General features: G+C 36.6%; 1 protein-coding gene and 3 long non-coding RNA genes across 6 annotated transcripts; all 4 read right to left on the bottom strand.

Moving 5' to 3' along the window:
* Positions 1-10964: 10964 nt before the first annotated feature.
* LOC131593433 (uncharacterized) lies at positions 10965-20795 on the bottom strand. Its single transcript, XM_058865930.1, has 2 exons — positions 19562-20795; positions 10965-14248 (listed from the first exon to the last, which is right to left on the bottom strand). The coding sequence occupies exon 2, from the start codon at positions 14197-14199 to the stop codon at positions 10975-10977; it is 3225 nt and encodes a 1074-aa protein (XP_058721913.1). The 5' UTR covers positions 14200-14248; positions 19562-20795; the 3' UTR covers positions 10965-10974.
* A 10263-nt stretch (positions 20796-31058) lies between these two features.
* LOC131657272 (uncharacterized) lies at positions 31059-31505 on the bottom strand. The gene is made up of 2 exons (XR_009300578.1): positions 31345-31505; positions 31059-31241 (listed from the first exon to the last, which is right to left on the bottom strand). It is a non-coding gene; the product is annotated as an uncharacterized LOC131657272 (long non-coding RNA).
* Positions 31506-59371: 27866 nt separating this feature from the next.
* LOC131657273 (uncharacterized) lies at positions 59372-61444 on the bottom strand. Of its 2 annotated transcripts, none has more exons than XR_009300580.1 (3): positions 61035-61444; positions 60537-60898; positions 59372-59765 (listed from the first exon to the last, which is right to left on the bottom strand). It is a non-coding gene; the product is annotated as an uncharacterized LOC131657273 (long non-coding RNA). The 2 variants fall into 2 exon arrangements; XR_009300579.1 differs by having other exon boundaries at positions 60537-60905.
* A 6317-nt stretch (positions 61445-67761) lies between these two features.
* LOC131657274 (uncharacterized) lies at positions 67762-69815 on the bottom strand. 2 transcript variants are annotated; one of them, XR_009300582.1, is made up of 3 exons: positions 69406-69815; positions 68908-69269; positions 67762-68136 (listed from the first exon to the last, which is right to left on the bottom strand). It is a non-coding gene; the product is annotated as an uncharacterized LOC131657274 (long non-coding RNA). The 2 variants fall into 2 exon arrangements; XR_009300581.1 differs by having other exon boundaries at positions 68908-69276.
* Positions 69816-72089: the final 2274 nt, after the last annotated feature.

Below are 72089 nucleotides of genomic sequence, written 5' to 3' on the forward strand. Positions count from 1 at the left end.
TTATGGTGACGTGAATTACCTCGTATAGATGGTAATTGATTGTGATATAGGCTTATGCCTCGTGACGATATGTGGTTGTGATGAGTATGTTGTATTGTCTTGTTTGTCGAGTCACATCTCATATGCATACTCTGTGACAGCGTGGGCTGGCAAACTAGTGACGAAGGCTTATGCCTTGTGCCTCTGAATTGGGCAATTGGTGACGGGGGCTGAAGCTCTGATTGGTACCACATGCATATGCACAGTTGAGTCGCATTTGAGTCGTTGTCCGTTGTTGTTGGTTGAAGTTGTTGATTATGCATTGCGATGCTTATATGACGATATAGATGCTTGTATGTTGACTTGTTGAAAATGCCTAAATATCGATAATGACGCTTATATGTTGACTTGTTAACGATGCTTATATGTTGACTGGTTGAGTATGTTTATATGTTGATATCATGACTATTCATTGATGATGTTCTTTTTGTTGTTTATGTTGATGTTGTGTGAGGCGGTGATTCATTTATATCCTTAACCTAATATATGATTTATCATGATCCTATTTATATAGTTTGATATCTCACCCTTGCTGCTGATGTTTCCCCTACCATGGGAAATGGGCAGGTACTCAAGTACAACTGTGGAAGTTTGTTGCTTCATGGAGTCCAGTTGGTGTGTCGCTCTGATACGTAGCACTCGGGGGGGTTGCTTATATTGTTATTTCTAGGTTGTTGATGTTTTAGTTGTTGTTATTATAATCGTTGATTCAAAGTTGAATAATATGAAGTACTTATTATACTTCAAAGTAGTTTGAGTTGAGATAAGCTGATAGTTGACTGTTAATTCGAATGCTATGTATCATTGTTGAATGAAATACAAGTTGAAGTTTTAAGTTGATATGTGATACTCCAATGTGTTGCTTGAAATTTTTAAATACTCTGATATTTTCCGTATTATAATTTTCGGGTAGAATTTGGGGTGTTACAATATATCTCAAAGTACCACCATACAAATTTTCAAACTTCAATTCGCTCTGACGCACGGTCAGCAGCTCAAACAGTCAACAGACGACCCGTTTGACCAAAAAAGTCAACACACAGTCAAAAATGAAATTTTTTGTCAACATCCATATTTTGTCAAAAGATTCATCACTTGATCATTGGATGATCATAATTCATCAAGGAAAGATCAAAAATCAACAAAACCCTTGTAGCAGGGAAAAATCTGAGATCTAAGCCATAAATTGACTCGACTCAATATTTCAGTGAAAGTCGCCACCGCGCTTTATTGTTTCCAAAGGAAATGGGAAAAGAACGAAAAAACCCAAAGTTTGTTTTTAAAACAAAAAAGAGATCTTAGGAACGGGTGTTGATTATACAAGGGGAAGGTTTTAAGCACCCCTCATATCTGTGGTACTCCACAGGAACCTTTTTGAAAATCTGTGTTTATAAAAAGATGTTGTGTGCGAAAAGAAAAGGGTTTGTTTGATTTTTAAAATAAGCTCGGCAAGACTATGTCTTGTGCCTACATACCTCCTCGGTGCAATGGAGAAGTCAGAGCTAATGTAGTTCCGCTTTTAAAAAACGTTTGAAAAAGGTATAAACACATTTACCATCGTCGGGGCGAATACTCAGCCATTGATCTTAAACATGAGAACGAACGAGTTCTTTGCGTCACTAATGAGAGAAGGGCGCCAACTTGGATAAAATCGACAAGTATGCCACTAGCTCTCTCACGTGGAAAAGATTTCATCGTGTCAATCAATATTAAAATCGTGGGGCATCGCAACTAATGACAATGATTAATCGTGCTTACTTTTTTGAAAGAAAATGCCAACAAGGGCTAAATATAGTTTTAAAGAAGATTTTAAAAGGGATTTCAAACATAAGAAGTTTTTTTAGAAAAAAGAGAGGAGACTTTGAAAATTTAAGAAGTGGGAGGAGATGAAGAGGCTATCCTAGTGCGAGAAAATAAAAGTTTAGGGAAAAACGATCTGACCAAAATAAGAAGTCGACACTTGACACATGGAGTCAAGGAAGAATTCCCATCCTTTGGACTACCCACACAAAACCAAAATTACCACTTAGGGACCAAAATGAACTTGCAAATCTTCGAAGAATCACATAAGTTTCTGACAGAAATCGGACAGAGTGACGGTTGCAAATGGGCGAAATCCTTATCTTAGTGCTTTGGAATTAACCTTCAAAGACTTTTCGAGGAGATACCTACACACATCACAACAGCAATCCAACCAGACAAAATAACAAGCAAGATAACAGTCAAATAATGATACACAGTCCATTGGTCCTTAAGTGTTTTTTAGGTTTCATGTTGATTATTAGTGTTTTAGCATAAAAGTAAAGTATGGTCCAAGTGGACAAAAGAAAAATAGCGGAAGCATAAACATACGTCCAAATGGACAAAATAAAAATAGCAGAAAGTAAATATGATGATATGATAAATATAAGAGCGGTAAATATAAAGGACAATATAATTAAATGCGGAAATTAAAATTAGTCGTTAGTTGTTATGTTATCAAAGTTAGTAAATAAAGATTAATAATGGAGGAAGGATGAATTCGGATTTAAATCAACCACATACAACTTCCTTTTCATTTTTAATCTTTTATCGATTCGGGACAAAGAAAAAAAAGAAGGATAGATGAAGAAGAAAGAACAAAAATAAAATAAGAAACTAATATATAAAAAGAAAACACAAGGTAAAAAAAACAAACAAAAAAAAAATAATAAGACATATAATGATAATGGAGGAAGGATGAATTCGGACTCAAGTCAACCACATACGACTTCCTTTTCATTTTTGCTCTTTGATCGATTCGGGACAAAGAAAGAAAATGAAAGATAGATGAAGAAAAAGAGCAAAAATAATATAATAAGCTAATAATAAAAACAAGGTATAAAATAGTGAGACATATTTTTTGTGAATTTTTCATAATTTTTAGACTAAAAACAGAATTAATATAAAATTTCTAAAGTTAGAAACTAATTAAAATGAAAATAGCAATATAAAATAAAGCAGAATAAATTCCAGCCATCTGATCTAGTCAACTTCAACACAGCATTGACATCGGAAGGTCCAGATCAAAGTACATAATTAGTACAGTAGGCAAAAAAAATAGAGAATCACAATTCTGATCATCTTCTCAGATGAGGACAAGTGGCTCCGATGGCCACTTGTCACCCACTGGCTGTACCGCGCGGATCACTAGGTAGGGAGAAAGAGAAGTCAGCATTTTAACATGAAATTATATCTTTCATAGTACCAAAAACGGTACTATCTCATTTTGAAAAGGAAAAAAAAAAGAATTAAAAAACTTATTAACTTTACATTTGAAAAGTAACCATTAATGCTTCTCTCTTATCATTTTCAATACTGACAGATTCCAAGAATAGAAAAAAAGCAGAGAAATGATGATCATTGAAAGGATATTATCTAAAGTAATGACTCCTTCCTCACTTTATTATTTTACTTGTACCAATACTTTCTTTCTTCTCTTCATAAAATGCACTTAAATAAAAACAAAAGATCAAAGCATATAAAACAAGAGCAGGCGGTGGAGACAGAAAGAAAAATGGGCGGAGAAGATAAAGCCAGACGGTGGTGCGTATGGAGGTTCGCGGTGGCGCACGGCGGCCTGAGGTGGTCCGGCACGGCGGCCACCGCAAAACTTTTCCAGAATTAAAAACTTTTTACATGATTCTACTCGGTTTCCTCTCCTCTTTCCAAATGTCAAATTAGTTTTATCAGAAAATAAATTCACAAGCACAGATCTAAAGAGAAAGTGCTTATGATTTTTGTTCTAAACACAAGTAAATATCACAGGGAATAGCAATCAATGGATGGAATCGTTATCAGAGGGTAACTCTCAACCTTTTGAGGCAAAGAAGTCAAAGAACGGTGGCGATTTGGAACTCCGGTGCGGTGGTTGCGATTTCCGGCGGTGGTCCGGTGAGAATAGGGGGCGGATTCCGGCGAGGGAGTTCAGGTGAGTTTAATTTCTGATTTTTGTTCTGAGTAAGTCTGAATTTTTCAGTCTGAAAAGTCCCTTTGTGTCAGTTGATTCAATGCTTATATAGAGCTCAGAGTCAGGGTTTTTTATGAACAAATTGGGCTCAGAAGTGATTTTGATGAAATGTTGAATCTGTTGTGAAGCCCATTCCGAAAATCCCTCTCTATTTCCAATTTTCAGCTTTGTTTTATATTCTTGAGATATTATTTGAACATGTTCTTGGGCCGAGAAAATGAGTCTTTATGAGATGTTGAAATTTGGCTCTGAAGTGCATACGAAATTCTTCAGCTTAATCTAATAACCACTTGTTTTTTGCAATATTTTTGTGTGTTATATTTCACTTGGGCTTGAATTGTTTTATGTAATTGGACTGATCTTGTAGAATTTAAAACAGATTTGTTCTTGTTGCTTTTGGAATAAATATTGCTAACTTTCTTTTTCTTCCCTTTTTCATGTATTGATGGAGAGTGAGATAATTGTGAGATAAAGTCTTGTAGCTTGAAAGAACTTGCAACATGATGTGAACTCAAGAATTTGGAGCTTACTTTCTTAGAAAGAAATTCCACGGATTGCACTTGAATGATGGATCTTGAAGTTTAGATATAAGACTTGAATTAATCATGATGAACATCTCACAATTTTCCTTGTAACAATGTCTTGAATAATATTATTGAAATTTGAACTTTGAAAAAGTCTTGCCATCCTCGAATGATTATTGAACCTTGAATTAAATTCTTGAACAAAATAAATGCTCAAAAATTCAATATCGTTTAATTGAACATGAACACTCTTGAACCAAATCTTAACCACTTGACAAACATCACCACTATAAGAAAATCTTGATTCAAAATCTCTGAAACCTGATTGGAAACATCACCTGAACTTTCTTGATCCTCAGACCCTATCTGATAAATAAACCAAAAATAAAAAGACATATATTTTTTTGAATTTTGATTAATGGTTAGTGAAAATATAAAGACTAAATAAATAAAAATACGAGAAAAGAGGTGTCTGATGATTCCCCTGAAGGTGAGATAGAAAAGAAATAGGCACCAGAGAACCTCATAAATGATTTTGATGTGATTTAAGCAGAGCCTGAGATGCGGGATCTTAGGGTCAAAAATTGGGGTATGACAGATGCCCCTATTTAAGTTTCTTCTATCCGGAGATATGAAGATTGAAATCTTCGTCTCGACGTGATTGAAGAGACTTAAATACAGAATACACAATTTTGACCCTAAGATGCCATGCAATGCTTATGATTATGAATGTAATGCACATGACTTCCATGAGAGGGAAACAAGACACCACTAGGGAAAGAAAACAGATTCCACTGGGGGAACGAGACTTTGCTGGGAAAAGAAATTTCACTGGGGAAAATATTTCACACCAGGAGGTTAAAGCATCATCTTCCACTAGAGATGAAAGAATACACCAACTTTTACTGAAGGTGAACTACCGACTTTTACTGAAGGTAGGAAAAGAATTTCAACATCGGCTTTTACTGAAGATGTGGATACAAAAGAAATGCACCAATTTTACTGAAGGTGGACTACCAGCTTTTACTGAAGGTAGGAAAAGAAGACACCAACTTTTACTGAAGGTGGACTACCGGCTTTTACTGAAGGTAGGAAAAGAATCTCAGCATCGACTTTTACTGAAGATGTAGATACAAAAGGCTTCTCTAAACACCAGCTTTTACTGAAGGTGCAGGAATAGCATCATCTGAATACCGACTTTTACTGAAGGTACAGGAAATTTCATCTGAACATCAACTTTTTACTGGAAGATGCAGGGACAAAAGACACCAACTTTTACTGAAGGTGAGCTACCGACCTTTACTGAAGGTAGAAAAAGGATACACCGACTTTTACTGAAGGTGAACTACCAGCTTTTACTGAAGGTAGAAAAGAATCTCAACATCGACTTTTACTGAAGATGTGAATACAAAAGAACGCACCGACTTTTACTGAAGGTGGACTACCAGCTTTTACTGAAGGTAGAAAGGAAAAAAAAACAAAGGTATATCAATAAAACTTTGCTTTTTTCAAAGATCAAGGGTGCAAACACAAGTGCACGATCTCAATAAAAGATAACCAGCGACCAAAATTCAATCCATGACCAAATGGAAAGAAAATTGTCAAACAAGACTGGATCAAGTGAGGGTATAACCCACTGGATTTTTCTGTCCATAAGCTTGTTGAACAGAATAACAGAAACAGATATCATCCACATAGAAACAAATTCAGTGGGGAATTAAAAGGAAGTACACGCTTTTCTGCCTAGAGATACCCTAAATGAAAGAGGACTCTGACGAAAGTAAACTTTTCATGATGGCAAAATGAATGTATGACTGTTTTTGATGCATGCTAATGATGTATATGCTGCCAAAACCAACACAAGAGTCGACTCAGCATTTAAAAAATTCAACAGTAGTATAGTCAAGCATGTCTCAAGCGGAACACCCGGGATATCATCCATGAATATGAGCAAAGAGTAACTACAAAATCTCTTGAGGGCTTGGAAAGAGTTCTACCCAACACTTGGGTCAAAGCCAGATGGTAGTTGGGTCCTATAACACATTCAAACCATGCCAGAGACACACCAATCAGGAATGCATTCTCTTAATCATGAAGGCATCACCATTTCCATCCTTTTTGCTATACTCATGAATCAAAATAAAACCTTTTTTATGCTTTTCAAAAGAATTTGTTGAAAATTTAAATTTCTCTTTGTTTCAAAAATTACTATCAACAATAAATGCCATTTAAAGCGTAGAAAGAAATAAGATTGCAAAATAATTGGACAAAGGCTCAAACTTTATTAATAGAATGGTAGTCTGCAAATGGCAAGACTCCATGGATGATTACAAATTTGGAAAGTGATAATTTTTGTGGAAAGATACATTGAAATGTAAGGACCCTATCCTCTCTCTCAACTTAGAATATCTGAGCTAAGGCTTCCGTCAAAATGTGTTGAACTTCTCATGACAAATAGATGATTGCTGATGATCAAGTCTTGTCTGATGTAGTTACTTGCCATAAATCCCTAACTTTTGCCTGGACCGCCCTTTCGGGTTTTCAGTCCACCGGGTAATTTATTCTGTTTATGTCTCTAATTTTTGCCTGGACCGCCCTTTCGGGTTTTCAATCCACCGAGACGCTCTTTTTTGCCTAAGCCGCCCTTTCGGGTTTTCAACTTAGCGAGCTGTTCTTTTATTATTTTTAGGCGAAGTATTTCTTGACTACATCAGCATTCACGGGACGTGGGAGCTCCTCTCCATCCATAGTTGCAAGAATTAATGCACCGCCAGAGAAGGCTTTCTTAACAACATATGGTCCTTCAAAATTTGGAGTCCACTTGCCCCTTGAATCAGAGGTGAAAGACAAGATCCTTTTGAGCACGAGGTCGCCTTCTCTGAATACACGAGGTCGAACCTTCTTATCAAACGCTTTCTTCATCCTTTTCTGGTATAATTGACCATGGCATAAAGCCGTCATTCTCTTTTCTTCTATCAAATTCAATTGATCAAATCTGCTCTGACACCATTCAGCCTCAGATAACTGGGTTTCCATTAAAACCCTCAATGATGGAATCTCAACCTCAACGGGGAGCACTGCTTCCATACCATAAACCAAAGAAAAGGGAGTTGCCCCTGTTGAAGTACGAACGGATGTACGATACCCATGCAAAGCAAAGGGGAGCATCTCATGCCAGTCCTTGTAAGTAACAACCATCTTCTGAACAATCTTCTTAATATTTTTATTCGCTGCTTCAACAGCTCCATTCATCTTTGGCCTATAAGGTGAAGAGTTGTGATGTTCAATCTTGAAACTTTCACACAGTTCTCTCATCATATTGTTATTCAGATTTGAACCATTATCGGTAATGATCTTGCTAGGCACACCATATCTGCAGATGATGTTGTTCTTGATGAATCTGACCACAACTTGCCTAGTCACATTAGCATAGGAAGCAGCTTCTACCCACTTGGTGAAGTAATCAATAGCTACCAGAATGAATCGATGTCCATTCGACGCCTTGGGTTCAATCATTCCAATCATATCAATGCCCCACATAGAGAAAGGCCATGGAGAGGAAATAACATTGAGAAGTGTTGGAGGCACATGAATCTTGTCAGCATACACTTGACACTTGTGACACTTCTTTACAAACTTATAGCAATCAGATTCCATTGTCAGCCAATAGTAACCTGCTCTAAGCATCTTCTTAGCCATTGAATGTCCATTGGCATGAGTACCGAAAGAACCTTCATGAATTTCATGCATCAACATGTCTGCTTCGTGTCTATCCACGCATCTGAGCAAGACCATGTCATAATTCCTTTTATACAAAACATCTGCATTAATGAAGAAACCACCAGCTAATCTCCTCAAAGTCTTCTTATCCTTGTTTGATGCCCCAAGTGGGTACTCTTGGGTCTGAAGAAAATTCTTAATATCATAATACCAAGGCTTTTCATCCGCTACCTCTCCAACTACAAATACATGAGCAGGTCTATCAAGACGCCTGATGGTGATTCGTGGTACCTCATTATGGGAATTCACTTTATACATGGAGGACAACGTGGCCAAAGCATCAGCCATCTGGTTCTCATCTCGAGGGATGTGGTGGAATTCGACTTTGTTAAAAAATGTCAATAGCCTTCTGGCATAATCTTTGTAAGGGATCAAGCCAGGATGACGCGTTTCCCATTCTCCTTTAATCTGATTAATCACAAGTGCAGAATCTCCATAAACATCAAGAATCTTGATTCTAAGATTGATGGCTTCTTCAAGTCCCATGATGCAAGCTTCATATTCAGCAATATTATTTGTACAATCAAAACATATCCTTGCAGTGAAAGGAACATGTGAACCTTGCGGAGTGATAATAACAGCACCAACACCATGACCATGAACATTTGAAGCTCCATCAAAGACTAAACCCCATCGTGATCCAGGCTCTGGTCCTTCTTCTGGCAACGGCTCATCCCAATCTTGGGCTCTCAAATACATTATATCTTCATCCGGGAAGTCCATCTTGATAGATTGATGATCATTAATTGGTTGGTGAGCGAGGTACTCTGCCAACACACTTCCTTTGATAGCCTTTTGAGCTCGGTATTCAATATCATATTCAGATAACAACATTTGCCATCGAGCAATCCTTCCAGTTAATGCAGGCTTTTCAAATATGTATTTGATTGGATCCATTTTGGAAATCAACAAGGTGGTGTGAACCAACATATACTGTCTCAGTCGGCGAGCAGCCCACACCAAAGCACAGCAAGTTTTCTCAAGCAGCGAGTATCTTGTTTCGCACTCGGTAAACTTTTTGCTAAGGTAGTATATTGCATACTCTTTTCGACCAGACTCGTCATACTGGCCCAACACACATCCCATTGAATTCTCAAGCACTGTGAGATACATTATTAAAGGTCTTCCTTCGACGGGAGGAAGCAAAATAGGAGGTTTAAGCAGATATTCTTTGATACTGTCAAAAGCTTTCTGACAATCTTCGTTCCACACACATCCCTGATTTTTCTTTAACAACCTGAAAATTGGCTCACAGGTGGCGGTCATATTAGAGATGAACCTAGAGATATAATTCAAACGCCCAAGGAAACCTCTCACTTGTTTCTCAGTTCTTGGTGCTGGCATTTCTTGAATAGCTTTGACTTTATCAGGATCTACTTCGATTCCTTTCTGACTGACAATGAAACCCAACAACTTTCCGGAACGGACACCAAAAATGCACTTGTTTGGATTCAAGCGGAGACGATACTTCCTCAAACGCTGAAACAACTTCAATAGATCCTCCATGTGCCCCTCCTCTGATTGAGACTTAGCAATCATGTCATCCACATATACCTCGATTTCTTTGTGCATCATATCATGGAAAAGGGTTGTCATGGCCCTTTGGTAAGTTGCGCCAGCATTCTTCAACCCAAAAGGCATTACTCGGTAACAGAATGTTCCCCATGGTGTAATGAATGTTGTTTTTTCCATGTCTTCGGGTGCCATCTTAATCTGATTATATCCCGAAAAACCATCCATGAAGGAGAAAACCTCAAATCTTGCCGTGCTATCTACCAACATATCAATGTGGGGCAGCGGAAAATCATCTTTCGGACTAGCTTTATTCAAATCTCTATAATCAACACACATGCGAACTTTCCCATCTTTCTTCGGAACTGGCACGATATTGGCAATCCACTGAGGGTATATTGATGTAACAAGGAAACCTGCATTCATCTGCTTCAATACTTCCTCTTTAATTTTCTCGGCCATATCGGGATGACTTCTTCTCAACTTTTGTTTGACAGGAGGGCACTCAGGCTTCAACGGCAAACGATGCTCCACAATATCTGTGTCCAACCCAGGCATATCTTGGTAGGACCAAGCAAAAATATCGACATACTCTTTCAGAAGCTTTACCATCCTCTTCTTAACATCATCACCAAGCAGTGCCCCAATCTTGATTTCTTTCTTATCCTCTTGAGAACCCAAATTGATCACTTCCAATGACTCTTTATACGGCTGAATGGTACCTTCCTCGTGCTCAAGCAATCGGGAAATCTCGTCAGGAATACATTCTTCACTTTCTTCTTCCGCCTCATACACAGGATATTCAAAGTTGGGAGAGGGTGCAGGGTCATTACTTTCAACGGTTTTATTGATTAATCTGCACATGGGATTATTTTTATTTTAGGAAAAGAAAAAGAAAGCTATATGCACACAAACAGATATGCAGATTATAACAAATATATATTTTTAAGGTTTTTTGTGTTACCACTTTCCAGAAAAAAGCAAAAAGATAAAAAGCACATATATGCGGAAACAAAATGACTTTTTATTGATGATTTTAATGTTTGAAACAAACAGGAAAGGCCCCAACAACATCACTTTCACCTTGGGCAGAGTGAAAGGATTCTTTTTTTTGAAAAACATAAAAACAAATTACTTTGAAACATGAGTACATTCAGGGACATCCACAGTAATCCAATTCTTGATCATCTTTCCATGGGTCACAAAGTTTGGCATCTCTGGCTCTGGCTCATCTCCAATAATGGCATCTACCTCTGGAGGAGTTGGATGCAGGAACCCAGCGCTACGGAATATCTCTTGATAAGGGCGAAAAGCAGATTCTGACTTCACAATCGACTTGCCTGAGAGAGAAAGTCCCAAGCCAGCTCGGTTCTTATTCTCTGGAAGACTCACCATTTGTCCCCATACACCTGAGGGTCCTTTCTGCACAACTTGCTGAGCATCTTTGAAAGACGCGATAGAAGCCTTATTCTTCTTGGATTCATTATCAACAGACAGAGCTTGGAACGCAGTCCCAATGGTAGCTTCATCGGCTTCTATAGCACGAAACGAAGAGAGGTGACTAATCAACAAAGCTCGCTCTCCATTCACGACAACCAACTTTCCGTTCCTCACAAATTTTAACTTCTGGTGGAGAGTAGAAGTAACTGCCCCAGCTTCGTGGATCCACGGGCGTCCCAACAAACAACTATATGCTGGAAAGATGTCCATTACCTGAAAAGTGATCTGAAAAACAAAGGGACCAACCCAAATAGGCAAATCAACCTCCCCAATTACTGACTTCTTTGACCCATCGAAAGCTTTCACCAACACATTACTATATCTCATTGGTGTGCCTCCATAAGATAGCTTAGCAAGAGTTGACTTTGGCATAACATTCAGCGACGAACCAGTATCAATCAATACACTCGACATCGAATCCTCTTTACAACTAACAGAGATGTGTAAAGCCAAATTATGGTTTCTCCCTTCCTCAGGCAAATCTTCATCACTAAAGCTCAAGTTGTTACACGCAGTAATATTACCCACAACCCCATTAAACTGATCCAAGGTCACATCATGGTCCACAAAAGCTTGATCGAGTATCTTCATCAGAGAATCTCTATGGGCAGGAGAACTTGTCAACAATTCCATTATGGAAATCTTGTATGGAGTACGGTGCAACTGATCCACAACCTTGTAATCACTCATCTTAATAAGCTTCAAAATCTCATCCATCTCTTTTCCTGATGAAGACCCCTCATTCACTCTTTTTTCATCACCAATAGTCACGGGTACTTGAACGGGCTTCTTTCGGGCATCCACAACTGTTTGGGGTTGAGTGAAAACTCGTCCACTTCTAGTCATTCCACTGACATCTGCTATATTCTCAACAGAAGATAGGGGCTTAATCACTACTTCTTTTCCACCCTCAAGCATAGTAGCATTGTATCGGTATGGCACGGCTCTGTCAGAACTATAAGGTACAGCTCCAGGCAAACATATCACAAGTGGCTCTACAGCAGCCTTTCCATAATAACCAACCTCTACACATTCTGGAATTTCAAAGTACGGCTCAATCACATTGACATCACCTTCATCTCTGTCTCTAAGAATCTCAATGAGCCCTTGATCCATCATCTCTTGTAAGTCTCTTCTCACAATGTAACATCCTCGAGAGTTGACAGAACAAATTCTACACGCAGCATGATTATGCTCATAATGACTATATTCACACAAAGTGGCGTGCATCTCTACCAATGATCCTCTTATGTGTTCCACACGATAAATCTTATATTTTCCAGGACATCCATACACCATATTCACAGCAGGTGCTTCATGAGAAGGTAGGGGATTATTTTTCACATTAGGACCAACATCACGAAATGACAGCATACCAGAACGAACCAATCTTTGCACTTCAGCTTTTAGAGGCCAACAATCCTCTAAACTATGCCCAGGAGCATTCTGATGAAAAGCACAAGTAGCATCGGCTTTGTACCACCAAGGGAGCTTTTCTGGAACAGGAGGTGGTGACCTTGTCTGAACCAAATTCTTATGAATCAGAGCAGGGTACAATTCTGTGTAAGTCATAGGGATAGGATCATAACTAACTCGAGGATATGAATTTCGTCTTGCTGGCTGTTGATTAACAGGAGCCACAGGAGTTGAATTCACAAAGGGAGTTACTGACGCCACTTGTTGGGGTTGATAACGAGCACCTCTTCCAGATCGACTATTCCTTCCATGAGAAACAGCATTAGCATCAGATTCCTTCTTCTTTTGAAAAGATGAACCATACCTTCTTGCATTGCCAGATGAACTTTCACCCTGAACCAAACGCCCTTCTCTCACAGCTTCTTCAAGTCTGACACCCATACCCACCATTTCAGTGAAATCTACAGGAGCACTCGCAATCATCCTTTCATAGTAAAACGGGCCAAGAGTCTTCAAGAAAATCTTAGTCATCTCCTTCTCTTCCATTGGAGGGATCACTTGGGCGGCCACTTCACGCCATCTCTGAGCATATTCCTTAAACGATTCTTTTTCTTTCTGCATCATAGCTCTCAGTTGATCTCGATCAGGAGCCATGTCCACATTATACTTGTATTGCTTAACAAACGCTTCAGCTAGGTCATTGAAAGTGCGGATATGGGTGCTATCAAGGCCCATATACCACTTGGAAGCAGCTCCAGTCAAACTATCTTGGAAATAATGGATCAACAGACGTTGATCATCAGTGTGAGTGGACATCTTTCTTACGTACATCACCAAATGTGCCTGAGGACAGGAGTTTCCCTTATACTTCTCAAATTCAGGTAATTTGAACTTAGCAGGTACTTTCACATTAGGAACAAGACAAAGATCATGCACATTCTTTCCAAACAACTCTTTCCCACGAAGGGCTTTCATCTCTTTCTGCAATTCTTCAAACTGATCTTGGAATCCATCCATTCTATCATAGATGCCAACACTCTCACTTGGTGCATCGTTATGATAAATGGGTTCGGGAACAAAAGGACCAGTGTGCACAACGGGACGTGTATGGACCATGATAGGAGTCATGGGACGAGTCATTTCAGGAGCAGACAAATAGCCTTCAGGCATGCCCCAAGGATACCCTTTGGGCATGAGTTGTTGAGTAGCAGCAGCAGTCGGATTCACAGGAATTGTCGTAGAAACCATCTCAGAAATCATCGTAGCCTGACCTTGCGGTTGACCTTGAGCTTGAGCATTGAAAGGAGGAGGAACCTGATTCTGATTCTGGTTTTGAGCAGCCATCAAAGTCTCAACGAGAGCGGTGAGACGCTCCACTCCTGACCTCAAAGTAACAACTTCTTCACGTAGCTCTCTGTTCTCTTGCTCAAGTCCTTCCATCTTCTTTTTGCAGTTAGCTCGGGTGTTATACCGGTGAGACAGCTTGATTCTGTAGGAAGAACACTGAATAAGACCTCTTGGAATACTCTCGAAAGCAAGAGCAAAAATGCATCATGATGCATGAAATGCAATTCAAATGGTTTATATTTTTATTAATTTCCAAGGAACTTTAAGATATTAATTGTAAACATCACAAAGATACAATATTCAAAATATAACTGAAAATACTCTCTTTTTATTAATCACGAAAAGGATTACAAAAGTTCGAAGTACAAAGCTTCAAAGAATCCTAAACACTAAAAGAGAGATAACAGAGAAAGCTAAAAACTATGGGTCCAAAGGCGCCACTCCTGATGAAGAACCAACTCCCCTCTGCAACTTCCTACGAAGCTTCTCTAACTCATCTTCATAAAAAGCCTTCATGTGAGTCTTCTCGACCATTATCTTGTCAACAACTGCCTTCCATGAAACCGAACCTTCTTGACCAACAGGAACTATCGGAACACTAGTAGCAAGTAAATCCCTTTGTTGTCTCTTTCTCTTCTCACCATGTTGTTGAAGTAGCACTTTCTGACGACGAATCTGATCATCCTTTTCCATCAACCAACCATCTTGAAGATAAAGCATATCATCCTTCTCTTTCAACTGTTTCTTCAACTCTTCCTTCTCAATCTCTGAAGCATGAAACTTTTTCTCCCAAGTATCCCTTTCCAACTTCATCCTAGCCATGAGCTCTCGGTACTCCTCCCTATTCTCGATGGGAATAGTGGAAGAAGATGGTGGAGCAACAGGTAAAGAGGGCTCCTCGAGTAAATAAGGCATCTGAAGAGCATGAGCTCTAGCTTGAACCCAATCAGTGTATTCCTTGAGAGTAATGCTTTGTTTCTTTCCCAAATCTCTCTTCCTATCAATATGGTGCCAAGCACGCACAAACCGATTCCTCATATCCGTATCTCCATTATGATAAAAAATTCCTGACACACGAATACCAGCAGGTCGCTCCTTCATGGGGTAGCCAAATTGACGCCTTGCAAGAATAGGGTTGTAGGTGATTCCTCCTTGTATGCCAAGAAGAGGTACATTGGAGAACTCCCCACAACTATCAATAATCTCACCAGTGTCATAAGCAGGATTGTACCAATTAATGTTACCATTAGTGAGAGGCATAATCTTTTGAGACCATCGAAGACCATCAGGATTGTTCAAGAAACTCCTAGTTTGAGGTAAGTGCGAAATAAACCACTTATAGAGCAAAGGAGTGCAACAGTTGATAAGTCCACCTTTCTTATCAACCCTATGGTGAATGGAATGATAAGTATCCCCAAGCAAAGTAGGCACAGGATTTCCAATCATGAATATCCGAATAACATTAACATCGACAAAGTTGTCAATATTAGGAAAGAGTATCAAACCATAGATAAGCAAAGCCAATAAAATCTCAAAAGCGATCATACTTCCCTTACTAGCCAACATAGAAGCCTTCCCAATCAAAAAATTAGAAGTCAACCCCCAAATTCCTCCCTTCTGGGTTATGTTTGCTTTTACATCTGATATTTTCAAGCGAAGAACTTCCGCTATCTCATCCACCTCAAGATCCTTCTCTAGACCACTAAATGGTATATCATTCGTAACCGGCAAACCAATCCAATACGAATACTCCTCCAAAGTGGGCATAAGCTGATAATCAGGAAATGTGAAACAATGATACATCGGGTCATAAAACTGCACAAGAGTCTCAAGAATCCCTTTCTCCACTTTGGTATTCAACATAGATATCAATTTTCCGTATCGGTTTCTGAAATTGTCAAGATTAGGAACCAAAGACACTAACTCTTTCAACTCTTTCAACTCTTTCTCACCAAGATTCCTGAAAGTGTACTTCTTAATACTCCTCTTTTGATCCATGGTACCTGTGATGTTTACAAAGAAAGAGTCTTAAGTTCCTTGAAAACCATTTGTAAAGAATGTCTTTCATGAATGCATGAATGTATGGTTTATGCATCAATCACAAACAAGAGCACACAAGATCACACAATTAAGGTTCAAAGGTCCGACGTCACAAGCATGGAGTCATAGGTTAAGAACCACCCACAAAGGTATGTACTAGGGAATTTTGTACCTGCCGATCGGGTTCTACAAAGGTTCCCAGAGTTTTCAATCTTCTATCGGATACTACCGGCACGCACAATTGCTCATGGGCGCCAATAATATGCCTAAAAAGACCTCGTCTGAGCGTAGCATCGCATGACAACAAGCTCAAATTGGTACTTGACCTTGTTTCTACGCTACATCCTAAAAAGGCTTAGATGGGTTAAAAAGGTTCTAGGCCATTCAGCTTCTACGGACACTCACTATTGAAAGTAATAGCGTTCCTACGATAGCTCGTAACAACATCTACTACCTTCCATGAGGCCTCCACTGATTGGGGTTCCACCATATGATGCTCATGTTAAGGATCGCTCCTGACATGCAACTATTGGTCATACCACCTCCTATCTCAAGTAACTCACAAAAGTCCGGGTTAGGACTTTGTCTCATCACAGAGGAACCACAGAGCACCAAAAAGAAAAAAAACAAACAAAGTACACAACAATAATATATACAAACAAAAACACACAGATAAACAAAAATAGGCTTAACACACTTAAAATTGGTCCCCAGTGAAGTCGCCATTTTCCTGTAGCAGGGAAAAATCTGAGATCTAAGCCATAAATTGACTCGACTCAATATTTCAGTGAAAGTCGCCACCGCGCTTTATTGTTTCCAAAGGAAATGGGAAAAGAACGAAAAAACCCAAAGTTTGTTTTTAAAACAAAAAAGAGATCTTAGGAACGGGTGTTGATTATACAAGGGGAAGGTTTTAAGCACCCCTCATATCTGTGGTACTCCACAGGAACCTTTTTGAAAATCTGTGTTTATAAAAAGATGTTGTGTGCGAAAAGAAAAGGGTTTGTTTGATTTTTAAAATAAGCTCGGCAAGACTATGTCTTGTGCCTACATACCTCCTCGGTGCAATGGAGAAGTCAGAGCTAATGTAGTTCCGCTTTTAAAAAACGTTTGAAAAAGGTATAAACACATTTACCATCGTCGGGGCGAATACTCAGCCATTGATCTTAAACATGAGAACGAACGAGTTCTTTGCGTCACTAATGAGAGAAGGGCGCCAACTTGGATAAAATCGACAAGTATGCCACTAGCTCTCTCACGTGGAAAAGATTTCATCGTGTCAATCAATATTAAAATCGTGGGGCATCGCAACTAATGACAATGATTAATCGTGCTTACTTTTTTGAAAGAAAATGCCAACAAGGGCTAAATATAGTTTTAAAGAAGATTTTAAAAGGGATTTCAAACATAAGAAGTTTTTTTAGAAAAAAGAGAGGAGACTTTGAAAATTTAAGAAGTGGGAGGAGATGAAGAGGCTATCCTAGTGCGAGAAAATAAAAGTTTAGGGAAAAACGATCTGACCAAAATAAGAAGTCGACACTTGACACATGGAGTCAAGGAAGAATTCCCATCCTTTGGACTACCCACACAAAACCAAAATTACCACTTAGGGACCAAAATGAACTTGCAAATCTTCGAAGAATCACATAAGTTTCTGACAGAAATCGGACAGAGTGACGGTTGCAAATGGGCGAAATCCTTATCTTAGTGCTTTGGAATTAACCTTCAAAGACTTTTCGAGGAGATACCTACACACATCACAACAGCAATCCAACCAGACAAAATAACAAGCAAGATAACAGTCAAATAATGATACACAGTCCATTGGTCCTTAAGTGTTTTTTAGGTTTCATGTTGATTATTAGTGTTTTAGCATAAAAGTAAAGTATGGTCCAAGTGGACAAAAGAAAAATAGCGGAAGCATAAACATACGTCCAAATGGACAAAATAAAAATAGCAGAAAGTAAATATGATGATATGATAAATATAAGAGCGGTAAATATAAAGGACAATATAATTAAATGCGGAAATTAAAATTAGTCGTTAGTTGTTATGTTATCAAAGTTAGTAAATAAAGATTAATAATGGAGGAAGGATGAATTCGGATTTAAATCAACCACATACAACTTCCTTTTCATTTTTAATCTTTTATCGATTCGGGACAAAGAAAAAAAAGAAGGATAGATGAAGAAGAAAGAACAAAAATAAAATAAGAAACTAATATATAAAAAGAAAACACAAGGTAAAAAAAACAAACAAAAAAAAAATAATAAGACATATAATGATAATGGAGGAAGGATGAATTCGGACTCAAGTCAACCACATACGACTTCCTTTTCATTTTTGCTCTTTGATCGATTCGGGACAAAGAAAGAAAATGAAAGATAGATGAAGAAAAAGAGCAAAAATAATATAATAAGCTAATAATAAAAACAAGGTATAAAATAGTGAGACATATTTTTTGTGAATTTTTCATAATTTTTAGACTAAAAACAGAATTAATATAAAATTTCTAAAGTTAGAAACTAATTAAAATGAAAATAGCAATATAAAATAAAGCAGAATAAATTCCAGCCATCTGATCTAGTCAACTTCAACACAGCATTGACATCGGAAGGTCCAGATCAAAGTACATAATTAGTACAGTAGGCAAAAAAAAATAGAGAATCACAATTCTGATCATCTTCTCAGATGAGGACAAGTGGCTCCGATGGCCACTTGTCACCCACTGGCTGTACCGCGCGGATCACTAGGTAGGGAGAAAGAGAAGTCAGCATTTTAACATGAAATTATATCTTTCATAGTACCAAAAACGGTACTATCTCATTTTGAAAAGGAAAAAAAAAAGAATTAAAAAACTTATTAACTTTACATTTGAAAAGTAACCATTAATGCTTCTCTCTTATCATTTTCAATACTGACAGATTCCAAGAATAGAAAAAAAGCAGAGAAATGATGATCATTGAAAGGATATTATCTAAAGTAATGACTCCTTCCTCACTTTATTATTTTACTTGTACCAATACTTTCTTTCTTCTCTTCATAAAATGCACTTAAATAAAAACAAAAGATCAAAGCATATAAAACAAGAGCAGGCGGTGGAGACAGAAAGAAAAATGGGCGGAGAAGATAAAGCCAGACGGTGGTGCGTATGGAGGTTCGCGGTGGCGCACGGCGGCCTGAGGTGGTCCGGCACGGCGGCCACCGCAAAACTTTTCCAGAATTAAAAACTTTTTACATGATTCTACTCGGTTTCCTCTCCTCTTTCCAAATGTCAAATTAGTTTTATCAGAAAATAAATTCACAAGCACAGATCTAAAGAGAAAGTGCTTATGATTTTTGTTCTAAACACAAGTAAATATCACAGGGAATAGCAATCAATGGATGGAATCGTTATCAGAGGGTAACTCTCAACCTTTTGAGGCAAAGAAGTCAAAGAACGGTGGCGATTTGGAACTCCGGTGCGGTGGTTGCGATTTCCGGCGGTGGTCCGGTGAGAATAGGGGGCGGATTCCGGCGAGGGAGTTCAGGTGAGTTTAATTTCTGATTTTTGTTCTGAGTAAGTCTGAATTTTTCAGTCTGAAAAGTCCCTTTGTGTCAGTTGATTCAATGCTTATATAGAGCTCAGAGTCAGGGTTTTTTATGAACAAATTGGGCTCAGAAGTGATTTTGATGAAATGTTGAATCTGTTGTGAAGCCCATTCCGAAAATCCCTCTCTATTTCCAATTTTCAGCTTTGTTTTATATTCTTGAGATATTATTTGAACATGTTCTTGGGCCGAGAAAATGAGTCTTTATGAGATGTTGAAATTTGGCTCTGAAGTGCATACGAAATTCTTCAGCTTAATCTAATAACCACTTGTTTTTTGCAATATTTTTGTGTGTTATATTTCACTTGGGCTTGAATTGTTTTATGTAATTGGACTGATCTTGTAGAATTTAAAACAGATTTGTTCTTGTTGCTTTTGGAATAAATATTGCTAACTTTCTTTTTCTTCCCTTTTTCATGTATTGATGGAGAGTGAGATAATTGTGAGATAAAGTCTTGTAGCTTGAAAGAACTTGCAACATGATGTGAACTCAAGAATTTGGAGCTTACTTTCTTAGAAAGAAATTCCACGGATTGCACTTGAATGATGGATCTTGAAGTTTAGATATAAGACTTGAATTAATCATGATGAACATCTCACAATTTTCCTTGTAACAATGTCTTGAATAATATTATTGAAATTTGAACTTTGAAAAAGTCTTGCCATCCTCGAATGATTATTGAACCTTGAATTAAATTCTTGAACAAAATAAATGCTCAAAAATTCAATATCGTTTAATTGAACATGAACACTCTTGAACCAAATCTTAACCACTTGACAAACATCACCACTATAAGAAAATCTTGATTCAAAATCTCTGAAACCTGATTGGAAACATCACCTGAACTTTCTTGATCCTCAGACCCTATCTGATAAATAAACCAAAAATAAAAAGACATATATTTTTTTGAATTTTGATTAATGGTTAGTGAAAATATAAAGACTAAATAAATAAAAATACGAGAAAAGAGGTGTCTGATGATTCCCCTGAAGGTGAGATAGAAAAGAAATAGGCACCAGAGAACCTCATAAATGATTTTGATGTGATTTAAGCAGAGCCTGAGATGCGGGATCTTAGGGTCAAAAATTGGGGTATGACAACCCTAAGTTTCAAAATTAGGGTTTTCTCCTAAAAAGTCAACTGAACTTTGACTGGTCATAACTCTCTCATCCTTCATCCAAAAAATTCAAACCAAAGCTCATTTTGAAGGAAATTCAATTATCTTTCAAATGCAATTGGTCCCATGGTCATTAGACTCATCATTTGAAAAATATGAACCAAGACATTACAGGTCATTTTCAAAGTCAAACAAAGTGGTTTTTTGTCAATGGCCATAACATGAAGATAACTTCACCAAATGAAAAAAAGGTTCAAAAGTGGCTTGTAGAGGACATCTTGAGGTTTCTAAATAGTACAAGATCTCCTTCATATGATAAAAATTGAGGGATTTATGCCTTGTTGAAGTTGGCTATTTTTTGGGAAAATGCATGAAATCAACATTGATCAAAAATGTTTTTTTTCAAAAGGGGCCAAGTTTTCATGATCCAAACATGTTCCCCATAATGTGAAGGGCCTCCCACGACCAAGCCAAGGCCCATAGCATTTTATTTCTTTTTTTTGGTTTAATTTTATTACATTTAGGATTAAATTGAAAAGAGAAATGGAAGGATAATATGTAGCTTGAATCTTAAGCATGAGTCATCAAGAAGCATTCAAAACTCTGCCACAAGAAGCTGGTACAGCAGAAGAGAGTGGAAAAATCAAGCTATGGTTGCTTGAATTCAAAGCTACATATATTATAATACTCAAGAATTCAACAAAGACATCAATGCTTCCTAGCTTAGTTCTTAAGCACTTTCTCTGCCTATAAATGAAGTATAACACTTCATCAATAAAAAGAAACAAATTTAGAACCAGACACTTGCTTGTAACACTCTTGAATCCAATTGAAATTTTCAAAGAAACTTGAAATTCGAATCTTTAGTTTAAGTTGTTTTTAATCCAAACTAAACACTCAAACATCACCTCTGAGCATCATCGAACCTTTTCCAATCAATTTCAAGCTTTGAAACTCCAAGAATCGAGCACTATAGCTCACAGTTTGCTCGAACTAATACTTGCAAAAATCTCATCATACATGCATGTTCAACAAGATGTAGACATATATTTTAATTTAGTTTGATGCTCTGATCATTTCTGGAAGTTTAATTGAGGTTTGGGGGCTTGTACACGAAACTACCATTCTAGGGTTCTTCATCTCAAAATTAGGGCTTTCCAAATTAGGCAAAATTACAGGTTCAAACATGTCCCATTGAATTCGTATGGACCAGACGAATTAAACCATGGCATCGCGCCAAATTTATATCATGTTTTGCTCGTATTCACTATTTTTTGCAGGTGTAATAGGTTGGAGTTTTTACACCACCTGCAAATGAAAGGTGTAAAAGGGTGGTTCTGATGAAGGAGATGATGCGTAGCTCCTTCCCATTGGCTGGAGGGCGCGCGCGTGTTTTTTTAAAATAACCTTTGATTCAGTGCTTTGCAGGTTGTGTACATGCCATGTTCCTCAAATTCTGAACCATCAGATCATGCCAGCTACACATCTAACGCATCAAAACGCGCCACTATATCATAAACCTCATTTAATTACCACACAGGATTACTATTAATCTATTTTTTTCTATTTTTATTTAATTTTCTTTCAATAATTAATTAAAAATAGTTTAAAAAATCTAAAAAATATAACAAAAATATTTTTAGGTTTATAATTTAATCTATTATTTTTTGACATAAAAATATTTTATTTTTCTTAATAATTAAAATATTTTGATTAATTAATTAGTATATATTTATATATTTGCTTTTTAATTATTTCAACCAATCAAAAAATCACAAAAAATTTGTTCTTTTTATTAAATTTAGTTTATATATTATAGACTAATTTTGTACATATTTAGAATATTTTTCTCCTTAAGTTTTAATTATTTATGTAATTATTTGCATAATTATATATTAATTAACTTAATAATTTCAAAAACAACTTCAAAAATTCCAAAAAAAATTAGTTTTGTTTTAAAATTAATTAACAAGCATTTTGAACATATTTTAAACTTAATTTTTAGGTTTAAATTTTATTTCTACCTTTTTCCTCATTTTAATTAAATTAATCATGCATTAATTCTAATTAAAATCAATCATCAAAAAAATCCAAAAATATTTCTTTTATTTTCTTGCAGTTTAAATTCTTAGATCAAGTGTATAGATTGTCAAATTCATGTAAATAGCGTAGTTTACATTTTCTCGCACAATCGATGTAATAGCGTAGATTTACTTTCCGTATTTTACATTTCCGCATTTTAATTTCTGTACATATAAAACTGCGTGTATGTCAAAGATAAAAAATTAAAGCGTTAGGTCACTAACTTCAAAAGATAACATATCTGAAATTAAAACACAATCACACTTGCACCTCTTAGGGTAATCCCTCTTTTACTCTTTTCAAAAACAAAATCAAATTCTACTGTTTCAAATACAAAATCGAACTTTCGTTTACATCCGGTGAAAGGAGAATTTTCTAAAGGAAATAGGAAAAGACCTTATAACTTAGGGTAGACCTCTTAATTGCTTGCTCAAATCAAACAAACAAATGTCTCATATACTATTGTTTTTCAAAATAAAACTTTCAAAAAAAGACAATACTTGGTATATATCCAAATAAGGATCATTACGAAGTTAACGTTCTTTCTTTCAAAACATCTTTCGAAAGATAAAACATTTTGTATACATCCGCACAAGGATCATTACAAAGTCAATTTACAAAAGTATTTGAAACCACATACAAGCATTTCAAGGCAAGAGAAAAATGATTCAAAATAAGTGAGCTAAGCAAACTAAGAGCCCATGGATAACCATGGATACAAAGGGTGCTAATACCTTCCCTTTGTATAACCTACCCCCTTACCCAGAATTTCTTAAAGGTCTTTTTTCTGTTTCTTTTATAAACCTTTCCTTAATTGGATAAAATAAAAGTCGGTGGCAACTCTCTAATTTTCCAAAACACAAAAGCAAAAAGAGAAGAGTCAGTTCGTATATCTCTCACACGAGAGGTATGGTAAAAAACCAAGGGCGACAATGTGATATGTGTGCAATGTGTTGAGAGACTGATTCTCTCGCATATCTAGATATTTGGGTTATACTAAATGTAACAGGTTCAACATTCCGGCTTTAGATTGCAATATAGAAATCCGGGTATGATGAAGGCTAATATCCTGTCCCACCCAAATATCACAGGTATGAAGTCTAGGCATGGGCAGGTGGTCCCTAATGGTCACCAGGGTTAACGATTCCCATGGGGTACAATGTATTTGAGGCACAAACGTGCCAGACACAATGTTCCATGAAAGAACCTCGCCTGGTCGTGGTACCCCATGTCAAACTCGATCGTATCAAATGCTACGGGAGTTGACATGGGCATCCACACTAATCCTAAGTATCACTGGCCTGAGTAGTGGGCCTTTTACCTCACACAAACCCCCCACCTACAAAACAACTCAAGAAAAATATGTGCAAATAGGAAATAGATATGATATGCAAACATAAAATAAATGAATGCAACACATAAGCAATATATAGCGCACCCAATAAACAAATAAACAAACAAAGGCTAGGATCGACTCGCGAGGAATGGACCAGCACAAGTCCATCACAGTCCCCAGCAGAGTCGCCAATTGTCACTACCGCGAAAAATGGAATCAGAGTCGCCACTAATATATTCATCCCATCGCGGGAAAGGAATATCAGAAACCTAACTCGAAACAAGAACAAGGTCTTTCGACCAGAGAACAGGGCACGGGAGTCAGTTACGCAAGGGGAAGGTGCTAGCACCCCTCACGCCCATCGTACTCGATGGTATCCAACTATGTTCGTTTCTATCTAAAGGGTGTATCTATCACTAATGCAATGCATGATTAAACCTAAAGTTTTTTAATAATTATTGTGCTCGCTAGAGTTGTCTCCATGCCTACGTATCCTCTTAAGAAGAATCAGAGCGCCGTTGTTCTGCTCAAGATTTTCTATGTTTTTTAGGATTTGTTGGTGTTTTTTAGTGAACAATTACAACACACTCCGCCGCTCAACCTTGAGAGACTCACGCTGGGATTGGTGTGGAAGTAACATGCTCTTAAAAGCACAAGAGAAAAGTATGTCCAGCGTTTCGAGTGAACCTTAATCAAGGAAGACTCAATCAACTCTGGGTTTGTGTTTTTTAAGTTTAGGAATCTCCACTCAAGTGATCCCCTTAAACAAGAGGGACGAGAGCTTCCATTCTTTTTTATTAACTTTCAACCTTTATTAATGTTTTATTGTGTTTTATGGATTTTTGTTTGTTATGCAAAAGGGGAACATACATTTCTAACCTAATGCTAACATATAAGAATGGCCCTAAGGTCAAGGATAAGGGATCTCTACCTATGTTATCATGCATAGATTACAACCTGAGTTGTTCTATGTGACTCATCTTAATGAAGATTGAAGTCACCGCCCTAAGGGAACATGGTAAGCATATAATAAGAGATAAGCGAAATCAACAAGCAAGGTAGGTGACTTAATGAAGTCCCTAACCAAGTCTACTCCTAAGAGAGACTACACATAATGAATCCCAAAAGAAAACAATCCACAAAAGGTGGAGGAAGAACAAACAATCGTCGCCTCTTAAACTAACAACAATCAAAGTGTGAAAAAAGAGGCAAAGCATGAAAAAGAGGGAGGGAATCCCTAGGGCAGTATCAAAATAAAGAAATTAGTGTCCTAAATCAAACACAAAAGCATCATGGCATCACACAAAAATATTCACAAAAAGTTACCAAAACATCGCATGAATCGTTACTTAACAATTAGCGAACAAACATCAATTAATCAAAACAAAAAGCAAATGAACACATGAAATAAGTTGAGGTCAGTAGAATATTAATTCATTTATAGGTCTAATACCTTATACCAATCTATGTTAGTCGATTAACTTGAAGCAACACAAAGCTCTAACAAAAACTAGACAAAACTAGGTCAAAACTAGTTAGTAGAATTCAAATGGTGAATGAAGTTAGAAACATGTAATCAAATGATGGAAGTAAGTAGATAATAACCTCTAATAGGTGTCTAAACAATCATGAAATCATGTCAAGGGGTTTCATACAAAATTATAGGTCATTTGTACAAGTTATGATGCAATCGTTAGCTAAAAGCAAGTTATTTACATGTGAGAAAGAAAAATCAAGTAAAATAAGAAGACACGATTTAAAAATTTCAACTCCAAGTCTTAGGACCTCTACACATCCCTAGTTAAAAATTTCAACTCCAAGTCAATTGCAAAAGTTCATGGCACGTTATGAGCAAAAATCAACACAAACGTCAATTAGAAACACATGTTAATCGGGTCTAAAACCCTAAGCAAAAACTTAACCAAAACAAGGAATTGAAACTTCATTTTTATACACATTTTGATATGTGAGTCTACTGATTCCACAAAAAAGATGGCAATTGAATTCTATTCCTAAAGCATCTAATCAAATCAATTTGCAAAATCTAGCAAAACATGAAGGCATATGTACACTTTGAGGAAAAAGATTTATTAAAAATAGTAAACTAAATTCTAAAAATCTACAAAAAAATACTAAAAATATCCTAAGAGATTAAAGTATCAGAAACGTATTTTTCTTCATTTTTTATTCCACTTAAAACTGAATTTTGAATTAAAAGTTAGATGAGAAACAAATTGAGATGTAAGAAAGTTCATAGCAAGCAGGGGTGTATTAGCAGGATTGGGATAAACTGGCCTCTACTACAACTTACGTTTGGGCCCAAGTACAGGGGTGTGAAGAGTATTTCGCTGGGCCCAATCCATTATTACCAATTCCATTTTTATTTCATTATCATTACTATCACATTATGTCACTATGGTTCTTTTTATTTGCCAAAAACGTGACATGAAAATATGAAGGTCTTGCATCAATTGGTCACTAAGATATTAAGTATAATAGGACAAAAGAGAGCTTCATCCACTCACGCCCTGCCACCTCATGAATCAATCATATGGATGAAACAAAATAACCAAAAGAATTGGGAATAGGGCCCAGACGCCGGAACATTGTTCCGGTCGTCTTCCCCAACCGTTCCGCTGCCGGAGCTCGAGCGAAACGCCCAGAATTTTAAAAAGGCACCACCTTCCGACTCGGTTTTTCGCGCTGATCATGGATTTGCGATTATTTTCTTGTTTTGAAACCTCTAACCTCCTAACCGAACGCGACAACAAAATCCTAACTTTTACAACCTTCTTTAAAAATAATTCTAAGCTTATCAATGTACTCACAATCGATCATAGGATTAAAAATCGTGATTCAAGCATTCGAATGATCATTATCATGGGGAAAACGAAATTGAGTACAATGGATTCATGAATCTCATACAAATGCAGCAAACACTTGCAAACATGGTGGTTCTAATTGTCCTAACCCAAGTCCCTGATGATGGGAGCTCCAGACTTATACATGCGTCTAATGTAAGGGAAAGGGATCACTTACTTGTTTGATCTTGAATCAAAGAAAGATAGAAAAATCTACGTGCTTCTTCCTTGAATGTTGGATGCGAAGACGAACGCCTACTGAACAGCTTAGGCTCCTTGAGAAATAAACTCAGAGAGTACCTTCTTCTTGAAGCTTGAAACTTGAGGGAGTGAGAGGGATGTAAGCTACGGCGATGGTGATGATGTGAGGAACGAGAGTGAAGAAGATGATGATTAGTATTGAAGGTTGAAGTTTGGATGGTGGTTAAAAGTTTATTGAAAGTTTGTTATGGAGGTTATGATGGAGAGAAAGAGAGAAGAGAAACCGAGAGAGGAGAAAAATGATGCGAATGAGAGAGTGAGGTGGAAACTATGAAAAGAAAAAATGGAGCGTCTTTGTGTGTTGTGATGAAGTTTTAACTCACAGCGGATCCTTCCACTTTCTTTCTCACAACTTAAGGTGCAAGTTGTTCCTTTTGTAGTAAGACTTTTTGCCACTTTATGCATGCAGAGTTTGTTTGCGTGATATTTGGGATATGGTGATGATAGGCCTCATGTATGTACTATGCTGCAACGAATTTAAGCTGGCGCCTTTAGTATCAAGTCCAATTCATAACTCTAGTCTTACCCACCCACAACTTCTTCCTTACTTCATCGTTTACCTCGAATGCAATATTGAGATAAAGAGGAGGTAGAGGAGAATAAGACTGGTGTTGAAAGCGTTTTGAAATGATGATGGTATGTATAAGAGAAATGGAATTGAAGTTGAGTGATTGCACCTGAACATGGGCAGCAACAGAACTGGCTCGGCTTCCAATTTATGATTTCAAACGATGAGCTTTGTGATCGTATAACTTGTCACTAAGTTTCTCAAATGACCACCTCTTGTATTCATGTTAACAAGCATTCATCATAGAGCATACTTCGTGAGGAGCATCCCTCAAGAAATCGCCTGTAATGCATTTAAAATCTCCTTGAAACATAATGCCTCGTGGCTGCCATGTATGCACACAAATCTTAACCCAGTGCCGGTCTCGTGTCAGCTCCCAGATTCTACACTTTACAGCGTTGTAACTTAATATCCAAATACCCGTATAACACAACCTTAACATCAATTAAAAGAGGAGATGGGATAGAACAATTTTTCGTGTTAACCTCGTGCTGGAATGACAAACGGAACATCTTTGAAAATAGCTAGCAAGAGGTGAGGTCACAACTGACCATGACAATGGAAATTTCTGCCAGCTACTTGGAATTCCTCAACCTTGACTTTGCACCTATGAAACTCTTTCCACTAATCATCACATGGCTTGAAATTGACATTGTTGTAAAGAGATGATATGATGGACTAACATTGTTGTTGGGAGGCGTCTAGAATGCTGATGATACATGCATAAAAATCGGCCTCGAAGAGATTGGCTCATCACTGCAAGTTGTCAGCGTGTGCATGGTTCAAGCTTTGACCCGACGCTTTGCCAAACACGAACTCTCAGGACATGACTTTAGGCTCTTGTAATTTGTTTATCATATAACCTAATGTCATGATTCTTTGACCCTTAGAAAGAGGACATAGAGGAGAAGAGCTTGAGGTTGGTATGGAGTCCATAATATTCTTATACTTCCCCAAAATCAACCTTGAATTCTGCCTACCACGTGTTTGATAAATTGCACATGCATGCCCTGGAATTCTGCCTGGCCAGATGCCTAATTTTGATCAGTGTGAGAGTATCGCTTTGGAGACTCATAAGTGATCCAATATTTACCTAAATGACTTGATTTTTGGTTCATTGTGCAGAGGTCATGGAGGAGGAAAGAATGATACCAAGATTGCACTTTACGGACACTTGTGACGATCTTAGATTAACGTCCAATATGGCGCACCAAGTGTTCGAGCTAATGCTTGCGCGTGCCCAGAAAATATTCCCAGCAACATGACTTGGATAACTTGGAATCTTCAAACTTTTCACTTTTGTAGCTCACTAACCATGCTTCAAATGAAAGAATTTTCAACTACAAAGTTGTTCATCTCCATGAGATAAACAACTTTGATGTTGAACTTGTTTTGAAACAAAGCCTATTTACACGTGTTCAGTAGCCATGAAGTTGACTGGTCAACCAACTCCAAAAACTCCAAATATCTCTCTAAGTGTATAACTTTCCATTTATGGCCATTTCCCATTTCAACTAACTTTCCAAATTTTGTAACTTTGACATTTTCTTGATTTTATTCTTCTCCATTGACTTTTCTTGATTAATTTCCCACCAAAAATCAACATCTGACAGTTGACCTTGACTTTGCCCAAAAAGTCAACTTTTCCTGATTTTCCCGATTCCAGATGAATTTCCCGATTAAACCGTTTCTGATTCAACTCTCAATCAGTTTTCAACCAAAGAAACCGCAATGAATGATATTTTTTCAAGGAAACCATACTTCACATCTAGAAGTTATCTTCTGATTAAATTTTGACCACAAAGTCAGCAGGGTCGACTTTGATCAAAACCCTAATTTGTCATCCTGATGAACCTGAGATCTGTATCTTTTAACCGGAGCTTTGACTTGGAGGGAATGAAACCCTGATCTTAGGAGAACTTCAATGGAAATGAGGCCAGGTAATTATACTCCAAACCTTCTCTTTTGATCCAAGATATCTCCCATGCAGAAGTTCGTTTTCATCAATTTTCTTGAACAGTAACAATGGTATGCATGAATGTATTGAGTGAATGAGCTACGTGAAGTATGCATATGAACATGCCATGAAAGACAATTGGGTATAAATAAATTGGCAAATTTTGGGGTGCAACAATGACCAAATGCAACCCACGAATCAAAGACTTCCAATAGATATCATATAAAAACAAGCAAGTTTGGACAATGAGATGAACCAAAGATATCACACAAACCCTAATTCATTATGCATAAGATATATGCTGATAAAGGACCCAATTTTGATTCTAAACTAATGAATAGGTATCAATGCAATCACTCAATCAACTAGTAGGGTGATGGACCATTGGAATCCTAAACCCTAATGCATGAACTTGTCACTATGCAATGCCATGTATGATAGACTGATGTGGGTGATCAAGATCAAGTAGAAAATTGTCAAGTTAAAATTTTGGGTGTGACAACATCATGTATTAATCGATTGGTATATGCAAGGAAATTCAATTGATATATATATATATATATATATATATATATATATATATATATATATATATATATATATATATATATATATATATATATATATATATGCAATCTTGGAGTTTTAATAAACTCTCAAAATGTCAACCCGCGTCGTCTTTGGATAGTCGGTCGATTGTACCCTAGAAAAGTGTTATTAAATTGTGTATGATGAAACAACAAATTTATAACATCCATCAACTTTATAAATTTCACAAATATATTTTCTCTTGTTTTTTTAAAAATACTCTTATTTTGAATAAAATTTTTAATTTAAAAATTTCATATTCTGATATTTTATAACATATTTAATCACTAAATTTATTATTTTTAAAATAATTGAATTATATGTTTTTGTCAAACCGTGCAACACAAAAATAATTTATCTAAATATAACTTACATTTATTAGGTTTATATGGAGAACTTGGAGGCAACATTATATATCCAAAATTAATAAGATATGAAAAATTATATTATACTAATTTTTATTATCTTTTTCATTTTATTGTTGATATTTTAGAGAATAAAGTCATAATTTCGAAGTATATAAAAATAAAATTCTTGGTTGGAGGCATAAATATTAAATGGAAACTTACGAAATATTCAACCATAAGATAATATTATTCATACTTTTTTTAGATATATGTTTCTTCCTTATAACGCAATAATGAAATAACAGTTTTTCATAAAGCACATGACTCGAGCATCAAACGTCTCCCCGATATACACCTTTTCACAATCTTCCTCTGTTTCACATGGAACTGTAATGAAAAATAGAATAACAATGTTAATAAAATATGATAAAAGATTATGTATGAACTATAAAATAAAAAATAAAATTTTTAAGGAAAAACAATGATTTACAGCTGGCCACTGAAAGAAAGAATATGGACAAAAACAAAACTATAGCATAAAGAAATTTGTGAATTTTAGCCATATGTTTTTATCTTTTAATTTTACAAATGAATAGAGATATATTCGGTGTATATTAATGCAATGCTAAAAACATTTACATATTTATAGTACTAAAATACATAATGGAATATAATTTATTGCCCCTTTTGCACACTTAATAAATGTCTCTTAAGCATATCTAGAAAAGAGGTAACAAAAATACTTTATAATCATTAAATTTAATTTTTAAGAACCTTTTCATCTGTTGGTGATTAGAAAAGTAGACATGTGTTTTTAGAAAATTTGTTGTGAAAAATGTTACCAAGAACAAAGTATAATGGGGAGTAAGGGAAGAATAACAAGGATTGGTTATAACTGATATTCTTTACTTTCTCTTTGAAACAAGATTACAAGTGTTATAAGAATAAAAAATAACCCTCTCACCCTAAATTAGTATTTGCAGTATGCAATGATGAGAGACTAGTATGCTATTTATAGTAAACCTAACATAATAAACTAATGGACTTTTTTCACAAATACCCATTACAAGCTAACTTAGGGTACAAGCTAACTTAAACAATTGGACATAATACCCAAGCCCAATTAGAAACACTAACAACCCTAGTATTTCAACACCTCCATACTCGAACACACTTCGACTATAGTATGTAGGTCTTCGACACCAGCATGTGAACATACTTTGACACATGTATAAATCCTGTCGAACCCGAAGCTACTCTTTGACCCACTAGACTTCGATCCAATTCTCATAAATTTCCACCTTGGAATAAACTCTATAACATCAAAGAACAAACTAAATTTCTTCATGCAACTGTATACATTGAAAAAACTTGCAGCTTGGCAATGTTTTGGTGATCATATCAGCGAAATATGATCTTTCGAAACCATTAGCACTTGGACTTCTCCACGCTCGAGTACTCCTCTGACGAAATCCAACCTCACATCGATGTGTTTGGTTCGCTCATGATATGATGAGTTATTCGACAGGTGTAAAGCTCTTTGACTATCCCATTTAACATTGATACCTTGACCTTGATGTTTCAGCTTGCACACATATTCTTCCTCCCGTTTTTCAACATACCCTTCACGTTTCCTCATCAAGAGTATTTCATCTGCATCACTGTAGCAAGCTGCCCTAAAAAGTTAGACTTTTAGAGTCGCCACCTATACTACCATGGCGAATAGGAAACCCTACGAAGTTTTAGAGAATTCTGGGTAAGTTATTATATTCAGGTCAATGGAAGGTGTTAGGCACCCTTAACCCTTTCCTAAGATTTTAAGTTTAAGGCAAAGGTTTGTGGCTAAAAATTTTAATGTTTAAGGTTTAAAGTTAACGAAATGAATAGGGTGAAAAGTGAGATTTTGGGGAAGGGGACTCGCCTTGGTTATCCAAGTGCCTACGTACCTCCTTATGGAGGATCAGAGTCTACGTAGCCTGGGGCAGGGTTGTACGCCATAAATTTAGTATGAGGATGTTTGAAGGTATATTGAATTACCTTGTCGTAGTTTTGAATTTCGCAGTTTGCAAGGTATTTTGAATTACCTTATCGCAGTTTTGAAAATCAGTAGTTTTGTGAAAGAAATTGTGTTTTGAATGGCGTACAACCCTGATTATAATATGTTCTATTAATCGCGATGATCAATAGTTTTAATCACAATAATTAACAGATTTAATAAAGCATTATTAATTATTCTAATTGATTGATTCGATTATCACCGTTAGCAATTTGATGTGTTTTAATTATTTTAATTATCGTTACTCCTTGCGATCAATAGATTTGATCAAAATAAATAACGAATTGATAAAAATATGCTAATCATCGTCACCAATAGAATCTGTTAAAACCCTTTAGCAAAATAAGCCTTATTTGAATTTATTATTTAATTAATTAAATAATCGACCATTACCCTTCGCGACTAATTAATTTAGTCCAAACGAATAATAAATAAAATCTCAATATTAATTATATTATTAATTAAATTTTAAAATTAAATTTATATACATAATAAAAAATAATTAAGATTAATTACCTAATTGTATATATAATATAAAACAAATAAATAGAAGAATAATAAAGGAACCTGGGCGTGATCCTGTATGGTGAAGCTCTGGACAACCATGGTGGTCCTGCAAGTTCTAGGGCGTTAGATCTGGTCTTGTGTTGAATCCAATGGCTAAGAAGTGAGGTGTATCATAGGAAACGTATAGGAGAAAGCGTGGGATCTGGTGGTGATTTAAACTAAAGAATTGATAAAAAAATACATTTCGCCTTCAGCTGGATTCGAACCCAGGTTTTGGGATAACCTGAAAAAACCCTGTACCACCTGCACTGCACTATAATGTTGTCAGTAAATTAAAACAAACCATTGTAATTAATAAGTAAAACTTAATGGCAATTTCCAAACAAAACCAAAAGTGGGCCCCTCTGATTGCACGCCAGGCCAATCACAGGAGAGAGAGAATCGGAATGGTTGAACCACTAATGGCAACGCACGAAAGTGCCACGAACGCGTTGACTTGCCCCTGTAATCGTCAAACCACCACTTGCGGTGGCTGCCACCATCGTCTCCGATCACCCCTTTTTTCTAAAACCTGTGAATCGAACCAAACAAAATGCAAAAACTGCTCAGGCCCACAAAATGCCATACTACGAATCCGATGGTGATGGTTTCAAGACCTGAAACGGCCTGTAGCGCTGAAACCGAACCTCCACGAGCTTGATTCCCTAGAAATGGCATCTCATGTTTTATGCGTTACAAATCTCATGCGATGGTTCTAAGTTGTTCTATAGCATCTCAGGAAAGCATTAGAGTCATTAGATTCAATCAAAACATCACAGAAAATAAAATATGATTTCCAAAAAAAACAAGCAATCAGATTTTCGTGATGTTCACAATTAAGGGTGTTATGCCCATGGATACAAACCTATACCTCACCTTGAAGGTCTCAGGAACAAGAACGTACGCGTGAGATTACCTGAAAGTGGCTGCAAGCCTTCTCACGAAGTGTCCTAATCCACTTGAGTTTTTGCAACTTCAAACCCTAGCCCTTGCAGCCATTTTTTCTTCCCCCTTTTTTCTCAGTGTTGTTGTGCATATATATATGAGAGTTTATTTAGGGTTCTTATGGGCTTGGACGCTTTGTGCTTTGAGAGAACGAAATTTGATTAAAATCACATGATTTCCTTTCTATTTTTGTCCAATATTCTATCATCAAACAAACGAATTTCAATGATATTGTGATCATGATTTGATTAAAAAATAATCCTTGTGCATCCCTTGGAATATCTCCATTATTTACTTAAGTTAGGTTGAATTTAATTGAATAAAATTCAATATAAAAGAAATAAAAATAATAAGAAATAAAAATAATAAGAAATAAAATAATGGACTTAGAGACCTTGATAGAGCCTATAATCATGTTTAGAAACTTCAAACTTAGGCCCATTGGTCAAAAGAATGCAATTTCCATCACTTAGGGTTTCAAGCTTTCCTCAAAGATTATCCAACTTCCACCAATCATATCTCTCTCAATTTTTGTCCTATGAGGGTGTTTTTGAACATTTTAGAAAGCTTAGAGTGTACTCTAAATGTCCCCTTTGGTTTCATTTCAATTGAAGTTTCCATGCTCATGTTATGGGCTTTTGAAGAAGATGACCTTTTATTGACCTTTTTGGAGGACCAGTAACGTATTGGACCATATCTCTTGAATAAAGCATTTCTAGCCTTGGCATGTAAGAGACAAAGTTGTAGATAATCCAATTTCCTTTAGAATAGGCTTTGGTTGGGAAATTTTTTATAATCCATGTGAAAGTTATGGCCAATCAAAGTTTAGTTGACTTTCCTCCTAGAAACCCTAATTTAGCAACCTTGAGATTTGTTGTTTTTGAAGCTTCCCTTGATAGATCATGATCAACCCTTGATCAAATGATGAATAATATTTCAAGAGGTTGATGTTGACAAAAAATCAGGAGTTTTGACTGTAATTTGACCATAGTTGACTTTTAGGTCAAACTAGTCGACTGTGGACCATCTGAGCATTTGAATGAGCAATCCTTGGAATTGAAGCTTGAATTTTGACATGGAGATACCTTGAACCCTAATAAACCATATGAAATCCCTTGGAACCATTGATACATCTTTTCTTAGAAAATCCAAAACCCTAATTTGAAAACCCTTTGATGAGGAGAGAGTGACTTGAGTTTAACCATTGAACCTTGAACCCTTGAAGATGAAATGAGATGGGCAAATTTTGGGGTATGACAATCACCATACAAGAACGCAGTCTTCACATCCATCTGTTCCAGTTCAAGATTGAATTGTACCACAATGACAAACAACATTCAAATGGACTTATGCTTCACAACACGAGAAAACACAACATTGAAGTCAACACCTTCTTTCTGAGTGAAACCCCTTGAGACAAACCTTGCTTTGTATATTTTCGATGCCATTCCTTTGATTCCTCCTTAAATTTGAAAATCTACTTATAGTTGACTGACCTGGCCCATTTAGGTTTCTCGATCATCTTATCATTCATGGCCTTAAGCCATTCTGTCTTATTTCAACTCCTCATAACTTCCTTATAATCTCTAGGTTCTTCATCTAGAACCTCACTTGTAGATATTATAGCATAAGCTATGAGATATGCATACCCAAGTCTCTAAGATGGCTTGATGACTCTTATTAACCTATGTATTGCCAATAAGTATTCATCGATAGTTTCCTCAACTTCCTCAACTTCCTCAGATCTTATGCTTCTTCTTCGACTTCCTCTAGGATATGTAATTCAACATCAACATGCTCTACCTTAACAAGAATCTCTACCTTTCAGCTCTTCATCAGGTATTTTTGCACTTCGACCAACATGATTAGTTTTCTTGAAAACCATTTAAACTTCTTTGAAAACTACATCTCGACTGGTAATACTCCTTTTGTGACATGGCTCTAGGCACCATAACCTATAAGCTTTGACTCATTCGGGGCATCCCATTAACATGCATTTCAGAGCTCTTGGTTTGACTTTGTCTTTCCTAATGTGAGCATAGGCTAGACTGCCAAATACTCTAAGTTTATCGAGATTAGGTGGATGTCCCGACCAAACTTCTTCAGGTGTCTTCATATCTAATGCAGTCGAAGGACATCTATTTATCATATATGTTACTGTCAAAACAGCCTCAGTCCAAAACACCTTCTTTAACCCAACACTAATTAACATGCATCTAACTCTCTCCAAAATAGTTTTATTAAACCTTTCAGCCAAACCATTTTGTTGTGGAGTACCTTTAGTAATTTTGTGCCTTGAAATACCAGAGGCAGTAAAAATACTGTCGAAAACCTCATTGCAAAGTTCAAGGCCATTATTCGTTCTCAAACTCTTGACCTTTCTGCTAGTTTGATTTTCGACTAAAGTCTCCTAACTTTTGAAATTCTTTAAAGTTTCACCCCTAGTCTTCTGGATGAATACCCATAATTTCCTAGAATAATCATCAACTATGGATAGAAAATATTTTGACCTGAATGTGATGGATACCTCGCAAGTCCCCAAAGATCATCATGGATGTAATTAAGGGATCCATGTGTTCTTTCTTTGCCTTTATCGAACTTCATTCTACAATATTTTTCAAGTACACATAGTTCATAAAACTTCAGCTTTTCGACTTTGTATCCACCAAGCATATTTTGTTTCCCCAATTCAACCAGACCCCTTTCACTGACACGGAGGAATCTCGTATGTCAAATTTTTGTCTTCGACAAAGGTTTTGTGGAGGGACATTTTTCTAACCACTTACAACTTCAGCCTCCAGGGTATAAAAGCCTTTTTTCTTCACGTCTCTCAAGACTTCCTTCGACCCATTCATGACTCTTAGGATACTTTTTACTCCTTCGAAAACATATCCTTTCCATAATCCACTCCTTGCTCGAGTCACTGCTTTAAACCACAAGAACATCTGATGATTTGAAATCATCTTAAACAATGGCTGCGTTGCCATTATCCTTACCTCCATGATCTTTCAAACGTTTAAGGCACACCTTTCTTGTGTGACCCTTCTTCTTACAATGATAGATTCGAATACTCGATGTTTTGCCACTGTAAGACTTTTGCTGACCTTTTCCCCTCTTCTTGTCAAATTTACCATACTATCGCAAGAAGTTTCCCTTAACGGTAAAACCTTCACCAACAGTGGAAGGTTTATGCTCCTTTCGTTTGTTCAAGTCCTTCGAATACAGGGGTGATTTAACTTCTTCAAAGGTCAGGGACTCCTTTCCATACAAGAGATTTTCTTTGAAGTGAGCATGTGTTCGAGGTAAAGTGCACAACAACAACAACGCTTGATCATCATCATTGATCTTCACATCAATATTCTCAAGATCAAGAATCAGCTTGTTGAACATATCCAACTGCTTAGCCAATACTTTATCTTCAATTATCTTTAACGTATACAAACTTGCTTCAGGTAGAGTCGATTTACCAGCGATTTGGTCATGTAAAAACTTTCAAGTTTCATCCATAACCCTGATGTCGTTGTCTCCTATGATACCTGTCGAAGAACCTTATCACTAAGGATCAACAGGATTGCGCAGTGGGCTTTCTCTATCATCGTCGTCTTTTCTTTTTCCGTTATCAAAATGTACATCATTTCCTCTCCCTTCAACTCTTCCAAACAACCCTGCTGGACCAGTAGGACTTTCATCTTCAAGCACCACAGACCGAAATCATTCACTCCGGGGAACTTTTCAATTTCATTCTTTGTTGAAGGCATTCTTCTCCATGCTCACCACACCAATTTGTTGTGAAACAAGTTGCCAAAAACAAAGTATAATGGGGTGTAAGGGAAGAATAACAAGGATTGGTTATAACTGCTATTCTTTATTTTCTCTTTGAAACAAGATCTCAAGTGTTACAAGAGTAACAAATAACCCTCTCACCCTAAATAATTATTTGCAGTATGCAATGATGAGAGACTAGTATGCTATTTATAATAAACCTAACATTCTAAACTATTAGGCTTTTCACAAATACCCATTATAAACTAACTTAGGGTACAAGCTAACTTAAACAATTGGACATAATACACATGCCCAATTCGAAATACTAAGAGCCCTAGTATTTTGGCACCCCCATACTCGAACACATTTCAACTACACTATGTAGGTCTTTGACACCAGGATGTGAACATACTTCGACGCATGCATAAATCCTGTCGAACCAGAAGCTACTCTTCGACCCACTATAATTCGATTAAATTCTCATAGCGATGTATTCAGTGTATATTAATGCAATGCTAAAAATATTTACATATTTGTAGTAATAAAATACATAATATATTTTAATATAATTTATTGCCCCTTTTGCATACTTAATAAATGTCTCTTAAGCATATTTAGAAAAGAGGTAATAAAAATACGTTATAATCTTTAAATCTATTTTTTAAGAACCTTTTCATCCGTTGGTGATAGAAAGTAGACATGTGTTTTTAGAAAATTTGTTAATCTGTGAGTTATCTATATGAATAATGTAGAGTTATGAAGACAACATTTTTATGTATATGGTAAATATAAGTATTAGGGATGATAATTGGTATTCACGGAGGTGTGCTACTTTTTTATTATCCGTTTTATTAGATAAATATGACATTTGTATTCACTTTTTACCCGTGCGGATTTTAGTTAGACGGATATTTATGAATTCTAAAATATTTACATATTCTCATGAATACCATTTTTTTAAATGTGAAAAATTAAAGTTTAATAATTTTCCTTATATAATGTAAATAGAAAATAACAAAGTTTTTGTTAGCAGCTAGGGTTTAATAATATGATGTAAATTACTAAGTTTATGTAATTTTCTTTATATGATGATGTAAATGAAAAAATTGCAATTTTATAATAGTTAGTGAGTAGAATTTACTAAGTTAATGTAAGTGATTAGGATTTTTGTGAAATAAATTTACTAAATTTAATAATTTAAAAAATATTTGAATATTTTGATAATTATTAACGCATACGAATATTTGTGGATATGAATACCATTAAATCTGTGTCTATATCCATAAGAAAACAGTTAATTAAATATTTATTTACCTATAGATAACCATCAAACTATTCAATTTGTGTTCGTGATGGGGTTTACCTTTAGATAACACAAATACAGTTTTTTGCCATCTTTTATTTTAATAAAATCACTTGATCATAAGAAATGAGAATCATATTTTGTATTATTGTGTGATTTCTGATACAATATTTAATTCTACATTCCTATTTTGATTCTTCCAAAAAAATAAGTATATTATTTAAAAAATTAAGGTGCTTACGATAGAGGAAACTGTAGAGATTGGTCTCTCAGAAGAAAAGATCTCGGAGTTCAGTGTTGAGCATAGGTGTACTATCCTGACAATAGAGGAAACTGGATGAAATCAGCAAATGGTGATGAGGAATGACGTCACTCCAGATGTCATGACATTGTCATGTTACATCTCTAGTACTTACAAGGTTCCTAATCATCTCAACAGAGATACCAAGGGAATAAAGACTATGATTCTGGAGCATAATGATAAGGAAGTAATGCCTACCACAACTTCTTTGAAAGACTTAAATGATACTAATCTCAAGAATGATCTTGGGATAGGTATTCATGAAGAGGACATAAAGCTCTTTAAGAGCCACTAATGGAAGGGTTGGAGACAATGGAGCTTCTACTATGGCTGCTAATGCATGATTTTATTTGTGCTTTGTTTCTTTGTTATTTATGTAAGGGTGAAAAGGGGGAGTAGGAGTTAAGATTATACAGGATGTACTACTGAGGTGCTTGTACTGAGGGAGAGAAATATTTTTTTGCTGCTGAACTGTTTTTAAGGGGGAGCTGATCTGAAATGCTCTCTTATATAATATTTTGTCGCTGCTGCTATTTTCTCTGACAAGTTAATTGGTTGTTTTAGCCAAAATGTTCCAAAGGGGGAGATTGAAGGTTCTCTGATTTTTGGCATGCATTTTGCTAAAACATAGTGAGGAAGATCATGTTGGAAGAGATGCTAGATGCCTTAGCATTCAGACATCAACATTTTGAACAAGATGTCATGACATCCTGGCATGACATCCTAATTGCAGAAGTTGATCTGGCAAGTGGATTAATCAGTTTTATTTGCTACATAAATCTTTATTTCAGCTCGAAATATTCGAAGAAATCAATCAAGCTGATATTTTTTCCAAGATAGTTTCAATAAGAAGATTTCCAGGCTGTCTATTATTAGAGACATTATAGGAAAGAATGGATTGATGACCTAATTTCTTGGAGAACAAGTAGCAGATTTTTGGCAGCCCCATTGCTGCTATTTGAAGTCCAGTCTAGAAAAAAAGACTTATCTATAAATAGAAGGGTTGTAACCTAGTTTAGGTGTGGAACTGATATTATTGGTTTTAGGGTTTAAGAATCCTTATTTTTCTGTGAGTTCCATGTGTGTACATTCTCAAACCTTTAGGTGTTGAATGTTGGTTTGATCTCTGAAGCTTTTAAGCAAGGAGAGTATTTGCATCCTCGTAAGCTTTTAAGCAAGGAGAGTATTTGCATCCTCGTAAGCTTTTAAGCATCAAGGAGTAGTTAGTTCTTGAAGATTATCTTCTAGTTATTTTTTTCTTTGGTCTTTATTTTGCCACAGGGGATTGTGATTGGAAGGGATTTGAGGAAGGCCTCATACCTAGGTGAGTCTTAGGTAGAAGTCATAGGAAGGATAGTGACTAAGTGAGAAGAGTAGACTGAGACTATTTAACTTCGAATTGATACTATCGGATACTGATTTCATCTTGCCTTGGTACCCCCATAGTAGGAAGGATTGTTCAGAACTGGGTTAACATATCACTGTGTTATTTACTTTCATGCACGTTTATTGTTGTTGTTATTATTCTTGTTCATAACTCAGATATCGCGTCGTGACATCTCATTCGACATCTCATATATGATACCAAATTTTCACCTATGATTAAAGCGGTCATGATCCAAGGCAACCAGCAATAAACACAAATTAAAATGCAAAAAGCAATTAAAATGCATGAAAACGATATTTAAATTGATTTTATAATTAAGATAAAGGGAAAATAACAAAGTAATATCAAACTATCAAATAAATGGCAAATAAAAATATAGAAAAATCAGAAATGACTTAAAATAGTGTATCCTTGTTTGAGATATCGATTAAAGGCCCGTCTTCCTAAAATTTTAGTTGAAATTCTTCTATTTGTTATATTACATGTATTTCTGATGAATGTCATGAGTTTTCCGGTTGAAATTCAACCAGAATCTGGGTTTTATATCAGGTTCTTACTCTATATTTTTTTGACGAATGTATCGGGCGTAGCATTTTGAATGTTGTGCCCGTCATTTCTTTCATCGGAATGTTTGCTCTTCGAGTAAGGGTATGGGCCGAGGAGATTGCGTCCTTGGTCCAGATTACACCCTTTCGCTTGATCATCAGTGGAAGGGTGGATTTGATATGAATTACACATTCACTTGTTTCCTATGCTAATTAGGAATAATGGTCGAGCCTGTTGAAGATGTTACCCTCAGCTCTACTTCGGCTTCTTCTTCGGCTACCCCTCTTGTAGATCAGGAACCCCCAGCCAAGGACTGGGCGGCCGGTGAAGTACTCAACATTGAGTCTTACTTCTGCATAGATCTCTCGGATATACACACTATGGTAGGAGGTCATGTGGGCGCCGTGACAACCGAAAATGACTGGGTGGTATATGTTCCACATGAAGATGAGCGAGTTTGTGATAAGTTTGAGCTAGATCGTATCCCTATGTACGATCATCTATATCTATCTTCAATCATATATATTTGTCGCCGAGTGAACTTCATCCTAACTCAATGGCCTTCTTGCGGGGTTATGAGTTTCCTTGTGACTATCTCCAAATCGTGAAGACGACGTCACTATTATTTTGTTGCTTTCATGTTCAGCGCAAGGTTACAAGATTTGGTCGGTCTGGGTCTCCCTTAAGCAGACCAAGAAACTCTTCAAGTCGTTCTCGGTTTTCCATCAGGTGTCTGTATTGGACATGCATGACCGTCCAATTCTAAATGATATAGAGGATCCGAGGATGCGTTTAAAGGGTAAATATAGGTTCCATTGATGGATTCGTCATTTTGAGTTTGGTACCAACCAATTCATCACTCGTCCACAAGAGTTAATTGTCGATGATAGGGTCAGTTTTGCAAAGTTATCTGCCTTCGTGTCCAAATTCTCCCCTATACATAAGGTAGATAAGGAACGTAAACCTCTCTATACTCTGTAGGGTGAAGCGGACGTGGAGGTGCGATACATCAGTGTTCGGGAGTTGGTGACCTACACCACCACTGAGGAGGCTATGTCTCTCTTTGGTATTTGTCTTGTTTTTGATCATTTTGTTGTATTGTCACTTTTGTTTACTTGTTCGTCCTGATGGGAATTTGCTATGTTTTGTAGGGAAAATGGAGAGCAGACAAGAAAGGATGTTGAAGGAAATTGCTACTAAAGTGAAAGGGAAGAAAGCGGGCAAGAGCCGCTTGGCTGAGGTCGTCCCTTTTCCTGGTATAGGATCGGGAGCATCCTATTCGTCCCCGGCCGGTGCTCAGTCTCCTTCTCATGTGGTTGATCAACATAATCCTTCTGTTCTTGTGCTCGTTCAGTTCTCTTCTCTAGTTTTTAATGCGGACACTGATGCTCTTGTTTCTCGAAAGCGTTCCCGAGTGACTCTAGTGGACAGCGTGGACCTCACCAAGGATAATTCTCCCGAGCAGTATGTTCTGCCTACATGCTTCCTCAAGAAGAATTTTTTCGTTGGGGGGGACATCCTTGTCTCTGTATCGGACGGAGTCTCTTCACCTTGATGGGTTAGAGGTTCCTGACAAGACGACGAGCTTGGCTCTAAATGCTTCCTCTATGATCCGAATTTTGAAGATGGAGGTCATGTATTCTGGGATTCCTGCCAATTCATGCGAGATGCTCAAGACGATTGCTCATAATTAAAAGGCCAAGGTCGACACTTTAAGGGAAGGGCATCAGAAGGAGCTGTCCAAAAAGGACGAGGAGCTGCAGGGAAGAGATGCCCAATTGTTATCGAAGGTCAAAGTACTTGAGGAAGCTCACTCTACTCGGGTGGACGCAGGTTTCTAGTATGTTCTTCAGGTAAAGACTCTGCGCGATGTTCTAGTATGTCCAAGAGTCAGCTCTTTTGTGTCGTCTTGCTCTGGCCGAGGATGAAACAGATGACAAGAAGGCTCTCCTGACCGGGCTGATATGATCAGGCAAATAAGGGTGATTGAGGATGACTGTCTGGAAACCGCTAAAGAGACCTATAATTCAACCATCTCTCAGTTGAAGATTATAGCGGTGAAATTTATGAGACTAAAGCCATTGGATAGACTTAGCTCATATGATTTAAGCAGAGTCGCCACCGCGCTTTATTGTTTCAAAAGGAAATGGGAGAAAGAGCGAATAAAACCCACAGAAGTTTTTCAAAATCAAAACTAATAAAATAAACACAGATTTTGGTACGGATGGTGTTTTATGCAAGGGGAAGGTTTTAAGCACCCCTTACATCGATGATATTCCATAGGAACGTCTTTGAAAATATTGTTATTTTTGTTAATATTATTTTGGAAAATACATATATGATTTTTGTTTAAATAGAGTGTGGGGATGGGGAAAGAAGTTTTTGAAAGTGAGCTCGATAAGACATCGCATCTTAAGCCTACATACCCCTTTAACAATAGGGAAGTTAGAGCTTTTGTAGTTCCTCTAAAAAGGGAAAAAAAAAGGCCAAAATGGCCAAAAGCTTTTTGGGTGTTGGGCTTTAACATTACTCAACGGGTTTTTAAAATGTTAAGCTTTAACAATACTTAACAAGTTTTATAAAAGAAGGACAAAACTTTAACAATACAAGGTCAATGGACTAAGAGTAGTTTCACCAGGAATAATTCTCCTCTTAGTACCAAGGTTTAAAAAAAAGGGGTTTGGTTGAGCTTTAACGATACAAAACCAAGGGATGAGTTTAAAAAGGTTGAACTTTAACAATACAAAACCATTTTTAAAACAAGGGCAAAGCTTTAACAATACCAAGCACATAGTAAAAGAGATTCGGAAAAGAGATTGAGTACCTTGACAATTTCAGTCAATACCATTCCCATTCCTTTGGATTTTTCAACAACAACTTTAAGTAATCAATCAATGGATACCTCAAGTGTGTGTGTGTGTGTGTGTGATAACATGTGTCACAAAAGACAAACAGGTGAGTATGACAATCACACCATGCTGTCATACCCTAATTTTTGACCCCCCCTGAGATGACATATCTTCAGGATTTTCATCAGGACAAGACAAGTACCCAGAGCAGTCATTCCTCCATGTGGTATCTAATCGAGGATGCTCAAAGACAAGAAAGCTCAGGCAAAGGATCAATCAATACAAAGATTAGTCTCTAATACAATCATGGGGCTCAAGAACTTCATTTTGCTCATCTATGATTGATTAGACATCCAGTCATCTGAGTACAAGGTTACTCAGATCACCAGACTAGGGTTTTTGAGCCTATCAAGGACTGAAATCAGGAATCACATTTGGGAAACCCTAAAAAACCTCAGAGGGTCATTCAAAGACATCAATCATATTCAAATAACTCATATGACAAGATCTACTGGACATCACACTTCAATTCAAAGTCTACAGTCATTATTTTCACATGGTCGACAAATTAGGGTTTTGACCTAATTCACCATGATGGTTGATTTTTAATCAGGGCATGAATCCAAAACTCAAGACATGATTCAAGAATCTCTACTACCTCAATATAATCCATTTACATCATTCATTTGAGGAGAAGATCTTGTTTCTACACAAAGGCCCAAAAAAATTCACTTTGTCAGGAAAAAGTCAACTGTGAAGGATCATCATTGACTTTTAAGGTTTTTGGTCAAAAAATGACTTTCAAAGATCAACACCATCAATATATGGATGTCAAAGTCATTTGGCCAAAGAAATTCAAAGAAATTCATCAAGGAGCGAAAAGTCGGGAATTAGGGTTTTTGAAGGCATGGTGAGAACTCAAAATTTCACCTACACAACTCAAAAAACTTCCAACATGAAAGTTGTAGATCTTGCAAAATAAAACAACATCTTACAAGGGAACTTTTTTCAAAAGATCAACCATTTATGAAGTTTTGGAAATTTTGAAGTTTAGGTCATAAACACTTAGAAAATTTTCTAAGTGTTTTAACCTAGTTTTCATCCAACTTTGGGCTCATTTTTCACAAATTTCCCAAATGATTCTGAAGAAGACATAAACTAATGATTTGAAGTAGATGTTTAGGGCTTTCCAAATTGTGTTCAACCTTCTCAAAATTCAATTTGAGCTAAGAGTTATGCTTGTTCAAAGTTGGCCTCATGGAGTAAAATTATAGGTCATGGACACTTTTGGACTTTGCAAATTTTGTGCAAATAACCTCTCTTATGGATGCTACACGACCCATAACACATCTGAAACCATGCCATACATCCATTTCCATCATTGCATAAGGATTAGAGAAGATTCCAAAAACAAAGGCATGTGATTATGTAATGATTGCATTTTTGAATTTATGACAAATTGGTGAATCATCAAGGAATCTTCCCCCAAGCCAATTAGAGGCTTCTCTGCATCAGAATGGTTCCCTCAGATCACACAAAATCGATGGCTAGGGGATTGGTCAAATGGAATCAAAATTTGTCATCATTGCACTTTGGATATTTTTGAATTCCTTCATGGCTAAGAAACCAAATCAACTTCACTAAGGAAGCTCACTCCTCTGCAGCTATACTGATCCATTTGCCTATAAATACAGATGCATTCCTCATTCAAAAACACACCAAAGCAACAGAATTCTTGCTTTCTCTCTTCTTTCTCCATACTTAAGGTTTTCAAAGGTTCTTTGGCAAGAAGACTCGGATTCTTCAAACCAAAGCTCTTCCTTTGGAATTAAGTATTCAAACACATTAGGGGAGTCATTTAGAGGTGATCCAAATCTCTGAAACACTTCTGGAAGTGAGGAATCATCATCTTCACCACTCACTTGGAGCTGTTGCAGTTGGGGTCGAGCAAGAGGTTCTGGGTACTTTCAGTCCAAGCTAAGCATCTCAACACCTTCAAGGAGGATCACTGAAGCTATCTGGATCGTTGCAACAACTCTGCAACACACTTTGATCAGAGCCCGATCTTCATTTTTCAGGTAAGTTTCCAAAGCTTCAAACTCTATGATTCACGCATGATAAATTTAAAATGAAGTTACCAGTTGGTTTCTGCACCTTCATAGATCATTAGCCCTCAATCAATTGCATCAAAGCATACATATATAGCATTTCATGTTTAATTTCAGTTTTAGGGTTCTTAGTGTTCATGCTTGCGAATTTTATGTTACACTTAGAATAAATGAAATTAAAAGACACCATCATAATCCTCGTCCAAAAACGAGCAAAATCCATGTTTACATCTTTAAGTTTGGTTGAGAAACGAAGGAGATAGCAAATTCAAAAAATCTGAAGCTGAAGGTTGAAGATGAAGATGGTGGCGCCATTTTTCAAATTTCCTGGGTTTTAGTTTATTTTATTTTGAATGGAAGGCGTTTTATAAACGAATGAATAACTTGCCCTAGTGGCCACACATGCGCCCTTAGTCTCCTCATGCCTCAAGTCTGGGGTTCGAATCCCCCTCGCCCCAGACTTTTTGTTTCTTTTATTTTTCCATGATTTTACCACTTGTTTGAAAATATAATGAACTGAATGCATATCATAAACACCATGCGCGCGCTGGCCCAGTGGTATAGTTTTGAGTCAGTGACCTCAAGGGCGTGAGTTCAAGCCTTGGTAGAGACATTTCTAATTTTTTTACCACCTTTCACACTTATTTTCTTCACAACTTCACACAATTATTTAACCTATCAAATTAAATCATTTTCACTTCATTTTTCACACACTTTTTATTTAACATATCTATTTTGTGAATAATAAAAAAAAATCATAAAATATTATTTATTTCACATATTTTTATTAGGTTTAAAATAGTATGTTTTTAGGTGTTTTCTTAAATACTTTAATACATATTTTTCACTTTGTTTTAACCTAATCATTTTGTAAATAAAGTTTACAATAAAACCCTAATTGTTTAGGTCTTAATTAAGTAAAAAATCTTTATTTTTTACTTTAATTAAGTTGACTTTTGTCAATTCTTAAAACTGTTTTCAATCTCCGATTAAACCAAATGATTAAGGTTTTCAAACAACAAAACCTTGTATCATTCCAAATCATTTTTCAATTGCTTTTACACCAGTACTGTAAAGTACTGGGCCTCTAATAGAGTGTAAGTCCCAAACACCTTCTCTTCTTAGCTTGTTTTCAAAACTGTATTTTCAAAATCTTCTTTCTGTTTTCAAAACATTCTTCTGGTATTTGAAGGGCATTATTCCCGGTGAAACTCTTCAGATACCTATGTGACCTTTGTCCATCTTCACTTCTTCTGTTTTCAAAAACCAATAACTGTTTATCATATATATTCAACTGTTATCAACAAAACAACAAAAATACTGTTGAGGCTCTGTACATACTTCTTCAAAGGCCTCCACTCCATCCAGGTTAGGCTTTACAAGCTTTCCATTTACAGTCTTTATTTAAATTACTGTCAAATATAAACTGTACATATATTTGTTTAGAACTACGTTTGAGTGTAAACCCTAGGACAGTTAAACTATATATATTATAGGAATATGGCCTAGGATTGAGAATGTCTTCCCGGTGAAGGCTCTTTCCTAATTAGAGATCTGTAGTTCAAACCCCCAAGATGAATTATTCCCGGTGAAACATCTTGGTAAAAACCTTAGAATCCAAAAATAATAGGACACATCCACCCAAAGAGGAATTATTCCCGGTGAAACCTCTTACCCATTTGCTTAGAGCCAAAATAAGTTCAAAACTACATAGCTTTCTCTTGTGCTATAACAAGGACCCTCGATTAGCCTCCTCTTGGGCTTTGTACAAGGACCCACAGGCTTCTTAAAAGCATTTCCAGCTTCCTCTTGAGCTTGTATACAAGGACCCATCAGGTTTCTTATAAACATAGGAACAGGTCTTTAGTCACCTTTTTAGCCTACCCTGGTGAGTTTCTTCCAATTTAAACCAGACTTTAAACAAGCTAAGTTTGTCTCAATTCTACATTGAGTACACCTTTTGGAATGAGAGACATGGACAGTCTATGTCACCCTTATCTTCATCAATCCTCCTTAGTAGAGTCTAGGATCCATGTTTGGTCATCCTCAGCATTGAGTCAGCCTTCATCTTGGGCTTTAAACAAGAAGTCTCCACTAGATAATCTTTCTGCCAATCCTTTCATCCTTTAATAATTAATGGAGTGCTACCCAAATCAATCACTTTAACAAAACCCCTGGAAAGGGTCAGCCTCCAAAAAACATGATAAAGTCAATCTCTCACAAACAATTCACCAGCTGAGTCAAAATCCCTGGAAAGGGTTAGCTTCCAAAGAAAAACAGTCTTTCAATCTCCAGTAGAGTCAAAACCAACAAAAACAGTTAGCCTCAACCTTGGGCTTCATACAAGGCACCAGATGATAAAACTCCCCTGTCAAGAGTCAGCCTAAACCTTGGGCATTGTACAAGGCATATAATAGAGTCTACCCAGTGAGTTCTTCATCATTCAATAGCCACAACCTTGGGCTTTGTACAAGGCAAAAAATAATGTTTCCCCTAACTAGAGTCATAATCTAAAAAAAACCAATTTCCTCAGCAGTCAGCCATAACCTTGGGCTTTGTACAAGGCACACAAATAGAGTCTCCCTAAGTAGAGTCAGCCTCAATTCTGGGCTTTGTACAGAACACCAAATAAATCCATCAAATAAACACTCTCCAAATAGAGTCAGCCTCAATTCTGGGCTTTGTACAGAACACAAAAAATATCCTGTAATTAACCCCCAGTGGAGCCATCTCCCAGAGTCAAATAATAATTAATAAATCAATCAAAAAGCCTCAAGCTTGGGCCTCATACAAGCCAGCTAAAGTCAAATCTTTTATACAGTAGATAGACATAGCTTATCTCTATAGAGAGATATTTTTACTACTCTACCACATTCAAACAAACAAACATTTCAATGTCAATTTTAATCAAGTCTCCCATTTAGGATTTTGAAAGGCATGAGCTGGCAGTAAAACCCAGACATGTGCTAACTTTCCCTAATTTGGACGAGCATCTTTCTTTCATTTAAGAGGCATCTGACTGGCATACTTGCACACACAAGTAAGGTCCCCCTTTTGAATGAAATGAATTCAGTTATTCTGTCACTCTTTCAAAATGTTTGTGGTAGAATAGTACAAATACCTCTCTGTAAAGATGATTTCATGTCTCTTTACTGTAAAAAGAGATTTAATTCCAAGCTTCACCCTTGAGCTTCAAGCAAGGCACCAAAAACATTAATTTCCCTAGTTAGTTCCCCGAACTACATTAAGCTCTGACTTCCACTAGGGATATGTAGGCATGAGGTTCACAAGGAATCTCAGCGAGCTAATAAAATACAAAAAATAGTCAGTTTGTTTGTCTGTCTGTCTTTCTTTAATCAATTCAATTCATTCTCCTAATACAAAGGAGAAACTTTCCCAATCATTAGCAATAAACACAATCACAAATGACACAGAGAAGGTTCCTGTAGAGTACTACAGATATGTAGGGTGTTTAAACACTTCCCTATGTATAACCGACCCCCCGGACTCCAGAATTTCTAGTCTAGGTGAAATCCCCACACTTAGCAAACTCCTAGGGTTTAGTTGAGATCTTTTTTCCCCTTTCCTACTCGTAGGACAAATAAGAAAGTTCGTGTGATATCGTAGGAAGAACTGAAACAAAATTCATCCCACCACGGGCACATTCTCCTTCCAAATTTCGCGTGAAGGGTTTAGCGTGCCGTCCTCCCAAGTGAAACGGGGAGGTAAAGAAAACGACACCACACATGCCGTACAGCAGCTTTTACAACACTTTTTTTGGGCTTTTAGAGCACTTAAAAGCGCTACCATAGCCAGCGGTGCTGTAGGTAAAGACAACTCTTTTTGGTACGCCAAAAGCGCTCTCGTAGCATCCCTATAGCAGCGCTTTTTCTAGAAAAGCGCTCTCGTATCATCCCCAATAGCAGCGCTTTTTCTAGAAAAGCGCTCTCGTAGCATCCCCAATAGCAGCGCTTTTTCTAGAAAAGCGCTCTCGTAGCATCCCCTATAGCAGCGCTTTTTCCAAAAAAGCATTCTCGTAGCATCCCCTATAGCAGCGCTTTTTCCAGAAAGTGTTTTCGTAGGTAGCGTTTTTTTATCTTTTATGCTTTTTTTATTATCTTAGGAAGCGCTTTTAATTAGAAAGCGCTTTCGAAGGTAGGCCTTTAAGATCGTTTTTGAAAGCGCTTTCGTTGCTAAACGCAGTATTTTAAAGTGCAACTTGTAATTTAAGCCTCCCAGTTCGACCTGTAATTTATATTTATTTTCAACCTGTAATATTTTTTAAAATAATCACTAAACATGTAATTCAAGCCTTATATATATATATATATATATATATATATATATATATATATATATATATATATATATATATATATATATATATATATATATACCATTATTTCAACAAAAACCCGCAGGTAGGACATTATATGCCATTATATACCAATATAATCTAAAATAAAATATATACACCATTATAGTTCAAATCACATGTTTACAACAAATACATATAACTAAATCATCTCTAACAATAACTAAATCAGAATATAAGCCCGAAAATCTCAAAATTCGACGAGCGCACGGTCCTGGTCCTGCAAAGTATGAACAGAACAACACAGTCATTATCAAAATCCTACTAACATTACTCAAACACAATTAAAGGCTCCAACACAAAGTCATTACAAAAATCCATCACACAATAACGAGCAAGCAACACAAAACGCTTCTACAAGGATGTGTCTGAGTTGCTTGGAGAACTTGGAGGCAACTATATGCATCCAAGATTAAGAGAAAATGAAAAGAAAATAATTATAATAATATTTTCTACCTTTTTATATTTCATTTTTAAAATTTTAGAGAACAAAGTCATAATTTGAAGGAATACATTATTACAAAACGAAAAATTATATGAATAATACAAGTATTGGTTGTAAGAATAAATCTTAAATGACCACTCATGCAACATTCTACCATAAAGTATATTATATATGTCTTTGATATTTCCCTTGCAACTATGGTCTTTGCGATAACCCGTGAAACAGGATACACCTTTTATCAATACACTTATAAAAGATGTAACATCCCAATTTTTATTTATATTTTTATTAATTATATTAGCAATTATATTATTTGGTGTTTTTAATAATTGCTTATTTATTTAGTTATTATGTGATATAATAATTATTTGAAATATTTAATTGTATGTGTGTTTGTCTTATTTGGGTTGATTAAGTTGTATGAGAGATATAGCTAAATGGGCCTAAGTGATAGATTGGTGGGTTAAGCCCAATTTACATAAGTGAGATAGTAAGAGAAGGTTAGGGTTTTAGAAGTTACTATTTTCATTTGAGGGAAAAGATAGGAAGAACAGAAAAGAGGCAAAAGGGAAGAGAACAATGGTTGGAAGAGAAAAGTTAGAAGAAACCCCATTTTCGCAGCTATGTTTCAGCAAAGAGTCACCTTAGCAAAACGGACGTATCTCTCAATCCAACCGTTGGATCATTGCGGTATTTGGACACAACGTTCCTGACCCATAGAGGTAAGTTATGACTGGAGCGATTTTGATTTTGAGGATTTTAAATTTGTCTGATAAGCTGATTCCCGAACTGGTTTTTAGGTGTGTCTCCAAATGATGTTAGAGAGGATTTCTTTTGGAGAAAAGCTTAGAGCTATGGTGAGAGAGTCCATATTTACCAAGGTAAGGGTGGGGTTCTTTCATGCTAAAGGGTTGTATGATAGTATGTTATGGTGGGTTTGATTCTATACTTTGATATCCATGTTCTTTTATGTTGCAATTTTGGGTATTTGATGATTTGTTGGAATGTGATGATATAAATGTGATAAGTTGTGTGCAATTGATAATCTATGTGTATTAGATTGTTGTGTTTGTTGTGGGTAAACCATTGATAGTGAAATAATGGGTTTTGTTGTAGAATTGGAAAATAATGGAATAGAAATATAATAGTTGAATTGAAATTAATATAGTTTGATTATTAATTGGATAATTAAATTATTAGTTGAATTGATTCCAATAAGTCTATGTGATTGGAATATACTTGGACTTGGATCAATTATTCAGTTTATCGGTAAATTACGGTATTTTTTTAGAAATTAACCGTAATTGTCTTTTGGTTGAATATTCAAGTTGAGAATAATATATTGTTATGCCAATGATGTTATTTTGATAATTAACATTATTTCTAATTGATTTAGTTGATGATTGAAAGTCGATTTGATTTACTTGATATATTGGCATATTAAGATTATTTTGAGAATTGACCAAAAATTGTGATTTCAGTTTGGATGCCTATGTTGCGAATAATGTTGTGATTGTCAATATGATTATTATTGTGCACTACTATGCGATTAACTTTATGGTATGAATCCTAGCTAATTGTCGTTAGTTTAGTGGATTATGATGATAATTGCGATGACTGTGTTAATATGTGAAATTGAGTAATTGTGTCGATGTGCCGAAACATGATGATAATTGTAATGATCTTGATGATATACGAGTTGTATATTTGTGACGATTTTGTGAATACGTGATGTTGTATATATTTGTGAGGATGATTTTGTGACTAAGTGAAGATGAAATATTATGGTGACGTGAATTACCTCGTATAAATGGTAATTGATTGTGATATAGGCTTATGCCTCGTGACGATATGTGATTGTGATGAGTATGTTGTGTTGTCTTGTTTGTCGAGTCACATTTCTTATGCATACTCTGTGACGGCCTGGATTGGCAAACTAGTGACGAAGGCTTAAGCCTTGTGCCTCTGAATTGGGCAATTGGTGACGGGGGCTGAAGCTCCGATTGGTACCACATGCATATGCACAGCTGAGTCGCATATGGAGTCGCATTTTGAATTATTGTGTTTATGAAGTGAATGCTATGATGTGTGAATGCATAATTTGCGAAGTTGAATTCATTTGATATGAATTATTGATGCGTGTAGATGTGATATATGTAAATGAAACATATATGATGAGAATGCGAATATATATGTATTAATGATATATGTATATATGTGGAATATATGAACCATGTTTTGCCATTGTTGATAGTTGTATTAATTTACGTTCTGATTATGAAGTGTATGTTATTAGGTGGTTGAATAACATACTTGTAAACTTGAATACATTGTTATAGTTGATAGTTAACATTATTGTTGTGATGCAAATTGCTTATATTGAGAAGTGGTGAATTGTGTATGATTTTACCTTTGCTATATGTATTAACATACTTTCCTTTATAATCTTTGATATCTCACCCCGTCTGCTGATGTTTCCCCTACCATGGGAAATGGGTAGGTACTCAAGTATAGCTATGGAAGTTTGTAGCTTCATCGTGTCCGGTTGGTGTGTCGCTCTGATACGTAGCACTCGGGGGTTATCTATATTGTTGTTTCTATGTTGTTCATGTTTTAGTTGTTGAGTTCCAAATTGGATAATGAGAAGTACTATGATGTTTGAAGTTGTTTCTGATTAAATAAGATGATTTGTTTATAAAGCCGAATGTTATGATTCCGCTGCATATTAAAATGAAGTTGGTTTGTCTAAGAGCTGTTATAAGTTGTTTTGTGCTTCTCTGAGATTAAAGTGCTATGTATCTGTTTATGAATTGTTTATATGAAGTAAATGTGATATGCCAAATGCTTGTTGATAGTTATTAAAATACTCTGATTTCTCGCATGATATTTTCGGGTAGAATTTGGGGTGTTACATTAGTGGTATCAGAGCAGGTCGGTCCGTTCGGCCAAGTTGTCGAGTCAGTTGAGTTGTATGACAGTTGAATGCTGTTAGTGTTTTATTCCTTAGTACGCGACATGTGTGTGAAACACTGTGGTACTTGTTCGTCTTGTTGTCGGGTTAGTTTGAGCGAAGTGGGGGAGAAGCTGTGTTTCTTGGATATGTTTCGGTTGTAAGTTGTTGGTGCAATATATTGCTTAAGGAGACAGAGCGAGCAATGTAGAAGTTTGTTGGTTTTTGAATTTGAAGGTAACATGGATTTAAGATTTTGGTTTTTTAACAAGTCGGAACGTCTTGGAATAAGGATAATTGTTATACGATGAAATTTAGGAAGTTGCCATATTCAGCATTATTGGTGGACTGTGAAGTTATCAGTTTAAGTAACCGTTGCGTAGTATGTTGAAGTAAGAATAATAATTAAGTGACGGATTGCGGTAGAACTTGTCAAGGGGTCCTTGGCAATAGATTGGAAAAGTTGTCGAAGTTGTTGGAACGTTCAAGTCGGAGTTAGAAATGCGAAGGGACGAGTATGATTCCAAGAATAAAAAGTGTTGATAATGGTGTAAAGGAATTCTGTTCTAATGTTATCACAAGTTGTTTGTTAGCATGTTCAGATGATTTTGGGAGTTATTGAAGTATGGTACTTTTGGTGACGTAAAGGATTCTATTGCAGTTGAGTAACAATGGTTTACGCTACCCTTATGGTTGTCGGCTATCTATTAACAAATTGAGGAACTGATCACCCTTAATATCTTGTTGATAGTAGATGGGATCATATTGGAATAGGATAGACTTGTCTTACCAGCTTGATAATATTGGAAGGGAATGAGTCTTTGCAAGATGGTGCAATGTTGTTTAGTTTGTTTGCGACTTTGGATGTTCATGAGGAAAGAACGATTGAGGAATTGTCGATAGTTGGCGCATTTGCATAAGTGTTTCCTGAAGATGTAAGTGATTTACCGCCAGAAAGAAAAGTTGAGTTTTTGATCGATTTGGTTCCTGGAACTAGTCCTGTATCGATGGCTCCATATAGGATGTCTGCTTCTGATGTTGAAAGAGTTGAAGATTCAACTTAAAATTTTTTTTGAGGAGAGGTTGATTCGTTCGAGTGTGTCTCCGTGAGGTGCATCTGTTTTTGTTGTTTAAGAAGAAGGAAGGTTTTGCAAGGCTTTGTGTTGAAGCAAAAAGGACAAGTTGTAGCTTATGCTTCAAGGCAACTTAAGATTTATGAGAGGAATTATCTGACGCAAGATTTTGAGTTGGCCGCCGTTGTTTTTGTTTTAAAACTTTGAAAGCATTACTTATTTGGATCGAGATTCGATGTGTATAGTGACTACAAGAGTTTGAAGTATTTGCTTGATCAGGAAGAGTTGAATATGAGACATAGAAGATGGTTGGAATTCTTGAAGGACTAGGATTTTGGTTTGAATTACCATATAAGAGAAGCGAACGTTGTAGCCAATGCATTGAGTAGGAAATAATTGCATATGTCTATGTTGATGATTCAGGAATTGGAGTTAATGGAATAATTTCGAGATTTGAGTTTGGTATGTTGAAGCTTACTTGTGGTATTCCTGATGAGATTAGAGAAGGTCAGAAATCGGATTTGAAATTGGTTGACAAGATAACATTGATTGATCGAGGATAAGGTGATAATTTTCAGATTGATGAGAACGGTGTCATGAGATGTCGTGATTGAATTTGTATTCCTGATGTTTTCGGATTTGAAAAAGAGAATTTTTTGGATGAAGGGCATCGAAGTGGTTGAGTAATTATCCTGGTGCTACTAAGATGTATCAAGACTTGAGAAAGTTATTTTGGGGGCGAGGTATGAAGAAGGATATTGCAGAATTTGTGTATTCGTGTTTGACTTGTCAGAAGTCAAAGATTGAACATCAGAAACTGTCTGGTTTGATGCAACCGTTGTCCATTCCTGAGTGGAAATGGGGTAACATTTCTATGGATTTTGTTTTGGGTTTGTCGAGGACATCAAGTAATTGGGAGGCAATTTGGGTCATTGTAGATGGATTGACGAATTTTGCTCACTCTATTCCGATAAGCATGGATTATCCTATGGAGAGACTTGCAAAGTTGTATTTTGAAAAGATTGTGAGTTGGCATGGTATTCCGTCGAGTGTTGTTTTTGATAGAGATCCGAAGTTTACTTCTAGATATTGGAAAGTTTTGCAGAGTGCTTTGATTATTAAGTTGTGTTTGAGTTTTGTTTATCATCCGCAAGCTGATGGTCAAACGGAGAAGACAATTCAGTAGCTTGAGGATCTTTTGAGAGCTTGCATTTTGAAGCTTTGTATGGTCGAAGCTGTGGAACGCCTTTGTGTTCGTGTGAGTGTGGAGAGAGTAAGTGTAGTTTTGGCGATGAGATGGTTGTGTCGATTGTATTTTCGAGGACGAAAATATTCTAAGTGGGGGAGAGTTGTAACATCCCAATTTTTATTAATATTTTTATTAATTATATTAGTAATTATATTATTTGATGTTTTTAATAATTGCTTATTTATTTATTTATTATGTGATATAATAATTATTTGAAATATTTAATTGTATGTGTGTTTGTCTTATTTAGGTTGATTAAGTTGTATGAGAGATATAGCTAAATGGGCCTAAGTGATAGATTGGTGGGAAGCCCAATTTACATAAGTGAGATAGTAAGAGACGGTTAGGGTTTTAGAGGTTACTATTTTCATTTGGGGGAAAAGATAGGAAGAACAGAAAAGAGGCAAAAGGGAAGAGAACAATGGTGGAAGAGAAAATTTCTTACCGGAGGTAAGTTCCTGACCCATAGAGGTAAGTTCTGACCGGAGCGATTTTGATTTTGAGGAATTTAAGTTTGTCTGATAAGCTGATTCCCGAACTGGTTTTTAGGTGTGTCTCCAAATGATGTTAGAGAGGATTTCTTTTGGAGAAAAGCTTAGAGCTATGATGAGAGAGTCCATATTTACCAAGGTAAGGGTGGGGTTCTTTCATGCTAAAGGGTTGTATGATAGTATGTTATGGTGGGTTTGATTCTATACTTTGATATCCATGTTCTTTTATGTTGTAATTTTGGGTATTTGATGATTTGTTGGAATGTGATAATATAAATGTGATAAGTTGTGTGCAATTGATAATCTATGCGTATTAGATTGTTGTGTTTGTTGTGGGTAAACCATTGATAGTGAAATAATGGGTTTTGTTGTAGAATTGGAAAATAATGGAATAGAAATATAATAGTTGCATTGAAATTAATATAGTTTGATTATTAATTGGATAATTAAATTATTAGTTGAATTGATTCCAATAAGTCTATGTGATTGGAATATACTTGGACTTGGATCAATTATTCGGTTTATCGGTAAATTACGGTATTTTTTTAGAAATTGACCGTAATTGTCTTTTGGTTGAATATTCAAGTTGAGAATAATATTTGTGAGGATGATTTTGTGACGATTTTGTGAATACGTGATGTTGTATATATTTGTGAGGATGATTTTGTGCCTAAGTGAAGATGAAATATTATGGTGACGTGAATTACCTCGTATAAATGGTAATTGATTTTGATATAGGCTTATGCCTCGTGACGATATGTGATTGTGATGAGTATGTTGTGTTGTCTTGTTTGTCGAGTCACATTTCATATGCATACTCTGTCACGGCCTGGATTGGCAAACTAGTGACGAAGGCTTATGCCTTGTGCCTTTGAATTGGGCAATTGGTGACGGGGGCTGAAGCTCCGATGGGTACCACATGCATATGCACAGTTGAGTCGCATATGGAGTCGCATTTTGAATTATTGTGTTTATGAAGTGAATGCTATGATGTGTGAATGCATAATTTGCGAAGTTGAATTCATTTGATATGAATTATTGATGCGTGTAGATGTGATATATGTAAATGAAACATATATGATGAGAATGCGAATATATATGTATTAATGATATATGTATATATGTGGAATACATGAACCATGTTTTGCCATTGTTGATAGTTGTATTAATTTACGTTCTGATTATGAAGTGTATGTTATTAGGTGCTTGAATAACATACTTGTAAACTTGAATACATTGTTATAGTTGATAGTTAACATTATTGTTGTGATGCAAATTGCTTATATTGAGAAGTGGTGAATTGTGTATGATTTTACCTTTGCTATATGTATTATCATACTTTCCTTTATAATCTTTGATATCTCACCCCTTCTGCTGATGTTTCCCCTACCATGGGAAATGGGTAGGTACTCAAGTATAGCTATGGAAGTTTGTAGCTTCATCGTGTCCGGTTGGTGTGTCGCTCTGATACGTAGCACTCGGGGGTTATCTATATTGTTGTTTCTATGTTGTTCATGTTTTAGTTGTTGAGTTCCAAATTGGATAATGAGAAGTACTATGATGTTTGAAGTTGTTTCTGATTAAATAAGATGATTTGTTTATAAAGCCGAATGTTATGATTCCGCTGCATATTAAAATGAAGTTGGTTTGTCTAAGAGCTGTTATAAGTTGTTTTGTGCTTCTCTGAGATTAAAGTGCTATGTATCTGTTTATGAATTGTTTATATGAAGTAAATGTGATATGCCAAATGCTTGTTGATAGTTGTTGCACCCCAAAATTTGCCCGTCTAATTATTCTATTGATTGGCTTATTACTTCATAATCATTCGCATTTTTAGGTCATCTAGCACTTCATACATCATTAAATCAATAAATTTGATATTATGATCAAGGATGACGGAGATCCAGGGTTGTACTGTTACTTTCGTCTTCATTAAAGTTGAAAAAGAATAAGCATTGGGCAAATTAATGTTTGAGTTGTTATGGCGAATTGAAGTGTACGCAAGGGTGTAATTTAAAGAGTATGTGCATGAATTTCGACCAAGGTTTTGTCTGGATACGGTTCAAGATTCATTGTGGAGTTGATTCATATCATACAAGTTCATCATCCGCTAACCAAAAGCTACACATCAAATGACATCCATTATTTAAAACCAAGTTTTACATATCATTCGAATTCCCGAACAACTTCTTGTCATTGTTCCAATCATCCATAATTGTCCTTCATATAGTCATAACTCAAACCATAAACTTACATACTTCAAGCCTCATGCATAATTCCCATACAAAATAAACTTCATTACATACAATATTCATCCATTCCATTCATTACAAAAATTACAAAAAATATATATTTTTCAACAGCAGCACATTCAATTTCGGTGACGCTGTTCCCTTGCATTCTTTTTCCAGTGGCTCGGTTTCTTTATCAGCAACCAACAATCATTACTCTCAATCTCTTCTTCAATATGACTTCTACCGCAGCTCATGCCCCATATTCCATCCCCAAAACCAAGCCAGGACCTGCAAGATTAAACCAATCCAATTACATACAATCTAACACCTTTCATCATCACAGCATGAAACAATAATTAACAGCAGCCAAAACTTGCAACACCATACAAAAATCGTCATTCATAAACATATTCAATACAGTCCTATTAACTAACAATCACATACAGCTTCTCCATACACCTATTAACCAATTCATTAAACCAATACCCTATTCTAACTGAATTTCAAACAAAAACTAACAGTTACTAACAGAGCAAACCAACACAAGTTCATAACAGAACTTAACTAGAACCTGTTACAACCAGTCCCATACCCAAACACTTGAGACCCTGCATAATCCAAACAATCTTTGCACTACATCCAAATCCCCATACTATAACAGTCCCAGCCATTCGCTAATGTAATCCTCTTAACATAACCCTCATAACTTAACCAACTCACAAACAAACCCCAAAAATCCCTTAACAGCATATAACAGAATCTCTAACCATAATTTTCCTGCATAGAACTTTCCATTCACTAACATTTCTTTAACCAATTTCAGTTACCCTTTCTAACAAGCTCTCAAAACAGTTACCACTTCTAACCATTCATAACAAACTATTTAACTAACCTAACAGAAAACAAACTAACCTGCCAGCTCAGCATAACTACCTAACCGAATTCAGTCCAATCCTAACAAACTAACCTGCCAGCTCAGCATAACTGTTCATAACCGATTCACAACTAACTCTAACAAACTATAACAGAATTTCAGAAGGAAAAATCAGAAGAACTCACCTATTTATATTCAGGCTTCACTTCAGTTTCAACGCTCCGATTCGCTCCCCACAATTTCTTCCACAATTCATAATCTTCATCCTTCAATTCTTCAAATCTTCATCTCCATTCTCCACCATTCACCTTCAATCATCATCTCGGAACTCCACAATCCTCTCCATGATTCATCATCGTTCTTCAACCATTCTTCCACTCTGAATCTTCATCACCTTCACTCATCATCACTTCTCCTTCACCTCATTCATCTCAGAGTCTTCATCATCTCTCATCGCTGCTTCATTCAGTCATCATCATCATCTCTCATCTCTGCTTCATTCAGTCATCATCATCATCACGCAGCTTCAACATCACCTTCATATCAGCTTCAACCTCGCGCAAAAAGCGACAAATCGTAAACTCAGAGAGACGTCGCGAGGCATTTAGAATCGACCAAAATTAAAGAAGAATCAAGAAGAAGGAAAAGAAGCAAGATAAAGTTAAGGATTTGAATCAAATTACCCGAAGAACTCTTCAGTCTCTGCGTTTATTTCGCACGCTCGAGCAAGTGGAGTCTCCCCTCCGGTATTCTCGTCGCGTCGCGTTTGTCCTTCGCTTCAGGTACGAATCTCCATCTCCTGTCACTCTCATTGTTGTGATGAACTGTCTTGGCTTCGTCTTCGTCTTGATTCACGCCGAATTGGAAAATATCGCACCTAGGGTTCGCGTTCCTCCCTTTCTCCATAACTGGCATTCGCACACTCCTCTTGTTAAATTGACCATAGATTCAGGTTCAGGACGCAATTTCAGGTTGAGTTTATGTTTAGGTGTTGTTGGTTGAAAGGCCGGAGACGGTGGCTCACGGCGGGGAAAGCCATCGGCGCCGTTCTTTGAGAAGATGAGAAGGAGAGAGTCTGAGAGGACTGAGAATAGGGAACGTCACATTACATTTGCCCTAAAGTCCCTTTTCTGTGTTAATTTAATTAAATTAGGCTTTATTTTGATTAATTGAAATTAGTCGTATTAATGAGGATTAATCAGGTTTAACATAAGGTTTTAATGTGGTTAATTGATTCATTATAGCTGATATTACAATTGAACATTTAATAATCTGGATCAACAAACTCCTTGGGCCATTCGCTGCATACACCCCCATGTGGCCCATACCATGTTTTTGGTATTTTGTAACAAAAAATATCACCTTAGGCCAGATCACCATGGGCCTGCGCCCAGATTACTCTTCACACCCCATTGCTACTCACCATCCTTATTTCAATCTGCACCCCCCTGATTCACATACAAAACTAGTAGAATTTAGGTCTTCTAATTAGGTTTTCTTACCATTTCTTTTAGTGATAAAATACTAATTTTCTCTTCTAATTTTAGACCTTTAATACAAACTTTTGACATATAAAAATAATCATAAAAAATATTAGTTTTTAGGCTATTTGTTTTAGTCTTTTTGCTTAACTTGTAATTCAATTTCTCTCATAAAAATCAATATAAAAAATAGTAGTATTTTTGGTTCATTTTGTACTATATTTTTGACTTGTTACTATATGCTTGCATGCCAATTTTTGTACCATTGTGTTACTCACTTTTGACTTCTAATTGTGATCTTTATTTTCATATTCTTTTATTCCTAACCTTAGGTAGAAACCATGATAACATTAGGTAGAAATTCCCTTCATACTTAGGCTAGTTTCTTTTCCTTTTCAACTTTAAAACATCTAACAATATCCAAATTAAATCCCCATAAAAAATACCAAGAAAATACTCTAAAAAAACACTAATAAAAAGTGAAAATCATTAAAAAGGGAATGGAAGCTTGAATCTCCCTTGCTTTAGGGAATCATTCGAGTGCTTGGATCTCCCTTGCTTTAGGGAATCATTCGAGCGTAAGTTCCCAATTTCTAAAAAACACAAACCAAAGAGCAACTCGAGTCTCCCTTGCTTTAGGGTGCCACTTGAACGCTCAAACTCTTTTCTCTATCTCGCCTCCGGGGCATTCTTTAATCGGACACGTTATTTCCGCTCCATTCCCAGCTTAAGACTCCAGAGGTCGAGCAGCGGAGTGCGAATGTAACTTCGTCCGCTAAAAAACACAAAAACAAGCAAAAATAAAGAGCCGAACTACGGCGCTCTGATTCCTGAAAAGGATACGTAGGCATTAGGTCGCGGGGCCTAAGCGAGCACAACTATTTAAAAACCTTATTTTCCCCGTGTTTCTTTTCATTCATTTGCATGCATTCCCTTAGTAATCAAGCTTAGATTTATACACCCTTTAGATAGCAACAAACGTAGGTGGATACCATCGAGTACGATGGGCGTGAGGGGTGCTAGTACCTTCCCCTTGCGTAACCGACTCCCGTACCCTATCTCTGGTCGAAAGACCTCGTTCTTATTCATCTTAGGTTTTCTGATATTCCTTTCCCTTATGGGATAAATATATTGGTGGCGACTCTGTTCACATTTTCGCGAGCGTGCGACAGCTGGCGACTCTGCGGGGGATGTTGCTAGACCTATTGCGGGTCCATTCTTAGCGAGTCGATCCTAGCCTGCGTTTGTTTGTTTATTTACTGGGTGTTTACTTGTTTTATGTCTATACCTTGTATATATGTTTGCATGCTTATTCTTTGCCTGCATATCATGTTTATTTGTGTTTGCTCATCATGCATATGGATTATATTTTGTGTTCCTTGGGGTCTTCTGTTCTGTTTTGCAGGTGGGGGGTTTTTGTGAGGTAAAAGGCCCACTACCCAGGCCAGTGACACATAGGATTAGCGTGGATGCTCATGTTGACTCCCGTGGCCCTTGCTACGATCGAGTTCAACATGGGGTACCACAACTGGGCGAGGTTCTTTCATGGAACACTGTGTCTGGCACCCTTGCTGCCTCAAACACTTTGTACCCCATGGGAACTGTAGACCCTAGTGACCATTAGGGACCACTTGTCCGTGTCTAGACTACATACCCGTGAGATTGGGGTGGGACAGGAAACTTGACCTCCATCATACCCGGATTTCTGCTATTCAATAAAAGACGTCGAACCTTTGATCCTGGGACATTTAACTTATATAGAAGTTCTACATCAGTTATCTATCAGAATCAACGTCGAACCCCTGAATCTGGAGGGTTCGGCCATCTTTGACTTATGCACAAGCTATTTATCCCGAGAGCAACGTCGAACCTCTGAATCTGGAGGATTCGACCATATCTTATTGACCATGAGAAGTTGTTATCCAAGAGGCCTTGATCCTTGATCCTGATTTATGATACATTTGCATCTTCATTAACATTTTTGCATTCATGCATGTGCATCCATGGTTATCAAGACTCTTACCACTCTTCCTCTCCATCAGATCAGTCAAGACGATTCCTCCACACCGATATCTGACAAAAGCTCACAGAAGAAGAATCATGGGGAATTACAAACAAAACCAAGCTACTATCAGAGAATCCCATGCCTCCTCATGAGGGAACCTTCCACCAAAGGAGCCTAAAGACTTTATGTTTGTCAAAGAACATTTCATTTGCATCAAAATAAGGCCAAACTTGCCATTGTATAGATTTCTCAAGTATCTTCAACTGTATTACTTTTGTTGTTATCAAGTACTTCTCAATGTAAGAAACTCATTCTGTTCGAATAAATAAAAATGTAATATACATGTTTTTCTCAAATCATATTCATCTTTGTCATTATGTTCATTGATACTTCATTCATTTGTCTTAAGCAACTAAAAAGGAGAATGATGAAAAATGAATCAAAAACACATGAATCACTAATTGTATGCTTTTGGAACAAGATCCTGCTGACGATGTACAGGCATTGTTTCAATTCCTAAACACTGGAGTTATAAGGGAGTGAAACCTTCGTCAACCCCTTTGAGCCTAAGGAGTAGAAGTTTCTTTTCAAAAGATACAAAACCCTCAATCTTAACCTGGGGCAGGGTAGCCTTCAGTTAGTACGACCGAGCGCTCAACTTTCAGGTACTCCATCAGAGGATCAATCATATCTCAGATCTCACAACAAAAAAAGAAGAGCACAATCCACAATGGATGTCTCCTATTCACTAAGAAGAAGGCAATCACAACCTTTTCGTCAAGTCAATCACCAAAGTCATACAACTTGTTCCCGAACGAGACAAAAAAAAGAGAATGAAAAGAAAGTTATGAATCATGATCAAAAAAGGAAAGAAACAATAGCCCGCTTAGTCAAAAAGAAAGAAAAGCTTTTAAGCAATTGACTTAGGCAAAAATTAGGGCATATCCCGCTGGACAACGAAAACCAAAATCAAAAGAAACTTTTTGTCCAGGCAAAAGTTAGGGAAAGTAAAAGAAAAGAACAATAACAAAAATCCTCCAAGGGACAAGTTGTTAGGACCATCAACAAAAAGCACCAAAGGGTGACTGCCACCTCCATCAAAGCTACAAAGGATCCTCATCCTTCTCAATCCTTCCTGAAAGGTGAATACTCGTGTCAAACTAACTGAACGTAGGACTGGAGGACATCACGAAGAAGGGGTGGGTTAAGTAGAACCTGAGCCTTTATCCTTTGTTTCTCAAACCGTGAACCCGGCCACGTTACAACCCTCAAAAGTCCTAATTGAAGTAGGGTTCATTCCGAAAGCATACAAACTGTAAAATCATGTCAAAACTGACTCCTAATGTTGCTTGTCATTTGTGTTAGTATCAATATAACATTGTGACAAATAAAAACTTTTCTTTGAGATTAACATGTGCATTGCATTCTCAGTATCTTTTTCAAAACAGAATTGTCTTTAATCTGAAAGCAAGTACTTGATACCAAGGAAAGTTCAACATTGAAATCACATCGAGTAATCTTACAAAGGTAAAGGTTGGTCATCCACTAAGCAAATATGTGAAGCATCCATCTGGTGGAAGAGTTCCTTTCAATCTGGGGCATTCATCCCTTGATCAACGCTGGGGCAGGCCATTACAAATCTCCATGATTCAAGCATTATCAAAGTACTATCTCAAGAGATCCTACAAGCTGGGGCAAGCTAGTAGCAATTCATTTCTTCATCTCCAAGCAAGTGTCAGATATTGAGACAAGTGTCGAGGAGTCAAGTCAAACACCTCACCTTCACAAGTTTTATCCTTCAAGCAACAACCTTTTCGCAAGGGCATCCTCCATCCAGTCCTGGTATCTTGGAAACAAATCATTCCATTCATAATCACACATACATCATGCATATTATTGCATTTTCATTATCATATCACCCGCATGATCCAATCATCAATAAAGCAGGGGCATCCACCCTATTTTGAATCAAGCAGAGTTTCCAAACTCCACCTAATCTATTCCACACAAAGCATGAACCCTGAACAATCAATCAGTACATTGCATATAGAATCCATAGCATTGCATCTCCAGAAGTACATAAAATAAACCAAACATTTGCATATGAAGCATAAGCCAAGTTACTCATCAGGTGAGATCCCTACAAGCAATCAATCGATATTCCACTGGATCACTCAGAGTTACCATTGTGGTGTCATCTCCCAAAGCCAATCATGGTCATTTTTCTTCAACCCAAAGTTGATGTTTTTGAGTTCAACCCAGAGTTGACTTTCCCTCCATCTTTTAACCGAGTTAATTATCTCCTCCCACTCAACCCAGAGTTGACGGTTGTCTCTTTTCTTTTCCCGCTCAACCCAGAGTTGACGCTTATCTTTTACTCAACCCAAAGTTGATTCCTTGTCTTTTCCCACTCAACCCAGAGTTGATGGTTATTCTTTATCCTTTTCCCCTCTCAACCCAGAGTTGATGGTTATCCCTTATTCAATCCAGAATTGATTTCTCTTCCCCTCTCAACCCAGAGTTGATGATTATCCCTTATTCAATCCAGAATTGATTTCTCTTCCCCTCTCAACCCAGAGTTGATGGTTATCCCTTATTCAATCCAGAATTGATTTCTCTTCCCCACTCAACCCAGAGTTGACGGTTATCTTTTATTCAACCCAGAGTTGATCCTTGTCTCTTCCCACTCAACCCAGAGTTGATGGTTATCTCTTGCCTTTTCCCGCTCAACCCAGAGTTGACGGTTACCTTTTAGTCAACCCAGAGTTGATCCTTATATTTTTTCCATTCAACCCAGAGTTGACGGTTATCTCTTTTCTCTTTCTCACTCAACCCAGAGTTGACTGTTATCTTTTGTCTTTCCCACTCAACCCAGAGTTGACGGTTGTCCTTTCTCTTTCTCACTCACCCAGAGTTGACGGTCATCTTCTATTCAACCCAGAGTTGACCCTTATCCTTTTTCCACTCAACCCAGAGTTGATGTTGATTTTTATCTTCCCCACTCACCCAGAGTTGACGGTCAACTTTTATTCAACCCAGAGTTGATTCTTGTCTTTTTCCCAGAGTTGATGGCTATTCCCAATTGTTCACCTCACCACTTTCAACCTAGAGTTGAATTACCTTCTCTCAACCCAGAGTTGATGTCTATCTCTTGTTTCCAACCCAGAGTTGAGGTTCTTTCTTTCTTTCTCAATCCAGAGTCGACATTCACCTCTTATTTGACCCAGAGTCGACTTTTTCCATTCTTCAACCCAGAGTTGACTTCCCTTTATTCCTCGACCCAGAGTTGACCCACTTTCTTTTTTTTAACCCAAAGTTGAGTTCTATTTCATTTCTAACCCATAGTTAATTTGTTCAATCCAGAATTGATACACTTTTCCTCAGAGGAGTTGACACCATTTCTTCCTTCTCCAGTGGATCTTACCTTTCTTCAGGCAAATTTTCAGGTTCACTTGATATTTAATCATCTTTTACCTTGAATGCTCGAAAGGCTAGCGCCGATCTCACTTTCAGGTTTAAGACGATTAAATAGGGGCAGCTGTTGCACCCCAAAATTTGCCCGTCTAATTATTCTATTGATTGGCTTATTACTTCATAATCATTCGCATTTTTAGGTCATCTAGCACTTCATACATCATTAAATCAATAAATTTGATATTATGATCAAGGATGACGGAGATCCAGGGTTGTACTGTTACTTTCGTCTTCATTAAAGTTGAAAAAGAATAAGCATTGGGCAAATTAATGTTTGAGTTGTTATGGCGAATTGAAGTGTACGCAAGGGTGTAATTTAAAGAGTATGTGCATGAATTTCGACCAAGGTTTTGTCTGGATACGGTTCAAGATTCATTGTGGAGTTGATTCATATCATACAAGTTCATCATCCGCTAACCAAAAGCTACACATCAAATGACATCCATTATTTAAAACCAAGTTTTACATATCATTCGAATTCCCGAACAACTTCTTGTCATTGTTCCAATCATCCATAATTGTCCTTCATATAGTCATAACTCAAACCATAAACTTACATACTTCAAGCCTCATGCATAATTCCCATACAAAATAAACTTCATTACATACAATATTCATCCATTCCATTCATTACAAAAATTACAAAAAATATATATTTTTCAACAGCAGCACATTCAATTTTGGTGACGCTGTTCCCTTGCATTCTTTTTCCAGTGGCTCGGTTTCTTTATCAGCAACCAACAATCATTACTCTCAATCTCTTCTTCAATATGACTTCTACCGCAGCTCATGCCCCATATTCCATCCCCAAAACCAAGCCAGGACCTGCAAGATTAAACCAATCCAATTACATACAATCTAACACCTTTCATCATCACAGCATGAAACAATAATTAACAGCAGCCAAAACTTGCAACACCATACAAAAATCGTCATTCATAAACATATTCAATACAGTCCTATTAACTAACAATCACATACAGCTTCTCCATACACCTATTAACCAATTCATTAAACCAATACCCTATTCTAACTGAATTTCAAACAAAAACTAACAGTTACTAACAGAGCAAACCAACACAAGTTCATAACAGAACTTAACTAGAACCTGTTACAACCAGTCCCATACCCAAACACTTGAGACCCTGCATAATCCAAACAATCTTTGCACTACATCCAAATCCCCATACTATAACAGTCCCAGCCATTCGCTAATGTAATCCTCTTAACATAACCCTCATAACTTAACCAACTCACAAACAAACCCCAAAAATCCCTTAACAGCATATAACAGAATCTCTAACCATAATTTTCCTGCATAGAACTTTCCATTCACTAACATTTCTTTAACCAATTTCAGTTACCCTTTCTAACAAGCTCTCAAAACAGTTACCACTTCTAACCATTCATAACAAACTATTTAACTAACCTAACAGAAAACAAACTAACCTGCCAGCTCAGCATAACTACCTAACCGAATTCAGTCCAATCCTAACAAACTAACCTGCCAGCTCAGCATAACTGTTCATAACCGATTCACAACTAACTCTAACAAACTATAACAGAATTTCAGAAGGAAAAATCAGAAGAACTCACCTATTTATATTCAGGCTTCACTTCAGTTTCAACGCTCCGATTCGCTCCCCACAATTTCTTCCACAATTCATAATCTTCATCCTTCAATTCTTCAAATCTTCATCTTCATTCTCCACCATTCACCTTCAATCATCATCTCGGAACTCCACAATCCTCTCCATGATTCATCATCGTTCTTCAACCATTCTTCCACTCTGAATCTTCATCACCTTCACTCATCATCACTTCTCCTTCACCTCATTCATCTCAGAGTCTTCATCATCTCTCATCGCTGCTTCATTCAGTCATCATCATCATCTCTCATCTCTGCTTCATTCAGTCATCATCATCATCACGCAGCTTCAACATCACCTTCATATCAGCTTCAACCTCGCGCAAAAAGCGACAAATCGTAAACTCAGAGAGACGTCGCGAGGCATTTAGAATCGACCAAAATTAAAGAAGAATCAAGAAGAAGGAAAAGAAGCAAGATAAAGTTAAGGATTTGAATCAAATTACCCGAAGAACTCTTCAGTCTCTGCGTTTATTTCGCACGCTCGAGCAAGTGGAGTCTCCCCTCCGGTATTCTCGTCGCGTCGCGTTTGTCCTTCGCTTCAGGTACGAATCTCCATCTCCTGTCACTCTCATTGTTGTGATGAACTGTCTTGGCTTCGTCTTCGTCTTGATTCACGCCGAATTGGAAAATATCGCACCTAGGGTTCGCGTTCCTCCCTTTCTCCATAACTGGCATTCGCACACTCCTCTTGTTAAATTGACCATAGATTCAGGTTCAGGACGCAATTTCAGGTTGAGTTTATGTTTAGGTGTTGTTGGTTGAAAGGCCGGAGACGGTGGCTCACGGCGGGGAAAGCCATCGGCGCCGTTCTTTGAGAAGATGAGAAGGAGAGAGTCTGAGAGGACTGAGAATAGGGAACGTCACATTACATTTGCCCTAAAGTCCCTTTTCTGTGTTAATTTAATTAAATTAGGCTTTATTTTGATTAATTGAAATTAGTCGTATTAATGAGGATTAATCAGGTTTAACATAAGGTTTTAATGTGGTTAATTGATTCATTATAGCTGATATTACAATTGAACATTTAATAATCTGGATCAACAAACTCCTTGGGCCATTCGCTGCATACACCCCCATGTGGCCCATACCATGTTTTTGGTATTTTGTAACAAAAAATATCACCTTAGGCCAGATCACCATGGGCCTGCGCCCAGATTACTCTTCACACCCCATTGCTACTCACCATCCTTATTTCAATCTGCACCCCCCTGATTCACATACAAAACTAGTAGAATTTAGGTCTTCTAATTAGGTTTTCTTACCATTTCTTTTAGTGATAAAATACTAATTTTCTCTTCTAATTTTAGACCTTTAATACAAACTTTTGACATATAAAAATAATCATAAAAAATATTAGTTTTTAGGCTATTTGTTTTAGTCTTTTTGCTTAACTTGTAATTCAATTTCTCTCATAAAAATCAATATAAAAAATAGTAGTATTTTTGGTTCATTTTGTACTATATTTTTGACTTGTTACTATATGCTTGCATGCCAATTTTTGTACCATTGTGTTACTCACTTTTGACTTCTAATTGTGATCTTTATTTTCATATTCTTTTATTCCTAACCTTAGGTAGAAACCATGATAACATTAGGTAGAAATTCCCTTCATACTTAGGCTAGTTTCTTTTCCTTTTCAACTTTAAAACATCTAACAATATCCAAATTAAATCCCCATAAAAAATACCAAGAAAATACTCTAAAAAAACACTAATAAAAAGTGAAAATCATTAAAAAGGGAATGGAAGCTTGAATCTCCCTTGCTTTAGGGAATCATTCGAGTGCTTGGATCTCCCTTGCTTTAGGGAATCATTCGAGCGTAAGTTCCCAATTTCTAAAAAACACAAACCAAAGAGCAACTCGAGTCTCCCTTGCTTTAGGGTGCCACTTGAACGCTCAAACTCTTTTCTCTATCTCGCCTCCGGGGCATTCTTTAATCGGACACGTTATTTCCGCTCCATTCCCAGCTTAAGACTCCAGAGGTCGAGCAGCGGAGTGCGAATGTAACTTCGTCCGCTAAAAAACACAAAAACAAGCAAAAATAAAGAGCCGAACTACGGCGCTCTGATTCCTGAAAAGGATACGTAGGCATTAGGTCGCGGGGCCTAAGCGAGCACAACTATTTAAAAACCTTATTTTCCCCGTGTTTCTTTTCATTCATTTGCATGCATTCCCTTAGTAATCAAGCTTAGATTTATACACCCTTTAGATAGCAACAAACGTAGGTGGATACCATCGAGTACGATGGGCGTGAGGGGTGCTAGTACCTTCCCCTTGCGTAACCGACTCCCGTACCCTATCTCTGGTCGAAAGACCTCGTTCTTATTCATCTTAGGTTTTCTGATATTCCTTTCCCTTATGGGATAAATATATTGGTGGCGACTCTGTTCACATTTTCGCGAGCGTGCGACAATAGTTATTAAAATACTTTGATTTCTCGCATGATATTTTCGGGTAGAATTTGGGGTGTTACATTAGTGGTATCAGAGCAGGTCGGTCCGTTCGGCCAAGTTGTCGAGTCAGTTGAGTTGTATGATAGTTAAATGCTGTTAGTGTTTTATTCCTTAGTACGCGACATGTGTGTGAAACACTGTGATAGAAAAACATTTAGAAAGGGGAGGTTTTAATAAGTGTAGTCTAAAAACTTGAACGATAAAAACAAATTGCACAGTTATTTTTATCCTGGTTCGTTGTTAACTAAACTACTCCAATCCACCCCCACGGAGTGATTTACCTCACCTGAGGATTTAATCTACTAATCGCAACAGATTACAATGGTTTTCCACTTAGCCCACGACTAAGTCTTCTAGAGTATCCTGATCACAACCTGATCACTCTAGGAACAAATGCTTAGACACAAGCTAAGACTTTCTTAGAGTATCCTGACCACCACGTGATCACTCTAATTATAACTGCTTAGACACAAGCTAAGACTTCCTAGAGTATCCTGATCAACACTTGATCACTCTAGTTACTTACAAATGAATGTAATCAATTCTAAGAGTATTACAATGCTTCTGAAAAGCTATAATCACAACAGTGATATTTCTCTTAAAGTTTAAGCTTAATCTCACTAATATATTACAACAGCAATGTAGTGAGCTTTGATGAAGATGAAGTTTCTGAG

This window comes from Vicia villosa, linkage group LG3 (assembly GCF_029867415.1).
Source record: "Vicia villosa cultivar HV-30 ecotype Madison, WI linkage group LG3, Vvil1.0, whole genome shotgun sequence".
NCBI lineage: Eukaryota > Viridiplantae > Streptophyta > Magnoliopsida > Fabales > Fabaceae > Vicia > Vicia villosa.

Excerpts from the sequence above, each read along its gene's own strand:
- LOC131593433 (XM_058865930.1), bottom strand. The coding sequence starts at position 14,199 with ATGGAAGGACTTGAGCAAGAGAACAGAGAGCTACGTGAAGAAGTTGTT.